At 45.2% G+C, this 61,303-nt stretch overlaps 1 protein-coding gene across 1 annotated transcript; it reads left to right on the top strand.

Moving 5' to 3' along the window:
- Positions 1-758: 758 nt before the first annotated feature.
- PSMG1 (proteasome assembly chaperone 1) lies at positions 759-9,884 on the top strand. Its single transcript, XM_083884877.1, has 7 exons — positions 759-891; positions 1,384-1,472; positions 2,613-2,764; positions 3,104-3,166; positions 5,034-5,232; positions 6,117-6,253; positions 7,305-9,884. Exons 1-7 carry the CDS (start codon positions 770-772, stop codon positions 7,377-7,379), a joined length of 837 nt encoding a protein of 278 aa, XP_083741003.1. The 5' UTR covers positions 759-769; the 3' UTR covers positions 7,380-9,884.
- The last annotated feature ends 51,419 nt before the right edge of the window (positions 9,885-61,303 follow it).

Here is a 61,303-nt window from a genome sequence, read left to right as displayed (position 1 = left end):
TTCTTCACTGAAAGGATGGTTAATCCTTGGCAGAGGTGGCCCAGGGACATGGTGGAGTCACCATCTCCGCGAGCATGCCAGAGCTGTGTAGATGTGGTGCTTGGAGCCGAAGTTGGGGAATGATGAGGGCAGTGCTGGGTGTTGATGGGACACGGGAATGGGACACACACACACGGGGCAATGGCGCACAGACGGCAATGGGATACACACACACGGGACAATGGGACACACACAAGGCAGTGGGACACACACACTGGGTGATACACACAGGGCTATGGCACAGGGCGATAGGACACACACACGGGGATGGCACACACACACACAGGGCCATGGCATACATGGGGCGATGGCACACACACATGGCGATGGGATACACACACGAGGATGGCACACGGTGGTGGCACACACACACAGGGCGATGGGGCACGCACGAGTATGACATACATACACGGGACGATGGAACACACACACATGACACACGGGGTGGCACACACACAGGGCAGTGGGACACAGGGCGATGGCTCACACACACATGGCGATGGGACACACGAGGCTGGCACACGGTGGTGGCACACACACACAGGGCGATGGCACACGGGGATGGCACACACACACGGGGCGATGGCACAGGGGCATGGCACACACATACACACGGCGATGGGGCACACACACACATGCCCATAGGACACACAGAGCTCTGTCCCCGTCTCCCCCCGCCGCCTCCCGGGCGCTGTTCCGGGGGCGGGGCCGCGCAGGCGCAGCGGCGGCCATGGCGACCTTCTTCGGCGAGGTGGTGGTGGCCCCGTCCCGGGCCGGCCTGGACGAGGAGGAGGAGGCGCGGGAGGAGACGCCCGAGGACCGGGAGATCCGCAGGGAGATCGAGAAGAAAAGGTACCGGAGGCGCGGGAGGCTCAGGCTGGATTTTAGGGGAAGGTTCTTCCCTCAGAGGGTTCAGGCACTGCCCAGGGAATGGGCACGGCCTCAGAGCTCCAGGAGGGTGCCAGGGATGCCCAGGGGGGATTGCTGGGGCTCTGGGCAGGGACAGGGGTGGGACTGGATGGGATCTCTCCCAAATCAGGATATTCCATATTTTTTGTCTTTGTATCCCTATTTCTCTTTGCCAGCAGCAACTGCAACACCTTCTGTGGGTGACTCTCTTTGGGCTGAGCTCCATCGTAGCACAAATCCGCTCAAGCACCATCCTTGTTCAGGCTTTGCTTTCAGAACGCTCTTAGTCTATTTGTTTTTTTAGTCTAGGAGCTCCAGGAGCCTTTGGACAGCACTGCCAGGGATGCCCAGGGGGGATTGTTGGGGGTCTGGGCAGGGACAGGAGCTGGATTTTGGATTTCTCCCAGCTCGAGGTGTGCTGTGGTTCTTTCACAGGGAGGTCGATGTGCTGTGGACTGGCAGCTGTGCCCAGCAGCCCCTGGTGTGCTCCAGGTTCATCGTGGCCATCGGCAGGAACGCCGCGGGTATGTGCAGGACTGGAGACTTCTGGGGTTTTTGCGGGATAAGTTTGAGGAGGCTGAAGGTTGAGGGGAGGTGTAAATGTCCCTGCTCTAAGCTCCAATGTCTGACCTGGCTTTGGACACTTGCAGGGATCCAGGGACAGCCACAGCTTGTCTGGGAATTCCATCCTAGCTCTTTCCCACCCTCCAGGGGAACAATTCCTTCTCAATACCCCACCTAACCCTGCCCTCCTGGAGTTGAGGTCATTCCCTCCTGTCCTGTCATCCCATTACCTTATGAAAAATCCCTCTCCAGCTTCCATTAAACCGCTCTATTTACTGAGTGCAGCTCCTCATTGAGGAGCAGAGGTTAAACCTGGAGGCAGCTGAGTCATCCAGAGTTCCTCTGTACATGTAAAACAGTTACTCTTACAGCTGTTTACTCCTGAAAATTGATGTATTTTCAGTTGAACAGGAAAAAGTGAAGTATGTTTTAGTTTGGGCTTTTAGTTGGGAACAATCCCCCTTTTCCTTTACCTGGCTTTTGTCTGGGAAACTCTCTGGGATTGTTTATTAATTGGCAAAAGTTTTGTTGTAACAGCACCAAGAAGTTTTGCTTGCATTTAAGTGACATTTAGATTTTTTTCAAAGTTAACTTCACTAATATGTTTGGGGTTTGTTCACATTTTTCCTTGAAAAACAGATATTTTGGTTCTTTCTTGTAGATTTTGACAGGAATCTGATTTATGAATATTTTTGCCACACTCTTGCCTCTGTTTTCTAGAATTAGTGTAATAGCTCTGCCTTGCTGCTTCAGTGATTTTTGTTTTAAATCTGCTATATTAGTATTAGAAACTTAACATTTCACATCCTTAATTAATACTAAAGAAATTGAAGTTCATTGTGAGGCTATAATTCCTAAGAGCAAGTGATTTTTATGTTAGGGATCTGTATATGTTGAACAGCTCTCCATATTTTTAAATTTGGATTCAGTGGGGCTACTCACATTGCTGATGTTTCTTAGATTTGGGCAATAAATCTAAGTTGATAAAAATGAATTATTCTTCCTTCAGAGTGCAATAATCTAATTTAGTCCAGCTATTTATTTGTGAAAGAGTGGTTTTATTCTTTATAAATTAACAGTATTTTTTATGGCTTTTGCAGCTTTCCTGTCATCTTTTATCCTGGATTCTGTGTGCTGGGAGGTGGTTGGAGTTGTGAAGCTGTGGAATGAGTGGTGCAGAACATCCAACACCACAAATGTCCTCCCCACAGACTCTTTCTGTCTGTTCTACAGATTGATATCAGATCCCACAGTAAGTGAGCTGAGCATTAATTCCTCTGTGTTTTGGCTTTCTGAAAAAGAGAAGCTTCATCCACCCCCAAACAAGGCACTGCAGGATCGTGGAATAATCTTACAAATTATCTGAAGGGTTAATTCTCACTAAAACTGTGAGGAGCTCAGCACAAAGATGTCACAGCCTCGTGGCTTCACAGCATCTCTGAGCAAAAAATCCTCACTGAAACAGAGTTAAGGAAACCCAAAATAACTGAACAAGTTACTGTCTGCAGCCACATCATCCTCACACGTGATTATGAGCTGCTGTTGTGCCCTCTAAACCACTTGTTTACACAAGTTTTTACTTTTTTTTTAGGTTTTATTGTGCCAGTGTAGTTGCTACGTGGCTGAGGATCAACAGTTCCAGTGGCTTGAGAAGGTAAAACTGGCAAGAAAATAAATGGAGTAATAAACTCCTAAGGGTGGGGTTCTTCCTCTCTGATACTTGAAACATGACAGTGTTAAATAAGTTTCCCCTATGGTTTTCTTTTTTTAAAATTTGAAAAGTAGGTAAATTTTACTCTCTGCAGGATCTGTGACATCCTTTTCTAGATGCTGCCAGCTGTATCTGCTGTAACCTCCCAGCTCAGTGCAATCACTCCTTTTGGACAATTTCAGTTTTGTTGGCCCTTAACCACTTCCCAAACCTTTTTCCTGCTTGGTTTTCATTTCCCATGGCTCATTGCAGCTGTATTTCACCTCTGGGAGAAGTTTTCCTTAAAAAAACAACAAAAAAAAACCCCAACAGATATTTGTACAGCTGCCAAAAGATGAGCAGACAAACCAGTTGTGGAACTCCTGGTGGATGGTGTCAGCTGCTGGGTGTGTTCTGTGCCTTTCCCAAGGGGAAGGTGCCTCCCAAGCTGCCTTTGTTCCATTTGTTCCCAGATTTAACATTCCCAGGGCCTCACCCCAGCATCACCCAGGTAACAGGAGCACTGCTGGCTCAGTGAAATCCCTCCAAAGAGCATCATTTTGATTTTAACAAGATAAAGACAGGGAGGGGAATGTTCCTTCTCTTGATTTTCCTGATGGATTTGGGTCACTGCTTTGCCTGGAGGAAGTGTGGCTTATTTTTGTCTTGCTGTCTGCCTCCCTGCCTGCCTTTAAATCTCTGCTGAGCTGGTGGATGAGCAGGGGTTCTAAAGCTGTGCTTAGAGATAAGTGTGGCTTTGCAGGAGGATCATGGCTCAGTAAAAACCTTGAGGCCTCAGATATTTTGGTTTTGCTGTATTGCAGTCATTCCTGCATTTCATTTAAAGTGGGATTGCAGAAAAAAAGATGGCTGGGGGGTTGTTGTCTTCCTCAGTTGTTTGTGGATATGTGTGGGTGTTCCTGAACAGTAGGAGTGTGGTTGTACCAAGTGAATGTTCTGAGTATTTTTAGGCTTTTGTGGTTATTGGTATTTTTAAAATGTGCAGCAGAAACAACGTGGTGGCAATCTTTTTGCCTTTAATGTGAATTTCAGACCTGTTCTCTTTGTAAATCCTGATTTACTGAGCATCTCCCAAAGTGAGATCTTTACATCTGGGTGTGTTTTCTCTGTAAGGGATCACTGAGAAACCAGAACACACAGGTTGGAGTTTTGCAGCTGTGAATTCCAGCTAGTGTTCCCAACAAAGCAAGTGGAAAATATGTGGGCTTCTGAATATTTCTGTCAGATTTCTGTCACAGTTTCCAAATTCTCTGTTTTCTTTTTTCCTGTTGGTATTTTGTGATGTCCAGATGATCCTATACTTCAAAACTCTTATTCTTTGAATTTGAGAAAGACAAATTAGGGTTCTCTTCCTCAATTCAACTTGAATAGAATGAAATAAAATCTGTGCATTTAAAGGCTCTTACAATATTGTAGGACATCTAGGGAGCACAATTTTCATTTCAAATGTTACGCAGCTTGTTAAGTGAACTGCTTGTTTTTATTTGGAATCTTTTTTCTTTCTACAATCACCATTAATTAAAGCAGTGAACCTTAATACATTGAATATAAAGTGCTGAAACCCTAAAGCCTCTTCAGAAGATCAGTACACTTGGTAAATATGTCACAGCTGTTATTTTTGGGTTTTTTTATCTCCATCCCAGGAGCAATACCTGGGAAATTTCTACCTGAAGACTGTGATTCAAACTGTTTTTAGTCCTGCAAACCTGAGTTCAAGTGCCCTTTGCACTGAAATCGAAATTAATCTTTGAGGTTTCTCTGCTTTTATTGTGAGAAATTTCGCTGATGTATTTTTTTTTTTTAATTTCAGGTTTTTGGCTCCATGCAGAAGAAAGGCTTGCAAGTAACCATCCTTTCCACGTGTCCTGTAGCTGATTATAAAACTCAGGAATCCACTCTGACACTTGTATCTCCCTTCCTGAAAGCCTTGAAGACTAAAGAATTCCAGGAGCCCGTCTGCTGCCCGCTGCTGGAGCAGCCCAACATCGTGAGGGATCTTCCTGCTGCTGGTACTTTGCAATTCCAATTATTTACAGGGTTGCTGGTGGAAACACAGAATTCCCCCTGAGGAGCATCCCACTGCAATTAGAATTTTTTGCTTAATTGTGGGAGTTTTTTTAAATCAGCTTTTAAAAAATTAATTACTGACAGAGTCACAATTTACACATTGCCCTGGAAAATAAGGAACCATTTTCCAAGCCAGCCACAAATCATTTTATCCATTATGTGTGGGACAGAAGTACTAGAAAATTCTTCAGTATAGCTTTACAAAGCATGTTGTACAGTGGGTTTTTTTGGGAATTTTACTTAGTAATTAAGTAAGTTTTATTAAGAATTATTTTCATCTGAGCATCCACAATAAAGGCTCATAAAGTCCTTTCTGAATATTACAGGTAAGGAAACTTGCATAGGGCCACTGATCAACCTCGTGGAAAAGTTAGGGTCAGTTTTATTATGTAATTTAATAAAAGCCTTGAGCTTTTCAGTTTAGAATAACAGTAGCAGCATGAGGAAAAGCTTGTCTGGCAAGAGCTAAAAGTGGATGATTTTCTGTTGGTCACACTTCTTTTTATGGGTTGTTTTTTTGTTTGTTTGTTTGTTTGTTTGTTTGGGGTTTTGTTTGGAGTTTTTTGCAGATGTTGCCATTTGTTTTACTTACCAATAATACAGTTTCCAGATAAGGTATGTGCCAGGAAGAAACACCTGCATTTAACTAAATTTTGGTGGTTTATTTCCTTGTGTAGCTGGGGGATGAGGAGTGGCTGCTCCAGCAGTCAGGATCATGAGCTGCTAATTAAACTTCCGTGGGTTTAAAATTCTGATTTTTATACACAGAGCTGAGATTGCTTTTCTGCTGGATTTAACACAGATTTTTCTTTTCACCTGTGCTCAGTTCTGAGTTACTGCCAGGTGTGGCAGATCCCTGCAGTGCTGTATCAGTGTTACACTGATGTCATCAAGCTGGACACGGTTACCATTGAAGCCTTCAAGCCTCTGCTTTCTTCTAAAGTCCTGAAGAGTTTAGCCAAGGTGAAATTCCATGTTTTAAAATTAATGGCAGCTGCGGGCTGGTTTTGTCTGTCTTCATCTCTTGCATTCTGCTGTTTTTGTTCCCCTGTGAGGGTTTCATCTGAAAAGGCAGAAAAATACAGATTTTAATGACAGTTCTTTGTACCTGCTGTAACATCTGTGTGGCTTAGAAGTTAAGAATCTTCCTTCAAAACTTTATTTTGAATTTTCAGGCTCTTCTAATGGTATGAATATATCAGGGAGGGATTTCTTGTGCTTGTTGTGTAAGCTGCAGTTTCATTTGCAGTTGCCTCATTTAAAACTTTCAAGCTTTCTGTTGTGTGTTTTTTTTTCTATTTTTTTACATTTTCTATTCATATAGCAGATGGCTCTGTTCTAGCTCTGTATCTGCCTCACTTCTGGCATACAGGAAAGCTTCTTAAAATACCCATTTTGACCTATAACTTCTTTTTGGAGCTAAAAGACTGAATTTCTGAAGACATTTTTACACTAATCCAGCAAATGTGAAATCCAGCCTGGCCTTGAACACTTCCAGGGATGGGGCAGCCACAATTTCTCTGTGCCAGGGCCTCACCACCCTCACAGTAAATCCCATTGCTGCCATAAATTCCCATTGCAGCTCCTAAAACAAATGTTCTCCTCTTTCTGAAATGCTTTTAATTGAATTTTAGTTGGTTGAAAACACTTTGAACCCAGATTTAAATGCCAAAGAGGTCTGTGTGTACTGAGGTGTTTATTTCACTTCTAAAATCAGTTTTCAGTGCAGCTCATTCTGTTCTGCTGAGTAAGACATAAATACTTAAACTCTGAAGGAGAACAATGACAGAGACTCTTCCCCTCGTGTCCAAACAAGGAGGAATGCAAAATAATAAATCCCATTTTACTACTGAACTGCAGATTGCTGTTCATTCAGAAGACCTGAGTTTTGCTCACAGTTAATAATTCAATAAAAGTGATGTTCAGAGTAACAAAAACTGGACCAGAGGCCAGTGGGGCTCTTGCTTTGTTCCCAGCACTGTGAGTGATGCTGATTCTCTCTTCCTTTCCCCAGGATGCCTCTGAAAGCACAAAGGTTTTGAAGAAGTTCCTGACAACCAGTGAAACTCACAATAATATCTACATCTGACCAGAACATTGATGCTGCACTTTTGTAAACTCCCGTTTCTTCTCTTGGGGACTTCTGGGAATTTTTTTTTTTTCCCATAAAAGTAGAATAAATTCCAGTAGATTTTTACTTTTCCACTCTTTTTTTTTTTGTTGTTGTTGCTTTTGACTTCATCATTGCAAACACCCTTCTGCGTGGTTTGGGAGACTTTCTTCTGGAGTGATTTTAGGAAAGATACCTTGGATATGAAAAACAACTCATTTTTCTCCTCCTGGAGGGATACTCTCACCTAAAAGTATTCCTTTTATATGTAAAAGAGGAAACACAGATAAAGAATTCTGTCTGTATCTAACAAGAACTCTCCTTTTTTACTTTATTTTGTAACCTGAAGGTTTTTCTAATATTTGATGTTCTTCAGAGATCTGTCTGTGAAAGAGAAGATGCACTCTGTCCTTTTCCATCCACAGAGAATTTTGTTTATGGCTCCACATGCCCTTTTTAATGTATATATTGATACAAAATGCAGTAATTAAAGTATGATAAATACCTTTAAAACTTGATAGTGAAAAATAACCTCTCCTGGTCAAAGGGGCTGGCAGGATCACACCCTGCACCAGCTGGATTTGCTGGGGCAAACTGATTTAATTCACTTTAAAACACCAAAATTTGGGCAATGGTAGGAACAATAAAAGATCTCTTAGGCAGGGCATGTGATTTTTAGAGGAAAGTAAAATGTTTTTGAAGTGTCTCAGAAAATTCTATGGAAGTCAGTAAAAATTTCAGCAGTTTATTTAAAGTATTAACTAGGATTGAGGTGCAGCTCTGTTTAATTTAACATTTTCTTTAAGAAAATGGTGTTAAAGTATTAATTTGCTCCCAGGAAATTCTGTTCTCTGCTGGGTGTAACTTTGACTGACACTGGATGCTCAGTGGATATTTTTGAGCAGTGTTTGCCTTCACAGAACTGTCACTGATATAAATTTCAGTTCAGGTAATTACAGATGAGCAGATCTTGCTGAAAGTTGTGCTGGATTTTGGAACTGGATTTTGGAACAAATTCTGAAGCTTCGTTTGGGTCATTTCCCCCATTTCTGTCCATCCTTATAATTCAGAAATTTGTTTTATGTGTGATCTGAGCTGAAAATTCTGTTGTTTTTAAAGTTGGCTGCACCATTTTTTTACTTTTACATGTTTGGTTCATAATAAATAAAAGCAGGTAGCAAGAAATATCTTTAAATAGTAAATTATGCAGACCCTTGGAAGAATTGTGAATGTATTTCTGATATTGGTGTGACCACCCAGACAATTTGATGTAGGAAGCAGCTCATATTCACCCTTTAAATATTCTGGAAGCCTCAGAACTAATGATGAACTGTGTCTCTCATAAGATGTCAATGTTGAAGATTTTTCCCCCATATTTGAATGTTGCTGCCTTTTTTATTTTCCCTTTCTGTGTTCTGCAGTATCTACCAAGAGCCTGCAGTGAGGCTTTCTTGTTTCCTAACAGCTGCTGGCTTTAATCCTTGTAGGAGTTCACAAATTTCAGACTTGTCAAATGTGGCAGATGGCTTCAAAGCTTTGGGGGAAGAAGTTTGAAATGAGATTGTGTAAGACTTGGTTTCCTGAGGTATTTGCTAAATGCAAATTGTGAAACCAGAGTAAACTATGAGACTGGAAGAGGGAGGGTTTCTTCTACTTTCTAAAGTCATTTAAGCCACTTTTTACTGGTTTTAGATAACACTGATCTATCTTCTGCTGAATGTCTTCCAAAACAAGGGCTCTACAAGTCCATTCAGAATTTATTAGGTGGGCAGAGGTGTTTACCCTGGAGGGTCTGACTCCAAGGTGATGTGCCTGACCTAAAAGTCTTGGATTTGAAGTACATTTTGCACCTTTCCTTTTGCCTTGGAATCTGTTGGGGTCTGTGCAGTGGAGGCCACAGGGCTGAGAGCAGGGCTGTACAAAGGGAATGTCTCAGCCAGGTTTGGGTTGGAAGGGACCTTAAAGATCATCCAACTACACCCCCTGCCATGAGCAGGGACACCTTCCACTGTCCCAGGCTACTCCAAGCCCCAGTGTCCAACCTGGCCTTGGGCACTGCCAGGTATCCAGGGGCAGCCACAGCAAATCTGGGAATTCTGCCCAGGGCCTCAACAATTTGGTGTCCTGGAAGTTTCACTTTGGCATCAAGGCATGCTCGTATGAGGTAAGGCCTCAGACCCCAAACTGTGTGTGTGGGAGAAGCTCGAAGTCATGTTTTTTCTTTCAAACATTTGTATAATTAAATGCTTAAAAGTTTTTTGAATGGGAACTTTGTGCCATTTGTTTAAAGGTGGAAATGTTTCATGAGAATGCTGTTGCACCTTTAAAGGAAAATTAACATAATGTATTTATTGAGAAGACCATATGTTCTTCTGTGTTTGAATCAGAGAATTGCAATGTGCTTTCCTACACTGATAACTCATGTTCTGCATTGATATTTTAATACTTCTTCTAGGTTTGACTTTGATCCCTTGTAATGAAATAAAAGCAGCCTTTTTTTCTGTCAGTTCCAGAGACTTTAAAGCTGCTTCATGGGGAATTAACAAAAGGGGAGATGAAAAAATAATAATAGAGTCACGGTCACTGAAGGCAGCAGTCTGATTACTGAATAGATGAATGTACTGCCTCATTTAATTTAAAGAAAAATAAAAAAAGCAAAGCAAACCTGTGGGAGGAAATGTTTGATGAGAACAGAGGCAGCCACTATGGAAAGGTGAGAGCACAGCAGAGAAAATCTCCACATCTATCATCCTATAAAATTAGGGTTTGAAAGGCTTGTGGTGAAGACAAAGCAGTTTGTGAGGTGGGTTTGCTGTTCCCTTTGTGCTGTCCCACTGAACTCACTTCCAAAGTGGGATTATAAAGATATTTTTGTGCAGAATAAGCACAGTGAGAAGTACAAAATGCACTGCCTAATAGCCTATGGCTATTTCCACCCTTAAACTCTGAAGGACACTTGCAAGAACCCCTGTGGATGCTGTCAGAAACAAGCCATCTTTTTTTCTTTCCTTAGAAAAGGCTGGTTCACAACTGTTCTACCTGAATCTGGAATTAGGACAGCCCAATGTAGCTCCATCAGGTTGCTGTGTTTTTTTTCCAAGTGGCAGGAAATAATTTGGGATAACCTGGTAGTGGCATGTGTGAGGGAAATACTCTGCAGCAGTGGATTCAGCACCTGCTCTTACAGTTTCCTTTTTTGTGTGTGTGTTCTTCCACATCCCTTTCAGAGTGTGTGTATAGAGGAATATTTACTTTTAACATCTTTTAAAATCTAGTAGGTTGGTTTGTTTTTTTTTTTAGCAAAAAATAGTCTGGGGGGGGGGTTATAAATAAATAAATTTTATAAATAACCTTATTCCCAGGTACTGTGGGAGGCACATTTCCTGTCTTTATGGACAGGAACATCACCTCCTGCAAGGCTTGTGGTAGAGCTCTTTTGATTTAAACCCAAACAAGAATCCCCACAGTCCCCAGCTGATAACCCTACCTGGCAAGGAAAGGAATTCTGGATGGTGCAGCTTTGTCTGAGCATAAAGGTCAGTGAAGATTTTGTTGGCTCTAACAATTCTTTCAAGAGTTTCTTCATAGAAAGGTTTGTTAAATATTGGAAGGGGCTGCCCAGGGATGTTTGGAGTCCCCATCCCTGGAGGTGCCCAAGTCCTGGAGGTGGCACTCAGAGCTTTGGGTTGGGGACAAGGTGGGGATGGGTCACAGCTTGGACTTGATGGGCTGGAAGGACTTTTCCAACCTAAATCATTCTGTGAAGCTCTGCTTTGTGTCCTACTGGACACAATAAATCCTAAAAAAATCCTATTATTTGCTTTCCTGAACATCCCAATATGGAGGTGATTGAGGTCAGGCAGACAAAGCTGCAGGTTTGGTTTGCCTTGTGGTGCCCATTTGTGGCCATGAGGCTTTTTCTAAGGCTCAAGTAAATTTTAGTTTTTCACTGACTTTCAGTTTAATAATTGTCTGAGAAAATACTGGGCAAAAATATTTCCTTAAGTCAAGGCTGGAGATCAAATTTAGTACCAAGTCTGTTTTGAGATGATTTTTGTACTCAGTTTTGGTTCAGGCTCAGCTATTTCTGTATGTTATTCAAATTAAAGCACTAAATCTTTTACTTCATAAAATCACAGAATGGTTTGGGTTGGAAAGGACCTTAAAGCCCACCCAACTCCACCCCTGCCATGGGCAGGGACACCTCCCACTGTCCCAGGCTGCTCCAAGCCCCAATGTCCAACCTGGCCTTGGGCACTGCCAGGGATCCAGGGGCAGCCACAGGAAATCTAGGAACTCCAGCCCAGACCCTCCTCACCCTCCCAAGGAAGGATTTTTCCCCAACATCCCACCTAAACTTGTCATTTCTCAGTGTGAAGCCATTCCCTGTGTCCTGTCCCTTTGGCCCTTGGGAATTGTCTCTCTCCAGGTTTCCTGCGGCTCCTTCAGGCCCTGCAAGGCCACCCTGAGCTCAGGCCAAAGCTTCTCCTGTCCAGGCTGAACAATCCCAGCTGTGCCAGCCTTTCCTCCCAGCAGAGCTGCTCCATCCCTCTGCTCATCCTGGTACATCCTCAGACCTGAGAAGTTGAGATGATGCTGTAAGTGCTTCTTGAAGGTGTGGTGTCCACCTCTACTCCAGTCCCAGGGGGAATTGCTACAGGAACTTCTCCCTCGCTGCAATACAGCAATTGCTTCCCTTAAATAAGAGTTTCTGCACTAAACCCCACTTTCTGTGGTCTCCAGAGCAGCCTGGCAGAACCACAGGCTGCAGAAGTTGGTTCTCATGCTGCCTGTGCTGGTGTGAATCGTGTCCATGTCCTTCCTTCCCACTGGCACCCAAATTCCAGAGCTCTGCCCCACTGGATTCCTGACAAAGCAGCTCAAACCAGAAACAAATCCTGAGTGTCACCAGTGAAGAGCAAGCAGGGCTTTTTGATACCACATTTATTTCATTCCTCCTCATTTAATCATTACTTTTTGAACAAAGACACAGGACCAGCAGCAGGACCTGGCTCTGTGTGCCTTGGCCTCCACCCTGTGCTGCAGCGTGTGCTCCGAGCCAGATGTTCCAATTCAGCTCACTTGGAGGAGGTCTTGACTCAATCAGCGTGGGGCAGAGAAAGCAATGCTGTAATGCTGATAGAAAAGGTCACTTGTCTGAGAGGAGAGCAGCTTGCCCTGGGTTTTCCATCCCCTCCATCCACCCCGGGGGTGCCGCAGCTGCAGAGCCAGGCTGTAATGTTTGGGAAGTGGCTTTGATTTTGGGACTTCCAGGGAGCCAGCCTGGTGTTTTCTGGTGTTGACATGTGGCTTCCAGACCCTCAAATCCAATGCACGTTATGAAAACACCTAAGTGTTGGATTTAAACCATATTTCAATAATTTGGCCACCTGTACAATATCCTAATAACCTTAGGAGAACTTGAGATCCTCTGTAAAATTATTCGTAGCAGATGTTAAATCTTTGGTGCATTCTACACATTTACACACTGGGGGACAGACACTAAACATTGCCCTTACAAAAATAACCCGAAACACATTTATTTCAAAGAATTAGAGTGGATCATAGCAGGAAGTGGATGCAGGAAGCTCCATCCATTGTTGTGGTTTGTTTTAAAGGTGTGCTCCAAGTGAGAGGATTAAAAAAAGTTCTGGTCTTTACTACAGTTGGACAAAATTATTTGAGTGTTTAAAAGATAAAAAGACTTTTATTATATACATTTTGTTCCAGTAAGTTTCTCAGCTGTTATTTTTCTGGCCCAGCTTTCTCATATATATCTATATATATATTCTTTTAGTACACTGTAACTCTCCAGCTTTAAAGATGTCATTACAGGGCACTAAACCCTAAGTGCCAAACCTGTTCTCTAATGATTGAAAAATTGCCCTTTTGGTCAGAACTCGAGAGGCAGAAATGCAAAACCTGCTGGAAAAAGGCAAAAGTCCTTCTCTGATGTGACTGGGCAACAAATCTCTTTAAGAAGCCAAGTGAATTAGCTTTTAAAGAGCTTTTAAAGATTAAAACATTGCTGGCAAGCAAATGCATAGATATGTATATGTTTGTATATATATAAAATGGTCTCCATTGGTGCAGGTAGCTCCAGGTGTAGGTAGCTGTGAGTTGATTTTAGAACCAATTTTTAAAAACTGAGTATATTTGGGGTTGGTTTAAGTTGTCTCCTGAGGTTTTTATTCACCCTGTAACTGTGAGGGGTGGATTTTCTTTGTGATTAAAAGTTTTGGCAAAGTCATGGAATCACAGTCACAGAATGGTTGGGGTTGGAAGGGACCTTAAAGATGATCTATTCCCACCCCCTGCCATGGGCAGGAACACCTCCCACTGTCCCAGGCTGCTCCAAGCCCCAGTGTCCAACCTGGCCTTGGGCACTGCCAGGGATCCAGGGGCAGCCACAGCAAATCTGGGAATTCTATCCCAGCCTCTCCCCACCCTCCCAAGGAAGGATTTCGTCCTAAAGTCACCAAATTATCAAGAGACCACTGGTTGTAGGGACTTCAACTTTGCCTCTGTTCAAAGACTACTTGCCCATAACTTTTGGACAGCCCAGGTCTGACTGGGTTGGACTTCTAACATTCATTGGACTTTGGTGATTGTAGTGGGTCCCTTCCAACTCTGAATATTCTGTGATTCTGTGAACTAAACCAGAAGTGGGACGTGAAAAGGCAGGTGCTCAGCCTTGGCCCAGAGTTGTGTTTTCCTTAAAGAACAGACTGGAATATTCTAGAGACTGTGGACTAACTAAAATGAGTTTTGCTACGTTTTCTGAGCATGAAATAGGAGCATTACTCAGGGAACTCCTGCCTGCTGTGTTTAGGGGTTGCCATTGAAAAATTGGCTTAGGGAGTGAAAAGTCTGAGTTCCTCTGCTGCTGGAGCTCATAAAGATACACCTGGTTGGCTTTTTCAGCTGCAGGTGTAGTGTCAGCCTGGATGTGACCTCTCTGTTTCTGCAGGAAAACAGGTCATGGATGTTACACAGGAAAAAAAGAAGTATCTGCAGCTGGAGACAGAGACGGGGCAAATTTTCCTTTTTTATCATAAATCAGTGCAAAACTTTTGTGATGATTAGAATAAAACTGCATCATCCTGTAGCTATGTGATGTGTGAGGTGATGTTGAAATAAGTGATACTCACTGTTTTATCCTGAAATAAGCTAAAACTCATCCCAATGGCTTTTCATTTTTGTTCTAAATGATGGTTGTATGTGTAAATGTGGACTTAAATAACCACTCAGAGATTTTTGACATGCAAATATTGATTTACTGAGTTGCTGAAATTGTATCAAGAGGCCTTTGGACACTGACAGCTTCTGATCTTTTGGTGAAATAAGTGTTGTTTTTCATTTGAAGGCTGGTTTATTTAGCCAGGCAGAGCATCACAAGCAATGACTGAGGTGTCTATTTTGATTTCCTGGCTATATAGCTCAGCATTAAAGTTGTTTCTTGGCACTTGGCATTAAAGATTCCTGAAGAAGAAAAGGCTTTGTGAAAACCCAACTTTGGCCTTGCAATATCTGAAGGAGATGACAAGAAAGGTGGAGAGAGACTTTTTATAAGAGCCTGGACTGACAGGACAAGGGGGAATGGCTTCAAACTGACAGAAGGCAGGATTGGATTAAATGTTAGGAAGGAATTTCCAGGGGAGAATCCCCCTGGGAGGGTGGGGAGGCCCTGAAATAGGGTGCCCAGAGAAGCTGTGGCTGCCCCTGGATTCCTGTGAATGTCCAAGGCCAGGTTGGACATTGGGGCTTGGAGCAGCCTGGGACAGTGGAAGGTGTCCCTGCCTATGGCAGGGGATGGAGTTGGATGACCTTTAAGGTCCCTTCCAACCCAAACCATTCCATGGCTCCAAAGACCATTCCATGACCCCAGAGCCCCTTGGCTTCTACCTCCTTCTGCCAGCATTCAGGAGTTACTCCATCTCTGAGGGGTGTGTGGCTAGTTTGGGTTTCTTTACCCATCTCTCTTAATTCTTCTACTCCATTTTCCCTAAATATTCTGGATTTGGTGCTCAAACCCTCCAAGCAGGGCACTCACGGGCACTTGTGTCCAGACAATCATGGGACCAAAGGGACAGAGCATGAAATTCTCCAAGACTCAGCTCTGGGTGAGGATGGTGTTTTTAGGAACTTTGTATTTCTAGGAGCACCCAGGAGTGGCAGCAGGAAGGATGTGGGGTAGGAGCACCCTGGAGTCTTCCAGGAAGACTGACCCAAGTCTCAGTTGGGGGCTGCTCAAAGCTGTCATTAAATATATTCCTGTCCCAAGAGGGTTTTCCTCAGAGTCTCTGCAAAGACTGTTGATTTCTGTGGGCCTGGGAACGGCCCTCCTTGTGCATAAATCAAGCCTGAATTTAATAAACACAAAATCACTGCTTTGGTCTGACGGTGACTGAGGACATGCAGTGAATGTGTAGAGCTGCAACGAACCAGTGAAACATTTCCCTCACTGTCACCAGCAAATGGGAAAGCTGTAAATCCTGAGCAGTTAATGTGGAAAAGCTGATGCCTTTTCCACAGGCAATGGCTTCAAACTCCCTGTTCCCTGTATCTTTCATGTCATAAAATCAAGAAATGAAAAGTTAGTAGCTCCTGAGGTGAGAAAACAGACCGTAGCAGCATAACCTTTGTTTAGTCATGGGCTCTGACTCAATGGATGCTGCTTTTCCACAAAATGCTCCTGTCCTGGAAGCATTTCAGCAGTTAATGAGCAGTGGGGAAGGTGCCTGTGGTCACTGTCAGGTTGCTGGATGGACTGTGCTTTGACATGGTCAATTATTTCCTTCTTTTTCTGCCTTTGGAGTTGATAGTTCTTATTTTCCTCTTCACTGACTGAAGCAAAGCAGCCTCAGAAAAATGGCTATTCTGGGTCGGGGAAAACATGACAAAAAACCTCAATGAAATACAAAGGAAATATTAAGTTTTAAGGGTTTATATTATATTTTTTTAATTGATAGAGAAGATTAATTTGTATTCAGACTAAGAGACCATTTTCAAAATTGGTTGGCTTTGTTGAGTTTTTTGAAATTTAATTTTTTAAACCCAGACAAACTTGTCCTTATTTTTCGTATGTCACCATCAAAACACTGCTGTTTAAAAAATTAGAAATATAAAGGTGTGAGAGCATTCCAGTCTTAAACATCCAAAAAAGTGGGGGGGAGAAGGGTAATATCTCTTCATTCTTCTGTCAAGATGATGGATAAATTTGTGCTAAATCCAGAAATTCAGGGAATTCTGTTGACTTCATTCCTGTTACTTTGTGCCACAGCCTCCGCTGGGTGGTGTCACTTGTGGGCGGGGCTGAGCCACCTGGGTGGGGCTGGGTGGGTGGAGCTCTGATGGGTGTGGCACTTTGTGGGCGATTTGTTTTCCCTTTTCCAGGGTTTTATAGTCCCTCAGATCCACAGGATTGGCTGCAACGCTGAGCTGGGAGGGGTCTGCCCATGGCACTGATGGCAACGATGACCTTTGGAACGGAGACACTTTCCTGTCTCTAGGGGTGTTTTCCCTCCCCACCTCCCACACCATCCCAACCCCTCTGGAATGTTCTCCATGGCAAGAACCTCAACAGGCATTTATCAGCAGTTTGCTGTTGTGGTTGGCCCATGTTTCACAGGGCTCTGCTTTCCCCACTGCCGCGATAACGCCGCTCGCGCTCCCAGATCCCGCCCCATCCCCACATCTGGATTCCATATGGGAACATGCTGCTCTCGTTAGCCACCTTCGGAGCCGCCCGGCAGCCAGGTCCCTGCTCAGAAACAAATAAATTGTCTGGTGTCTACTGTATTTCCTTTCAGGCCGCACTCCCCTACTTTAAACTTGGCAGCGTTTCAGAGCAATCAAAATCCAATCAGCGGCCGCGCTAACTCCATATGTTTTATTTCCAGCAGGGAGGAGGAAGCTGGGCCTGGTTTTGGGAGTGTGGATGCTGAGGGTGACATGCCACAGCCCCGTGTACACGTTTCCCTCTGCCTGGTACCCAGAGCCCTGCTTGGGTTTCCTGCAGAAAATTCCGCTGTGGATCCAATTAGCTTTTCCTGGAAAGAGGAGCAGCTCTAATGGAGAGTGAAGTGAATGTAAACTACAATTAATTCGACGTGTTGGAAATTCGCTGGAGTCCTCCGGGGCTGAGCCTCAAAATATAAGCAAACTTGACAGGTTGCCTTTCTTTAAATGGTGTTTGGGACGTGGTGATTACCCCTGTCAGGGGGTTGCTGGCGTGTTCTGCAGGGCTGGAGTCCGTCAGTCAGGCTCCTCCTGCCTCTGAGAATGCTGCAGCCTATGCCTGAATGTAAAATATGAGTGAAGAGGAATGTGCATGAAGGATTTTCTCCAGCAGAGATGCCTGGCATCCTCTGGGATCAAGTTTCTCCCCATGCCTTCCATAGAGTCATAGAACCACAGAGTGGTTTGGGTTGGAAAAGACCTTAAAGACCATCTCATTCCACCCCCTGCTATAGGCAAGGAACCTTCCAGTATCCCAGGTTGCTCAGAGCTCCATCCAACCTGTCCTTGAGCACCTCCGGGGATGGGGCAGCTCCTTTGAGCTGGGTCTATTTATTTTGCCCTGATATGGTCTAACAGTTGGCAGGTGCAGTACCTGAGGTTTGTTACACTCATGGCAGCTCCTCTATCTGTGCCCAACTGAGGTGAAGCTGTAACAGGGTCCTGTTGGTGCCTGTGGTCTTGCAGCTCCTCTCCCCAGAGATGTCTTTGGTCCTACATGAGGCTCCTCACCCTACAAGGAGGGATGCAGAGCAGGGAAAAGAGGAAATTCCTCAATGAAAAGGTGTCAGGAGCTGCAAGGCAGTGTTGAGACTTGTGCTTGAATTTCTGGAGCACAGAGATGTGGAGCCACCTCTCAGAGAAAATTAAAAATTCCTGCTGGGAGGAGCACTCATGTTATGGGAGGAAAGGTCAAGCAAACGTAAGGCAAAATCACCTTGCATACAGAAAAACCAGTCCTGATCTCAAAGGGATCACAGTTCTCCCTTAGTGGGAGGGCAGGGAGGAGAGGGAACCAAAAGTCATGACAGAGTAAGTTTGGCTTGGTAGCAACTCCAGCACGTGTTTTTTTCCTGGGCCAGCCACAAGTCAAAAGTTACAAACTAATTTCACAGAGGTTGAAAAGCAGCAGCAGCAGCCTCATCTCCCAGGCTGTGACCCTGTTGCGCTGCTCCGTTTCCCTCTGGCTGCGCGTTGAGAGTAGAACAAACAAAGACCTCCATTTTCAGATTTTTTTTTTTTTCATGAGAGCTGTAGCCCATTCCATGAACATTCCATGGTGGGGAGAGCTCTCTGCCAAAGTGCAGGAAGCACCAGCAGAGCTGCTGAAGGTTAATCCAATATTTAGCATTCAGTGGGTTGCCAGGAGTTATAAAACCGTTCATATGGTTTGATGGCTGTGTACAGCTTTCCATGGTTACTTTACATCCGCCTTGGAGAGTGATGGATTTGAAAGCACCACTAGGATGTCTTAGGGAACACTGTGAGGCCTTAGGACAGGCAGCAAACTGAGATTTGTCATTGTCAGGGAGCTGGCTTTGAAGAATATTTTGAGATAAGCTCTCTGCATGATTTTGGAGCTCAGAACAAAGCCAAACTCCTGGGCACCAAAGCAATGCCACATGTCAAGGAAAACCCCACAGGTATGGGAAGCCTGGAAGGTTTTTTTTAAAAAAATAAAATTTTTTAAATTTAAATTTAATGGGGCAAATGTGCAGATCAATGCTGGTTAAGTGAGCAGGAATATTCCAGTGAAAAAAGATGTGGGACTGTTCCACTGTGGAGTTGATGCAAAATTCAGCTGAGTGTGGGGGAAGCAACACACCAGCAAAACTCCCAGATCTCCCAAACCCTGCTCCTCTTCCTTTCCCTTCTCCTGGAAAGGAAACACAATGCTGCATATGCAGCTTTCCTGATGGGAGAAGGGAGATGGACAGAGGGATGGTGCTGGGGGCTGTTGGTGGTGACACACCTGGAAGGTGAGTGAGGAGGAGCCCGTGGGCTCTGAGTTAATTCCTGAGTGTGTTCCCCACCAAAAAAAAGTTTTGGGTCAGGTCAGAGGCAAAGGATGGTGAAGGAGATATAAGATGGAGTTTGGAGATCCACAAATTGGTAATGATTTGGGTTCAAATCAGAAAGCCATTGGGCTTTGGGGCTTGTGCCTGTAGCTGCTTTTTCTGATTATTTTTCTTCCTTTGGAAGAGGAAATATCCTTCCTAAGGAATCAGCACACAGCCAGTTTTTACCTTTACCTTTGAAGTGTGAACATGTATGTGACAATTTCCAAAGGAGGACAGAAGTCCAGGGAAGTTTGGAACACATGAACACCTGGGACTTGGGTTTGTCAGCAGCAGTACACAGCCTGATTTATGGGAATTTGGAAAAAAGGGGATTTATTTCCTTGTAAACCTCTTTTTTTTTTTTTTCCTCATTTTGTTACTCAGTCTTGTTCACCTCCTCAGTTCAATAAGCCTTTTCAAGCTTTTTTTTTTTTTTTTTCTGCATCTTTTGAGTCTTTCCAATGTTTTCTAAATCCTGACCCACGTCCTCTCTTTGTGGAGATGTTTTCTGTTCCTTCCTCGTTACTGCTGTTATTTGTTTTCTCACAATTGCCTTGCAAGCTGTTCCTTCCTTCCTTCCCTCCAGTTTTTCCTGGTTTATTTGCACATCTCAGATTGTTTTTTCTTTCTGGAAGGGAAAAAACACAGAGGGATTAAGTAACACAAGTGTTACACAGAATTCAAAGGTCCCATCATCATCTTACTTTGCAGCATCATAAATCACAGAATCCCACAGTGGTTTGGGTTGGAAGGGACCTTAAAGATCATCTCATTTCATCCCCAGTTATGGCAGAGACACAACCCATTAGGGCAGGTAAATCAGTAATTAACTTCTTCATTAGATGCTTAAATTAACCCTCTGAGTCATCCTGTGCTCAGGCTGCACCGGGAGTGTGCAGGGAGCAAAAGGTGTCCTCTCTTTTCTTCCTCACTTTCCTTTAGTAGCTTTGTTGGCCCAGGACAAGTATTCCAATAGGAGCAGGTAGGAACAGAACATAGGGATTAATATTTTAATTTAATTCTAAATAATTAAAAATTTTATGCTATTTTAATTTAGATTTTAATCTGGCCAGGGCTAGAGTATTGCATCCTTCCCTCCCTGCAATCCCCAAAAACAGAATGCAGAAAGAACAGGATTAGTCTAATCCAATCATCCATTTCCATTTTTTAAATATTTTCCATTATGTTTAACCTAATGAAAAGAACAGATAGAAACCATTTTTATTTGGTGAGGGAGGAGAGGCATCAATCTCTTCTGCTGTGTTTTAAGTGAAAGCATGGGGGGAAAGAGCCTCAAATTGCACCAGGGGAGGCTCAGGCTGGAGATTGGGCAAGGAAATTTCCCTGGCAGAGTGGTCAGGCCTTGGGATGAGCTGCCCAGGGAGGTTTGGAGTCGCTGTCTGGGGGAGTGTTCAGGAGGAGGCTGGAGGTGGCCCTTGGGGACAGGCTTTGGGCTGATGCTGGTGCTGCTGGGGTGGCACTGCCTGATCCTCAGGGGCTCTTTCAACCTGGATGATTTTGTGCTTCTGTGCTAAATCATAATTATTTATTATTTATTACTTATTATATTTTATTTATTTATCATATTTTAATAATATTTATATGTATATATTATTATTTGTATTTTTATTTAATATTATATTTATTATTGGTTATTATATTTATTATTTATTATTTTATTTTAGTCACTTTTCGTTGTTAATTCACTTATATATAGTGCTAAGCTCAGTTACAAAGCCTGAAGCCGAACCCAGAACTCAAACAGTGGATTTTGAGGTGATTTTTACAGCTATGTGTTTTCCCCCTGAGAAAACCACAAAATTAAAGGTCAGACCTTTTATCATCCTCTTTTCCCTGCCGAGCTGTGTCTTTACTGCCTGCAGAAGCTGATTTGAACAGATTGAAGGAAACACAGAGTTAATCCCTGACACTTTTGTGGTGGGAGAAGCTGCCGGGACACCTCTCAACATCCCTGTGTTGAACAGAGCAGAGGGCAGGGATCTCTTGGAAGCAGGAGGGCAGTGTTGCCACGCTGAATGAGTTTTTCAGCGCTCTGGATTTGAGTTTCAGTGCTCTGGGTCTACATTTCACTCTTCTGGATTTGCTGTTGCACTTTAAACCCCTCTGGCTCTCAGAGCCCTGCGATGGGGAAACCACAGAGCAAAGCCCCAGTGCTCCCAGTTCAGCCCCAGATCCCTGCTGGGGCATCTTTGTGAAATGAAATTGTGGTTTATAACTCATGTCCACAACTCAAAGTTTTTCTTCCTGGCAGCATTTGATAAATGGAGCAGTGTTTTGGTTTTGTCTCTAGTACAAAATGACATTTTAAAACCAACAATTCTGTTCTCGTTATGTCCTTCGTTTTACAAATTATGTTTTTTGAGCACCGCTGCTGTTACCATGAGTGTGCTCTTTCCTATTCTTCCCAGAATGAATTCCATAGAATCCCTGAACGGTTTAGTTTGGAATGAAGCTTAAAAATCATCTCATTCCAACTCCCTGCCATGGACAGGGACACTTTCCACTAGACCATGCTGCTCCAAGCCCCATCCAGCCTGGCCTTGGACACGTCCAGGGATGATTTCATGCAGAAAATACATGTGAAATAGAATAGGATCTATTTCGTTTATAAGCTTTTGCCAGAGGTTTCATTTGAGGAGAAAAAAATAAATAACCTGCTCTTCAGTGACAGCATTTTAGCTCACTTTAAAAATAATACATTAATTCAACTAGCAGACCTCCAGCCTGTGTGCAGACACATACCTAAGCACATACCTTCTATGCCAAGGCATATTAAGCTGATTTATTGAATTATTTTGGTTTTGGTTTGATTTTTTTTTTTTTTTTTTGCTGGCTGAAAAGTGTCAATTTTAAAATTATTCACTCCTTAGAGAAACAGAGAGCCAACATTTGAAATTATTGTTGCTGTCTTCCTGCTTCAATTCTCCTCAGTGTTGGTGAAATCAGGAAGAATTTATGTTTGCCCAAATGATCTGGGGTTGGGCACTCACAGATCCCATGGACTTGGCTGTAATTTCTCACACCACACAGGCAGACCAGTCCTGCACCTGGTGAATGAATTTTTTGGTGGGCATGAAGAATGAACTCCGAGCTGAAGTGGCAAAAGGTAATTTTCAGCACCAGGTTTTGTCCTTCTGGGCTTGGATGGGCTGTTGGCACCTCCAGACGTTGCCTGAGCTCAGGACTTCTGGTTGTTGCTGCTTTTCCAGGTGTGGTGAGAGGTTTGGAGTGACTGGCCTTGGCAGCTCTGAGCAGAGACCACTGGAGGCTGTGGCTGAATAAAACTGTCTGAGGAACTGGGAAATTTATACACAGGACACAGAGAGAGAACCAGAAGTCCATTAAAATCCCAGAGTGCAGAGGGAGCACGGGATAGAAGGGGAGGTGAAGCTGGATTTCACAGAATCACAGAATCATTAGGTTGGAAGAGATGCTTTGGAAGGAGATTTTCTGGGCAGGATGATTTCAAGCCAGAAGAAGGTCCAGAGGGAAGGGAAGGGAAGGGAAGGGAAGGGAAGGGAAGGGAAGGGAAGGGAAGGGAAGGGAAGGGAAGGGAAGGGAAGGGAAGGGAAGGGAAGGGAAGGGAAGGGAAGGGAAGGGAAGGGAAGGGAAGGGAAGGGAAGGGAAGGGAAGGGAAGGGAAGGGAAGGGAAGGGAAGGGAAGGGAAGGGAAGGGGTGCTGGAGCATGTCCAGAGAAGGGCAATGGAGCTGGGGAAGGGTCTGGAATATGTGAGTTATTGAGGAATGGCTGAAGGAGCTGGGCAAGGGGCTGAGCCTGGAGAAAAGGAGGCTCAGGGGGGACCTTGTGGCTCTGCACAAGTCCCTGCCAGGAGGGGACAGGGAAAGGAGGAGAGGAAATGGCCTCAAATTGCACCAGGGGAGGCTCAGGCTGGAGATTGGGCAAGGAAATTTCCCTGGCAGAGTGGTCAGGCCTTGGGATGAGCTGCCCAGGGAGGTTTGGAGTCACTGTCTGGGGGAGTGTTCAGGAGGAGGCTGGAGGTGGCCCTTGGGGACAGGCTTTGGGCTGATGCTGGTGCTGCTGGGGCGAGGGTGGGACTGGATGAGCTTGAAGGTCTTTTCCCACCTGGATGATCCTTGATGCTGTGATTCACTGTTTGTGCTGCAGGCCCTGCCTTTCCCCACAGACCCTCATTTTTCTCTTCTTGTGTCCCACAGATTTTAAAGGCCACAGTGTCTGTGGTAACCCCACTGTTCCTTGTTTCCCAGGGTTCCCCCGTGGCTGCTGTGTGATATGAGCACAGTGTGAACACTTCCCTGAGCTGGGACCTTGCTGTGCTGGAGGTGATGGGTGGCTCCAGTGAGCTGGAGGAGCAACCCCTGGAGGAAAAATGTGTGGTGTAAGGTCTGGCAGGTGGCACCTGGTGTTTGTGTAGCCCTTCCTTATTCTGCACTCTGGAGTAAAACACAAAGTCTGTGCGTCCTTCCCATGAGGACCATGGCAACAATAAATGCCCAGAGAAGTTGTGGCTGTCCCTGGATCCCTGGAAGTGTCCAAGGCCAGGTTGGACATTGGGGCTTGGAGCAGCCTGGGACAGTGAAAACTGTCCCTGCCCATGGCAGAGGGTTGGAGCGCTGGCACCTCTGCAGAGCTCACAGCCTCTCTGATGGCTTTGCTGTATTTTTGTGTGTGTTTCTTTTTGGTGTGACCAGCACTGGGCCCATGGGATGTGAAAAAAAAAAAAAAGGAAATTATGTGTTCCATGCTCTTGGTTATTATTTTTTGCTGCCTGACATCCACTGCTTTGAATAGCAGCGGTATTTTTGAAAGTGTGTGTAAAGCAGGGTGGGGAGACACCTCGTTTTAGTGCTGTAAATTTGGCTTTCTCTATAGAAAGAAGAACAAACAGCTCCACCTTGCAGCTGTGGAGGATGGTGGAGGTTGGAGGAGGATGGGATGTGCTTTGCAGTGAGGTTTGGACTGATGGGATGAGGATGGACAGGAGGACATGGGGAAGGCAGCTGGGAGAGCTTGTGAATGCTGCTGCTGGCTAAAACCCAATTTAAGGACTCTGCACAGTGGTTTTTGCTGCCCCAGTGTTCCCAGTGAGTGTGGGGGGACTGGTCATGCACATCACTACCCATCTGTGATCACAATTCTGAGCCTTTTGGCACTTTCCCAGAAAAATTGTGGATGCCCCATCCCTAAAAGTGTCCAGAGCTGGATGAGGCTCTGAGCAGCCTGGGATGGTGGAAGATGGGAGGGGGTTGGAATTTCAAGATCTCTTCCAACCCAAACCGTTCTGGGATTCTGGGAAATGGACAACGTGTTCAAAGGGCTTCATCACTCAGAAACGGGGAAAACACACCATAAGAAAGTGAAAGAGGAGACGAAGATGTTAGTCTTTTTAAATAATATAAAATAGTATCTATAAAATCACAGAATCACAGAATGGTTTCTTGGAGGCTGATGAATGGCTTTAAAATGCAGATTCATCATCCTAAAATTCAATATGTGCTTTCAAGGGCAAAGTTTTATATTTTACTGATAGATCTTGTCAGTCAAGGATTCCAAAGGCCCTACACTGAACCCAGGTGAGGGATTAAGTTATTTTTTTTCCTAATTGCCACTTTTCTCAGCTATGCAGTATTTAATTGGGCTTTGTGAAAACTCCAGTTCTGATTCTCAGTTCTTCTAAGGCCTGACCTTATCTTGTGCTTCTGCAAAGTCATAGAAACAGCATAAAATTCACAAAATCTCAGAACAATTTAGGTTGGAAAAGGCCTCCCAGCCCATGGAGTCCCAGCTGTGCCCCATCCCCACCTTGTCCCCAGCCCAGAGCTCTGAGTGCCACCTCCAGGTGACACCTCCAGGGATGGGCACTCCAAACCTCCCTGGGCAGCCCCTGCCAATGCTTGACCACCCTAAAATTGTTCCAAATTCCATCAAAATCACTCTCCAAAAAGGAGAAGTTATGCCACCAACCCTCCTACCTTTTAATTGTTAACAAATCACTTTTCTGGAGGTTATTTTAGGGGACTCACTATTTGGGCCCATGATGGAAGAACAGAATTTGCCGTGCAAGCACAAACGCCAAGGGGAGAGAGAGAAAACAACGTGCTGAAGACTGGCTGATTATTTGTCACACAAGCAAATCTGTATTTAGAGAGCTCCATAAAAAAAAAAAAAAAAATATATATATAGTTTCCATAGTGAAAAGTGAGAACACCCACCAGCGTCAGGCAGTTGGGAACAACCAGTTTATGTGCAAAGGAGGAGAAACTTAAAGAATACCCTTCAGTTTTCCTAACCACTGTTTTCCTTGGACCACGAGGCATGCTGAATGTTCCTGGGAAAGCTGGAAACCTTCTCCAGTGTGCTGAAGAATTCACATCCACGTCCTTCATTGTCACTGGCTGAGTGCACGTATTTACTCTCAGGGCACTTTTATACAGTGTGATGGAGACATCAAGCTGGAGCCCGGGCCAGTAATTCTTGAAATAACTCACCATTTGGGAGGAGAATAAAGGGTGTTAATCTCAGCTCCTTGGCTGGAACTCCCAGTAAAGTTTTTACTTCTCCGCTCCCCAAGAATAGGCACAGTGTTCCACGAGAAAATAATTCATATTCAGAGTGTTACTCCGTATATAAAATTTCAGTGCACCAGCGCACAACTAATCCTTAGAAGGGAAAAGTTGCCCTCAAAAATCCAGCCAAGCTCCGCGGTGCTTAATGTACATGGACTTGAATGATGGGCAAAATGTTGAAAGAATTAAGTTAAATGTATTTTGGGGTGGGTTGGGGCGGGGGGGGGAACATTAGGAAAACTCTTGGGCAAATCTTTTGCAGATGGCAGACGGCTTAATTGCTGTGGTAAACTCGTCTGAGATCTCTGGAAAAATTTGGGTGCTGCAGTAATCCAGTGGAACCCAGCAGACCCAGGTTCCAGCAGCTCAAAGCAAAGCACGTCTTCATCTTGCTTAAATTTCACCCAGGGTTTTGGGGCTGAGTTTTTCCTGCCTTTATTTTTTTTCCCCCATTTAATTCTTTTTAACCGATTAAAAAAATGTGCATGTATTATTTGGGTAGGGAAAAAAAAACAAAACAGAGGCCTTGAATGAAGCAAAGGAAGTTACAGGATTCCTCTCTCCTAAATGTCACCCTGGAAAGCTTTGTGCTGCCCACAGCTGGACAAAAATAGGAAAAAAATAATAATTTATCATTGTGCAGGACACAACACCAACCAGAGGAGCACACTGGGGGAAGTGGAAGGGGTTCTTCTGTGACTTCTTAGTCCACACTCACCAGTTTGGAGACCAAATTGGTGTCAGATGCCATTCATGTCATTCCCATAATCTCACTGCAGGGAAATGGTGACACCCCCAGGGTTGCCAGAGTTCAAGAACAGTTTGGACAATGTTCTCAAGCACAGAGTAGGATTTTGGGTCTGTCCTGTGCCAGGCCAGGAGCTGGACTCCATGATTCTTGTGGGTCCCTAGCTCTCAAAAAAAAGAAACATCTCTTGTTTGTTTGTTTTTTTTTTTCTCTCAGACATATATTGCTTTTAAAAGCTGATAAAATGATGGAGATTATGCTCTTTTACAGGTGGGTCCTGATCTGGTCTCTCTCACTGCACATTTTTCCCCTTTAAGGACAATCTTCCTGGAAGTGAGCAATTCCCCAAAGGTTAATATGATGTCAAGACAAAAATAAACTTGTGGGGGGGGGGGTTGGGACAGGGTTATAGAGCAGTGTTATTCCTCAAAGTATTAAAAACAAACCCAATCCTTGAATATTTCATGAACTATCCAGGTAGATGCTCTAGGAGGTGGCATTTTTAGAGTTTTCCCCTGCATGATGAGCATCTGGCACTGCTTTTTGTGCAGGTCAGTGCCTCCACAGGCCATCAAACCTCAGGAGTTTTCAGCATCCAAGGCAGATGCTGCATCACAGAGATGGGGGATCAATGCTAGGGCACCCCAGGAAAGGCTCTGTGCTACTTTCTGATTTCCTTAATGAAGCTTTGCAGGAGTCCCAGTGGGGACAGGAGTGGTGAGGGGGCTGTGTAGGGTCGCTGAGGAGGAGATGGTGGGGAAGGGGCAGCAGAGCTGGCCAGAGATGTGCCAGGGAAAACCCATTATCCTGGGGGCAAAGCAGTGGGAAATCCCACTGTGAGCTGGGTTCAGGAGCTTTGGGAGTTCAGGCTGAGGAGAAAAAAGGGGACCCTGCACTGGGGGACATCCTGTGTCAGCATGGACACTGTTCCTGGAAGGGACAAAGGTGGGTCACCTTCCCTGTGTGCACCATGTCGAGTGAGCGACTAAACTGCCAGAGGGAGACAAGCTGGGTGATGGTTCCTCCCACACCAGCACTAGGAAGAGTGATTTTCCCAGCAGAATCCATGATTGTCCCAAGGAAATCCCTCTGAGGTGCCACTGCTTTGGTTGTGGTGGAACCAGAGCTCTGCTGATGTAACTGTGACATTTGTCTTTAGAAAGCCAAGCAAATAAATAAACAGTGGTTCAAGACATGCTGCCACCAGTTGCTTTCTGGCTGAGCTGGGAGCAGAATAAGAGAAGTTTTTGCTGTCTCTCCTCTCTTTCCCTGCCTCTGCACTCCCCTCTGCTGCCAAAGGCACTGGTTTGGGCTTCCCTGCACACTGAACCTGTTTTTCCCCACAGAATGCACCTGGAGGAGGCAGAGGATTGCATTTGCCAAATTCATTGCGGCTCGTGGGCTTCAGGAGTGAAGTTACTTTTCTCTTTATGAATAATCTCAAATAACCAGCACCTTTTTGGGTGTGTTTTTTAAACACCTCAGTAGCTTGCTCACACATCTGCTAATCTCTTTCCAAATGCTCTTTGCAAGCCTGTCCCTGCTAATGAGTTGGAGCTCCAGTGAGAAGGACAGCCCTGGAGATTTCTGTGGTCCTGTGGGAAACAGGGGTTTCTGTTTGAAAATGCCCTTTTTTTTGCGGTGGTTGTTGTTGTTTGCATTTTATCCCTGAACACAAAGCTGGCAGGGCCACAGTGAGCTCAGGCACCTGGAATATCCCCTCCTGCTGGAATTTTCCCACTGCCAGAGGGAGGTGAGTCTCTCCAGAAGAATCTGGGATTCCTGCTCAGTAGTTGTGATTAGCTACAGCCCTATCTGCCTGAAAAAGGGCAGCAAGTGCAAAGCTGTGTGAGTGGAGTGAGCATTTCTTGTACTCCTCTTGCTTTTCTTCTCTCAGGATCTCTACCCAGGGATGGAGGAGTTTTTTGGTTGGCATTTCTGTCTCTTCCCTGGATGCCAAAAGCCAGCTGAGCTCATGGGTGGTGTAAGCACCACACAGCCCTGAGAGGAAGTTCTGGGGAGACTGGGGTGGGATGTGCAGATTATACCCAAAAAAGGATGAGGAAAGTGTCTCTCTGGCCATCAGGAACTGCTTGATGAGCAACTCTGACTCAGCTGGAGCTCCACAGGAGATCTTGCACAAGTCATCCATCCACTCTTGGACTGCTTGTGGCACAAACCCACATTTTCCATAGAAACACTGGGGGAAACCCTCTCTGATCACCATATTAAACAGGGTTTTTGGAAATGCCTGCAATGGGACTGTGCTGTCACAACAAAAGGCTGTTGTTCACTGTGGTTCACATGAAACCCCCTCTCTAATCCATGGAGAGAGTCAGGAACTTCCAGAGGGTGATTCCCAGCCCATGGTAGCGGGGTTGGAAATAGGTTTTCTTTCAGGCCCTTCCAACCCAGGCTATTTTATTATTCTGAATTCCTAACAGCAAGGAAGCCATGGCATTAATTGTGCTGAAATCTAAAATGACTTACCCATGCTTAAGGCCTTGTGAGAGAGAAATCATTCTTTACTTCTGTGTGTCTGAGATGAATTTGATTTACTCATGAGCAGATTATGGACAGGTGGAAAAATTGATCATCGCACATGATCAATTGCAATATCCAAGTAAAAATACAAATATGGTGTTCTTAATTTATTAAGGGAGGTCAAAATAGCACATCTCTGGATGTATTTCTGTTGCAGAGCCTCTTAAAGGAAGGAAAATTTATTTTCTTGTAAAAGAAAATCAAAACAGCAATCAGTGACAGCAGATTCAAGTTCTCTGTCGCTTTTCCCTTTGGTGCCAAGCTCACTGTGGTCTCCACCTCACTCTGCTCTACTGGCAAATTGCAAATCAACAACCTCTTACCTTGCTGTTCATCTGTCTAGAAAAAAAAAAAAAAACTTTATATTTTTTTAAATGCACTTCCCAAGCATATTTGACTATTGGAGTGAGTAGGAGCTTTGTAAAAGACAACACATTATGATTCAGCTCTCGAAGGTGTGGAAATATCATCCTCAGATATTCAGAGGAAAATGCTCCAAGTTGTTTTTTCCTGTATGTGTCCAAGTTACATTTAGTTGACAGCTAATGTTTCTAGCCAGATAATGAGTGTATTTCTCAGAAATTGGACACAGAGGGATTTTTTATGGGTTCTCTTAAGTCCCTTCCTCTTTTTACAGCAGCATGTAATTCACTGTACTTCTCCCTCCATTACAAAGAGGCAGCAGGTGTTCAGTTAAACTGAATGATTGTCAGATGGTTTTAATGGTTGAGAGAGACAATATATAAAGGGCTGAGAGACAATATTTTAGGGTTGATTCAGAAAAAAAAAAAGATATTTCAAAATAATGGAAATTTGCTTCAAGTGGGGTCAAATCTTACTGGATTCAAGGGAAGAAATGCCATGTTTTTGGTGGAATAATGAAAAAAAAATTCTTTCAAGGGTCCTCTGGAGGCCCCTACCCCCAAACCCACATCCCACTATGGATGACTGCAAATTCAGGTGGCTCAGGGGTTTTCTGGTTGAGTTTTGCAGTTTGGAGGCTGCAGAGGAGATTGTCACTGCTGCCCCAACTCCACCCAAGATGAAATGCCACCCCCCTGGATGGATGCTTGGCATGATGCACAATGCCCAGGCCCAAGGAGAGGTCTACCATAGGCAGCTGGACCCTTTCCTGACCCCAGGAATCTCCTTTAATGAAGGGATTTCAGGAGCTCTTTCTTTGATGACTTCATGTTTTCGTTTGGCGTTGAGTGGGCAAAGTCATCACACTTTGCTGTGTGTTCAAACCTAAACTCCAGGACTCACATCAAGTCTTTAAAATTCTAAGTAACATCATTCTTTTCATGATCCATGGACAATAGAAAATGCTTCCAAGCAGGATTTCTGCAGCCTTCTTGCTTTGATGTTGGAAACATCCTCACACAGAGCAACAGTCACAGAAATTGCTGTAATAAACTGTTGTGTTCATAGGAACTGAACAATGTTTATGTGCTGTTGGTAGTGCTTTGGACAAAATCAATGTGTGGGTTTGTGTTTTAAAAACCCCTTTTTTGTGGACTTTTTGTGAACATTTCTCCACAAAGGGATGAAGTCTGTTTTTATCCTGGGTCAATTATTCAGTCTTCAACAGCACAAAGATGGATCAAAATAAAACTATTACATTTTGTAAAGGTCACCATGTCTTAAAATTTATCAGTTAAAGAGCTCTATGTTTTTCTCCCCTCTTTTTACTTGTCATATTTTTATTAAAACCCCTTTCCCTCTTGGTTCCATTCTTCTGGTTTGGGGGTTCAGTGAGCTGTAGAAAGCAATCCTCCCTTCAGTGGCAAAACTGATATTTACTTTTGTCCAGACATTTTTATTGTCTTCTTAGTGAGGCTGTTGATCTTTCAACAAATCTATGACAGAAAAAATAAAAATCCCCATCAGTTCCTAGCTCTGTCCATCTATTTTTTTGAGAAAATACTCAGTGCTGGTCTTTTTTAACAGAAGGGAAATTCTTTGTGAAGTTTGACCAGACAGAACACAATTTATCCTTTCTGTTGTGGTGCAGAGGTCATGGTGAGAAATTTTGTGTGTGGGTATCACTTAAAATCTTCAGGAACAAACCCTGTTCTTGCCTTATTTTGTGAAGATCATCAAATGTGTGGTTGAGCTGGCAGATCTGAGCAGAAACTTTATAAGTTTTGAGCGTGTAAATGTGGCAAGATTTTGGTCTCGGAGCTGGGTGTGTCCTGTTGACTCACAATATACCCAAGAAATTACAGTGTGAGGTAAAATGCTGAGCAGGTCCTTGCATTCAGTGGGTTCTAACAGAGCATGATGCAGTGATTTACCCCAAGGATTTGGGATCAGAGCCAGGGAGGAGGCAACTCCTGTGGTGTAGTGGTTGCTAGAGCAGATATTTAAGAAAAAACCCTGTGGTTTGGTCAAAGTGGGATGGGAAGAAGCAACCTGTTCCTTAGTTTTCCCTGAAGGGCTTAAAAAAGTGGCTGGGCTGGAAGAAGGGGTGGCTCCTAAAGGATGGGAGCAGAAAATCACAGTGTGAAACTCAACCCCAAATTTACCAGGAGAAAGAAGAACAGCTCTGACCAAAGGTGTGGTGAGTGAGAAGAAAAAGAAGGGAATTTGTGCATTCATTTAATTGCAATTTGAATGAGTGTTCAAAGTGGCAAATCAGTGAAATAAAGTATCTTGTGCATTTGTAGGAGGAATAATGGCCCTGACAGTCCCATCTCACCCATGGTGGCAGCTCCAACCATTCACCTGAAATGATCTGAAGACCAAGCCTGCACCAGGTACAGGAGGAGTGCAAACCATGAATGTTGGTGCTCCTGAAGAAATGCTCCTCTTTGATCTGGGTCATTACTTTGTTGGCTTTTCAGTGGTCCCTTTCAAATTTAAGTTTTGTCTTAATAAAAAGCTTGACTTCATCCTTAACATTTCTGAGTATCTAAAGCCACAGATGGATTGTAGTTAGAAATCTTCCTCAGGCCACCTGTGTACCAGCTAATTTTGCAGAGACTTTGAGGAAGGAAATTCAGGTCTTTCAGTTCTCCACAGTGATCCCCAGCTGTTCTGTCCAAACCTTCTCTTTGGATCAAGCTGATGTGGTCTCTCAAGAGAAACTGGAGATTCCACGAAAGGTTTTTGGTGAAAATCCAAAGGTGGCTGATCAAGCAAAGCTGATATTGATAATCCCAGCTGGTTTTGACAGAGTCCACATAAAAATCTTTGTCCCTACAACACCCTGGGGAGGACCTGACCTGATCCTCCTTATAAACCAAAGCCTTTAGGATCACACATTTCAAATGAGGGAGAGGGAGGAAGGAGACACCTCTTACCAGGTGGGAGCAGCTCTGTGCATACATTGGAAAATACAGCAAAGCCCTGTGAGAGCTGTGATGTGGTTGATTTCAGTGGGTCAGGTATGAAATGAGATTTTGACTCAGTTTCTTGGCACTGGAAGCGTTATGGTCGTGGTTACTTTCAGCACACCTTGCTTACCCAGAGGATGGTACTGTCATCTCATATTTCAGGGATCTGAAGAGAATTAGCTTTGTACCAGGCAGGAGAAGGTGAAGAGGCAGGACCAGCTTCATGTATGATATGATTGTGCTTCACCTGGGATTAGATTCATCTGGGAAAGGTTAGCCATGGCTCCAGGTCATAAATGTGTAAAGATGACTTGCCATGAAGTAATAAAATACTCAAAATACAGCCCAAAGAAGCTGGTGCTGAATGTGCAACTTGCCACCTCAGCAAGTTGAATCTTTCAGGTTTCTGAGGGCTTGAGAAGGTGTAGAAACAGGGTTTTCCGATTTGTGTTGCAGTGGATTCTTTCCATGTTCTACAAGGGAATCAGTTATTTGTTATCCCACCTGGCATGCTTGGGGCATCAAAGTATTCCAAATGATGGGAACAAATGTGGACAGTCAATTACTTGTCAAACCATGGAGATGACACAGTGCTGTGCTGCTTTATCTGAGAACTGGATGAAAATATGGTGTGTTGGTCAGAATCTTTCTCATTTTAGGAATCTGAGCTTAAAATTGTCTGTGTTTCTGGATGGTAACAATGATACTGCCAAAAAATAATCCAGATTTGTGACTGAATGCTGACTTAGCGTGGTGGCTGCCTTTTCCTACAAGGAGCTTGGGATCCTGGGTTGGATTATGTCTGGAAGAGTAAAGAGTTTTGCAGTCTCATCTGCAGGCCTGTCAGCTGCAGGTGACAATAGGAGCTTCCAGACAGAGATGAGGGGCTGGTGCAGGCAAAAAGAGATTTCAGGGATTTCAGGTGCTCAGAGGGAGAACATGATGTGAGACCAGACCAGGACCTGCTGGGTCTGTTCTTCAAGGACTGACTCTCCCTGGCTCATGGATGGTGGGTTCACAAACATCACAGAGAAAGGGTGACCAGCCATTGCAAGAGGGATCTGTGGCAGGAATCAGCCAGGCTTGGACACTCCTGAGCTGCTTTTGGGTTCTGGTAGTAAAACAAGGGGTGAGTATCACTTTCACCACCTGTACAAGGACAGAAACTTGTCACAGCCTTTTCTCTGGCCTGCCACATCACAGACTGTTAAATGCCACCCAAGTGAGAGCTGGAGACTGTAAATATTTTCCCCAAATATGATTTTTTTTCCCCTACTTCTTCCTGCCTGACTGAGCAACCTGCCACAGTTCATCAGCACTGTGGAAAAGAAGGCAATGAGGTAAAGGAGATTTCTTTATTAAACATTTTAGCACACAGCCCTGCTCTCCCTTGGGTGCTGACACAAGAGCTGAAATCAAGCCAGAGTTGTGGCAGTGGGGGTCAGGTGTTTGCCACATCTTTTCTTGCTGCATCAGAGGCATTGAAGGGCTGGCTCTTTGTGAGTGAACTCTGTGAACATGCAATAGTAGGTACTGTATGCTAACTAAAAACCTAATGTGTTATTCCTGGCTTTTATATACCTGGTTACCCATGGATAAAGCTATAGGATATTTATTACAGCAGGGCAAGGCTGCTTTGTAATCTGAATATGCTGCATTCACACCAGTGACTCGAACAAAGTGTTTCTTCATTTCTCCGGCCATTAATGGTTTTCTCATAAGAAAAGTTTTGTTGTGTTTGTCAGCTGGGTTTTTGACTGCGTGTATTTTGCTCCACAAAGGGGTTATTCAAAACCTCCCCTCCAGTCTTAATTAATTGCAGACCCAGTGGAAGGCGAGCCCAGTGGGGCTGGAGAAGTTCCCGTCTGGTTTCCATTTCGCCCGCGGGCCGTGTGTGGAATCACGGCTGGCTCCTGGCGCTGGGACCTGCTTGGCCTTCGGAGTGCTGGGATTGACAGGCACTGCTCATTTATTTATTTGTTATTTTGTTTGTTTGTTTACTTTGATCAGCCTCCAGCCTGCACCCAGGGTGCTCATCGGGGGCAGAAAGTAACTTTGTGCTGACGAAAGAGGACGAAGATCCCAAACAACCCCGCTGCTTCCAGGCTATCTCCTTTGGATAAAGCCTGTGTGGCTCTTTTGGAGACAAACTCCCTATTCACAGCATTTAAATCCTGTGCTTTTTAGCCGTGCCTGCTTTTTCAGCTCTCAGTCTGTTCCAGGATTTTGCCTCTGCCAAGGTCTCCTACCAGGGAACCACTCAAAGCGAGGGGATTCACGGCGGTGCCGCCTCTTTCAAAATGCCACCCTGTGTTTTACCACAGCTGTGAAACTCAGACGTGGAACAGTAACATTCCCTGTGAAAAAAAAAAAAAAAACAAACCCCAAACCCTATCCTTAATAAATGTGCGTAGTGTCTGAGTACCCTGGCTGGCTTCAACTCCTCAGAGCCTCTACCTACCCCTTTTAATTTATGCATTTCATCTGCCTGCTGTAAATATACCCAAAGCCTGGAGAATGCTTCTCTTTCCCCAGGGGAATATTTTCTATTGAGCTTGGCTGTGCCGAGCTCTCTTTGGCAGATGAGTTATGAAGAGTAGACTCATAAAAAGCAGGAGGCTCTTCCAAGCATTGCACAAGGGTTGGGATGAAAGGTGGACCCGCGGTCACGCTGCCCTCACGGAAAATGCACCTCACTGCAAAGCAGGGCTGAAAAAAACCCCGCTGAAATTCTTCCAAAGAAGAGTTCCATGGAAATGCCATCTCTCCTGCTTTGGGTTGTGCTTGTGATGGCTTTTGGGCAAGACAAAATAAGGGAATAAAAAGAGGTTATATTTATTTAAGGGTTTTCTGGTACATTCAGGGCAGACAAAGCCAAAAATTGGACAATGGGTCACAGATTGTCACACTTTTATAAGTTTGGTCCATGTTGGGGGTTAATTTTCCAAATACAGCTTCAGATACTGAAGTAATTTACCCCAGGTTTGCTCCTCCCCAATTCAATTTTGTTTACATTTCTTGGAGCTTGAGGCAGTGAGGTGTCCTTGATTCCCAGGCCTGGAGAGGAATTGTGTTGTCTGACCAAAATGGGAAAGCAGCAGCTAACACTGCATATGGAGTTTAGAGTTATACACTAAAGAATTGCAGGATTACAAATATATGGAAAATAGAAAAGCTAAAATCTTAAGGCATCACTTTGGGGAGAGTGAGGTATGGAGCTCCACAGTCTCCAAAACCAGGTGGGAAAATCCAGCTCCCACCACAAACAGCCCCTCATGGATACAAAAGCCTTGTGCTCTGCTGGGTTCCAGGCTGAGAAACAAAGGAAAATGTGATTTCTGCTTCAAGCAGCTTTCAGTGTAGGAAATTAAAAGTCAGACATAAAAAAAAAAAATTCCTCAGGAAATGCCAGGGATGGTCCTGGCACGGCGCAGCACAACAGTTTGTTATTTGGCATTTTGGTGCCTCCTGCACAGACAGACAAGAGGATTTCTGAGCATTGCTGTAAGCAATGCTGCAGCATTTCTGATGCTGTGAGAAGGATGAAATGACAAAAAGGACTAGAAATTATCCCAGCAGGTGAGGGGACAGCAGAGACATGGCACAGAGCTCTGGGAGGATTTACCAAGTGCTAAATCCAATAATGATGTTGTGACAGGACATTCCAGGTTGAAATACTTATTCCAGCACCTTCCTCTCCCTACAGGTTGTTACACAGGACTTGGGAAAATTGCCCTTGGATTGGAAGTTTCACAGCCTCCCATCTCACCCAGTGGGCAGAGGACACCAGTTATCCCAAGCCAGTGAAAACTGTAAAAAAATCTGTATCATACTGCAAAGGACCTAAAAGGATCAGCTCCTTCTGTGGGAAGACAGGAAGATTATTCCTGCCACGTGGCTGAGGGAAGCTGAGAGGCTTTTTGGAGAGCTGTGCCTGCACATTCCTGCTGGGCATGAATGGAACAGAGCAAAAGGAGCTGAGGAAAGGATGTTCAGCAATGCACTGGTGTGTCAGGTGGAGTTCAGCAAGCTGAGCATAAAAGTGATGCTGCAAAAAAAAAAAAAAAAACAACAAAAAAAAACCTGTGCAAAAAAAGCTCATTTTGTCCTGCAAGACAGCTCAGTCTGCTTGGTCTAAGAGTATTTTTATGCACATCTCTCATTGGCATTCCAACTGCTCTGAGTGAAATTTCAGTGTTGTCACTCACGGAAAACCTCTTTGTGTCAATGTCTGGGCTCTAATAATAGTCCCTGTGGTTTGCTGGTGTTGGCATGTGTGGTTCTGGAAGGAATGGTTCTCTGAGAGGATGGTTAATTCACCCTCTGTAGCTCATTTTTTCTCCTCTTTTTGCTCCATTAGCATTTGAGATAAGGAAATTACAATTTCCTACTTCAACAGTTCAGAGCTCTCTTGGTTTGGTTGCTGTGTCTCAGTGATGTTTTCTCTTGTACCTCAGGTGTGCTGCTGCAGGAATTTGGGTCCCATCATGCTGATGCTGCACAAAAAGCTGCTCCCTGATTTGCCTTTTTAGGGGAAAGGGGTTTCCAAGAAAAATGGGCTTTCCATATATTGTCTACTTAAATTACTAAGAATCTCTAATTAACTATTAAACTGCACAAGCACCTATTATCACAAACTGGTGAAAAATAAAAAAAATCTTTCAACTAAAATTCTTCTAAAAAGAAAAGAGATAAAGTCTTTCAGTACTAAAGGAAAGTGAGGTCCTAGGAAACCATGGCACAAACAAGAGGTAGCAAAAAATGGGAAAAAACCAAACAGGAAAACTGACAGTCTTCATCAGAAGAGTGCATTTTGTCTTCTGTAGATGCTGCAGAAAACTATTGAATATCCAAATGAAATCACTAAATCCAGAAGAGAAAAGAAGTCTCCAGTCTGTTCCTATTTTCCAGGAGTTCATGGATACACAAAAGTAAATCCTCAGTGTGCTTGAAGGGTTGGTTCTATATTAAGGCTTTTGCTGTCACAAAAATGTTGTAACAACACCAGCAACAAAATCCCACCAGCTAAAGCTGACCACAGTTATCAGGCAAAAGATTTATGTGATCATCTAGTTTTTAAAAAAACCCTCATGTCTCACAGCCTCAGCATCAATTTTTGGGATGTGCTTGTGAAGGAGTTGTGGGAGGTGAGTTGCAAGTCAGAGCAGCTCAAGGGTTCAGTGTGAGAGACAAGAAAAAGGAGAAAAAAGGATGGAACGATGTTTTTTAGTGAAATAAAAGATATCTTTACCATTCCAAGTTTTTAGGAGTGACTAATAGAAAACTTACCTGCTATTTTTAGGAGTTTATTCCATTTGTTTTTGTTTGTATCTTGTACTGAATCAGAAAGACACAGGCATGGGGGGGCTCTCTCCACCTCTCACTCAGCTGGGCTGGGATTGTTGGGGCATAATTAACACTGAAACCACATTTCTCATCAGTTTTCCCCCTTATTGGTAACAGCCTTGAACATGAAATTGAAATTATTGCTGTACTTCCACAGAAAAAGAAATATTTTGAGAGCCATTTAATCAAGCTTGGGGCACTGCTCTGATCAGAGCTGTTTGGGCTGTGTGTGCAGAGAAAGAGGGAAGTGCTGCATATTATAAATTCTTCTGAAAATCAGGTGAAGTTTCTCCCAAGGGGCCAAAGAAGTAGCTGCAGCCTCAAAGGGATTGCCTGAGGAGAAGAAAACAACTGCAGAATACACCTGAAAACACTTTAAAGTAGATGTTGAAGTGATAATATTTCAAAATGGATATAAAGCCCATGTCCTGTTAACTTTCAATAGCTGTGGGCTAAGCTTTTACTGCAAACCACAACTCCCAGCACACAGCTACAAGGAATTCTTACAAAATAGACAGAAAGTGGTGAGCTTCAGTTCCACAGAAGAAAAAAGCTCCTCTAGAAAACAGATAAAGCAGAATAGTCACATGTAAATAGGACTCCTCAGGGTATTAAGAACAATTAACCCAAACTTCTGTGGTTATGAAAGGATGACAATAGCTCAAGGTAGTAAAAGAGAGAACAGAATTATTATATATTAAAATAATATTATATATCATATTATTATTATAACACAACCCTCAGGTCTGTGTTTTAGACCACAGAGCCACTGCATGTCCAGCTGGAGGAAGGAAAAAAAAAATGGAGCTGAGATGCAGGAGAAAAACACCAGCCTCATCCATCTACTCCTGTGATCAGTGTAGGATTTGGCCTCCTCTAATGCCTGAGAGGTGTCAGCACAGGCTGAACCTGAAGCCTGAGTGATGTTTTTCTTGACAAGCTGTGTTAACATCTCCTCCTTTCAGACAGATTTAGTCGTGTTCCCAGGAACTGAGACAGTGCTGAAAGCCTGCAGGAGGTTTCTGTACCAGCCTTACCCTTGAACTGCAAATGCTTTGTGGAAAGGCACCAGGACTTTCTCAGAAGCTGATGGGACATGGAGAACACTCAGCTGCTCACACAGAGATTTTCATAAAGACAGAGCAGTCACAGAATCCCCTTTGTGCCTCTCCTGGTCATTGCTGATTTTTTTTTTTTTTTTCAGGATTATTTGTGTGCAAACTCTCAGTTTGTCATGCCAGATCTGTTCCCGTACCAGCAGCTTTTGTGGTGCTGTCACCTGCAGAGCAAATTGTGCAGCATCCCCTGGCAGAATCCAGCAGAGGGATAAATCTGGTTAAGAAAGAATTTTTGTTTCCAAATGGATCATTTGGAAAGAAGAAATGATCGGGAAAAAAAAATTAAAAAGTCTCAAACCATCAGCAGGACTTAAGGAAAAATGTATTTCAAAGTTTGCCAGAGTGTGGCAGTGGTCCTTTAGCAAAGGGAAACACAGTTAAGTTTCAGGCTTCACTGTGGAGGTCGGCTTGGAAGAGGACCCAGACAGCACCTCACAGGGCACACTCAGGATTCAAAACAATCTTTGAGACAGCAATTAAATAAAAACATCTTTAACTCCAAAAAAATCCCTGCAAGATCTGCAGTAGCCTGACCTGAGGTGTGACAGAAATGAATTGCTAATAAAACCTTCCAAGGAGGAGTAGTTTAAAGGATGCCTTTGACACTTTTCACAACAAAACAGTTTTCCTAAACACCTCATATATCTCCCAGGCTGCTTTGGATGTGCTGCTGCTGAGTGATTCTGCAGTCATGAATGGATTGCAAACCCTCCCTGCCCACTGCAACCACTGTCAAATAATTAACAACTCAGTACCTTTCCAGGACAATCCCCTCCTTTGAAATATGCCTTGGAATGCACCACGTTGAGTAACAGGCAGAGCTGGAAGCCCTTGAGGGTTGGGTACCTCACTGCCAGTTGGACCTGGGGGAATTCCCATGGAAAATCTGCCTTGTTCACAACTCCAGCTCAGCTGCAGGGGAATTGCTTTTGCAGGAGCTCTACAACTGACAGACACAAGGACAGGATCCATCCAAGGGCTCACTTTGAAGCTGTGGCCTTGGAAATGTCTGTTCATCCTCTGCCTCAGGCTGGAGGCACCTGGTGAGCTCCACTCAGAGGGATCAGGAGACACTGGGACAGGAGCCACTGCTGCTGCTGTTTGCACCTGGCGAAGGCATCTCTGTGCTGACCCAAATGGTTCCTCTGGATTTGATCCAGAGGTTACTGGATGTGAAATGCTGAGCTCTGGGAGCAGGTCTTCCTTCATCTGGGTGATTCTCCTAACCCTTGGGAGATGGAGAAGGGAGGAGGAGCAGTGAGATCAAGCTGTTTGCAAAAGTGGTTGGAAATCAAGATAAAGATTTGCTGGGAGAGTAAGACAGGGGAGCAAAAAGCTCTTCCTGGAGCAGGGGAGTGAGTGATGGGTGAGTGGTTCAGTCGCTGCTCTTCCAGGAGGAGCCTGTGTTGGATACCAGCTGTGAACAGGCTGCACTGTAACAGTGAGCACACTGAGCCCAGTTTGGGTTATCCTATTTCTGCTTTTTGTCACTGCTCTCAAGAACCCACTGATGGGTTGGTGGGGAGGAGGATGTGGCTTCCATGTGAGCTCCCAGGAGGTGCTGTCACTGCTCAGGGAGTGACAAAGGCAAAGGGGACAGTGCTGAAGGCACAGGGTATCACAGGCAGAGAGAAAGAATCGCTGAATTCAGAGCCAGGTCCACACCCAGCCTGCCCATTTGAAGGTGAAGTGCTCGTTTGTTTCATGAATGGGATTTACAAGCACTGCTGGCTGTGTGCAGAGCCCTGAGACAACTTGCTCTGCTGAGTGTGTTTGCAAGTGGTTCCCTTGGCACTGGGGTGGGATGTGCCTGGGAGAGACTCTGTGCACATTTAAACTGAGGCATTGACAGGTTTGACCTGAACTATCTCTTTTTTACACTGAAAACCCACTGAAGAGCTTTCCTGAGAAGGAAATATCTGAAATGCTTCTGCTGGAAGCCCTTTCCTTCCCAGATGGGAAGGACAGCATGTACCAGTCAGCACCTGAGCCCCACTCACTCCCTGCTGGTGGGATTTGGGAGAGAATTGGAGAAGCAAAAGTCAGAAACTTGTGAGCTGAGATGAAGACAGTTTAATAGGCAAAGCAAAAGCCACATTTGCAAGCAAAGCAAATCTTGGACTCTGTTCCTTCCCCTCCCCTGGGAAGGCAGGTGTTCAGCCATCCCCAAAAAACCCGGGATCCATTCCATTTACTGGTGACTTAGGGAGACAAAAGCCATCACCCCAAACACCCCAAACACCTTCTTCTTCTCCCATCTCCAGGCTCTGAGCATGATGCCATATGGGTGGGACATCCCTTTGGTCATTTGGGGTCAGCTCTCCTGGCTGTGTCCCCTCCCAAATCCATGTGCCTCCCCAGCCCACTCATCAATGGGGTGAGAGCCAGAAAAAGTATATTTTCTTCTCAGCAAAACTCAAAACATCCCTGAATTATCAACATCGATTCCAGCACGGATCCAAACCCACAGCCGTGGGTTAACCCTACCCCAGCCAAAACCAGCCCAGGCAGTGATTCCTTTATCACAATCTTTCACTGCAGTGGTCAGAGTTCAGCTGTGATGAAGACAGTAAGGAAGAAGTCTGGACTTCCAAAATAGAGATGCTTGGCCCTGCAGTGCCTGGCATTTTAGGAAAGAGGACACAAAACCACAGTACTTTAAAAAGCAAGTGGTGAGAAGGGCAGTGGTGTGAGGAAAAAAAAAAAAGCTCTTGGGTGTCTCTTGGTTTTGAGGAATGAGAGGCTGATTCTCCTGCCAGCTACAGTTGTTTATCCTGAGCTTTACCTCCATGGATCAAGGTGTACTGCTTCCCTCTTGCAGGTGGCCAGACAAGAAGCCTCATGGATCCTCCCTGATGTCGGTCAAGGCATTGGAATGGCAACCACAGCATTAAATGTGACTTGCAAAGTCGCCAACCCAAATGTGAGCAAGGAAAGCTGCACCTCCAGGGCTGTGTCCAGTTGTGGCTCCTGCAGGAGAGCCCTGGAGGGGCTGGAGCATGTCCAGGGCAGGGAAGGGAGCTGGGGAAGGGTCTGGAGCCCCAGGAGGGGCTGAGGGAGCTGGGGAAGGGTCTGGAGCCCCAGGAGGGGCTGAGGGAGCTGGGAAGGGGCTGAGCCTGGAGAAAAGGAGGCTCAGGGGGGACCTGGTGGCTCTGCACAAGTCCCTGCCAGGAGGGGACAGCCGGGGGGGTCGGGCTCTGCTCCCAGGGAACAGGGACAGGAGGAGAGGGAACGGCCTCAGGCTGGGCCAGGGGAGGCTCAGCTTGGCCAGCAGCAGGAATTTCCCCATGGAAAGGGGGCTCAGGCCTTGGAACTGCCCAGGGAGGTTTGGAGTGCCCATCCCTGGAGATGTCACCTGGAGGTGACACTCAGAGCTCTGGGCTGGGTGACAAGGTGGAGATCAAAGTTCAAACAAGACGATCTTGGGGATCTTTTCCAACACATAAATGATCCTGGGATTGTTTGACCCTGTGAAGGTGCCCCACACGGGTGTCACCCCGCAGTGCTCCATGTCTGTGGTCAGTGCAGGGACAGCTCAGCTGAGAGCTGGGCTGTGATGGAGACAAACATCTCTCTGTGCCATTTCGAGCCGTGTCTGAGCATAGATGGCGCAACAGCTTCACTAATCACTGTTAATTCCAGCCCCGAGCATCCCAAACCCTCCAAGCTGCTCTCCTCGACCTCCGTGTGTGGTTGCCTGGTTTGAAAAGTCACCTTTTTAGAGGCAAAGTCACCTCTAAATCCACGGCAGGTCCAGCCAGAGCAGCGTGTCTGACCATCCCCTGAGACCCAAGTCCTGTCCATCCCTCCTGCTCCTGCAGACACAGGAGTGAAATAAGTGTTTAAAATCCAGCCAGAGGTTGTCAGAGCCCTCAAACCCTTCTCATTCCTCAGGGCAATTAAGGGATTTTTGCCTTCGTACTCACTCTGCGATAGGGAAAGCTGCACTCTCTCCTTTTACCCACTGTAAACAGATCTATGGGATTAATGACTGGAACAAGGTCGTGCAGGAATCTGTGGTTGGATTGGGAATCTTGGTTTGTGTCTGTCTCCCTGGTCATGGGAGTCCAGGGCATCCCTCTGGGTTCCCTGGAAGGTCATAGACCTCAGTAGAGAGGCCTGGGACCCAAAAAAGAGGGTCTGGGGTCTGTGCAGGGGGGTTTGCCTGGCACAGAGCCCAGGAACACACAGGCTTTGATTTTGGTCCATGAGAAAAACTTCCAAGCAGAGAAGAATTGCAAGTCACAAATGTGTAACGGACAGTGGTGTAGTTTATCACCTTGTGGAAGATTTTGTAGTTTTGGGATTTTTAGAATGTAGGGGTGCAAAGGGACAAGATGGAGAAATTAGGGTGGAACCCTGAGTCCTTCTCCTTTTCCCTTGGCATCCATCTTCTGCAGTGACGTGGGCACAAGGTGGTTTGATAGGATTGGGTCAAAGTAGAAATGACCCTTCTTGTATAGGTGTGAAGCATTGGCACAGAACTGTAAATAAGAGACACATAGTTATCTGAATAAAAGCAGAGTGACCTCCCATCACGGGGGGAGCCACATCGTGTCCGAGCTGCTGTGAACACCTTGACAGGACACAAATAACTTGTAAGATAAGAATTAATAAACAACGCGAGAAACCAAGTAAACCAATGCCTTGAGACTCCACATCATTCTCATGCTGAGCCCAGACTCAGACTTAAAACCTTCAGAGGTTGGAGAGGGTAAAACACTCCCTCGAGCCCACCAGAACCACCAGCCTTGAAATCTCGGGTCAGAAAGAAAACCTAAAAACCCGAGAGCCTGCCCCAACAAATAACCAAATTTGCATCTTCTAAGTGCCTATCACGTTACTGAGCTCGGGGATTTGCATTGCTGTCTCAGGTTCCTGATTTCTATTATTATTATAGAGCTCTGTGTGTTGAATTTGCCGTAATAAGAGATAATAAAAGATGTAAAGAGATGATGTTGTATTATCCCCAGACATTATTTCAATGTGACTGTGCAGTAAGGGTATGAAAGCTGTGCTTAAACCAGACTATTATTTTCATACATCTATTTCAGCAAGCTCTAAAATGCAGAAAGCAGCTATAAATAGAGTACATATCTGCATTGAGCCTCACTGTAAATGAATTGGGGAGAAAATTGGGTAGGAACACAGCTGAATGAACAGGGAGATAACAGCGTTGGGTAATTCCATTTTGATTTCCTTCCATTTGGTGGATTGTGTGTTTCTTCAGCTGGTGTGTGTCAACATGAGGTGTTTCACAACGTGGTTTTTTTACTGGTGTGCGTGCAGACCTTGCTCCTCTGATATCACAACACCAGAGGTTTGTTTGTCCGCTCAGGTTGTTTGGAGAGTGTCTCATTTGAAGGAGGAAGAAGGTGCCCACAAGCTCTCACTTGTTGAGAGGGCAGAAAACATAAAGGTGGGGCAAAGCTGATCATCCCAAGGTGTTTATCTGAAGGGCATTCATTCTGCAAGTCACACCTCTTCCTCTAAGAAAAGGAGATATTTCCTCTATAGTGATGTTTAACTCTTTAAGATTCCCCTCCACAATTTTTTAAATAGGGAATATCCAGGAAAATTTGCCCGTTTTACCAGGTTAATCAGAATGGGTTCATTCCACACCAGATATCCCTTCTGATGCAAAAGCAGAATGGATGGTGAAACATATTTGCTTTCCTCCTTTTAACAACAATTTCCTTCCTTTCCAACCTCTGATTTCATTAATGTGGCTGCTGTCCCTGTTTTAGAGGGAATTTTGAGCTGAAGTCTTTCCCAACTGGTTAAAAAATTTTGCTAAAAAAAAAAAAAGTGTGCAAAACAAATTCCAAGGGAAAAGCCAGGTCCATCCTAAATAAACTTTGCTGAACAGGAGATTAGATTTCAAGTAGTAACAGATTTTATAATAGAGAGTATTTGCTCTTAGGGTTGCCAAGGATAAGTCATGTCAGGAAGGAGAAAAGCTCACTAGGTAGCAGAATGAATAGAGGAGATCTTGGGAATATGGGAAGAAAAGGAAAACCACCATGAAATGAAGCTGAACAAAGAAAGGGAGCACAAATATAGGAAAACAGGCTAAAACAGTTGTGATAGAGAACTGGGCAAAGAGTATTAAACCAAAAATCCACTCATATTTGTGCATATAATTAATGAAATTTGCTGATCTGTTCTGGCCTTTTCTATTTGCATGTGCCAGTCCTGTGTTTGGCTAGCTGAGCTGTAATGCCACCAAAACTGCAAAACACCAGGACATGCAAAAAAACAAATGGAAAAATCGGTGTTAATATTAGCACTGGATCTACTGGCCTTTTCTTTCAGCCAGGAAATGGAAACAATGGCACACAACTTGATGTGACCAACAAAACTTCGTTGCCAACAGCAAACAGTCCCAGGGAACACTTTGAGAACAATTGATGGATGCTAACTGAGAGATTGCATCACTTTGAGTCACAAAAGTGCCGATGGAAATAGACCTGCTGTTGGTTATTCCAAGGATAGAAAGTCATGGTGTCACTGTTTAAGCTGACATAAACAGGCAAACACCTTCAGCTGGGAGGAAATGGGGTTAATGGTGATGTGGAGAGAAGAAAAATCAGAATTTGAAGCATAGTGTGAAGGTAAAACGATTGATGGGGGGATAAAAGCAGGGAATTTGGAAATCTGGTAAGAAAACTGGGATCACACTTCTGGTTGTGCTGTTTATAACTGCAGAAGTGCTCAGGGATTGGACAGCCTGTTGTTTCAGCAGTGTTAGGAGAGCTGGCCTGCTCCTTCCTCCCTCATGGAGGAGCTTTTTATGGTGTTTACTCTTTTCCAGCACTGCTGCCTCACTGCATCATTTTCTCTGCCTCCTCAGACAGTGGGTGACTAAAGATAGGAGCTCTTTCCTACGCAGCTCCTTGGCAGCTGGCAGTGAATGACCCCCTGTCCCTGCAGATATATTTTTGGTTCAGTTATTCCGTCATTTCTGTTTCACTAATCCTAAGTCCTATTATCTCCCAGGCTCTGGCTCCCTTCACCTGTGCAGTGACTGTGACTGCCCAGGGTTTCCCTCATTCCAGCAGTTTGCCATGCCCTGAATTCTTAGAGGGCTCTTTTGCTTCTTTTTTTTTTTTCTTCTCTCTTCTCACTCCGCAGTTTTAAGTTTTGAGTATTTCCATTGGATTTCTAAGGCCTTTAAAAAGCCTTTCTCTGTGATCTGCCCTGCAGCTCTCCTTGCCAGCCCTGCTTTGGAGGTGGGGGACAAAAATGCTTCTCCTGAGGTGTTTTTTTGGACTGACTCTCAAAGAAAGCTGGCAAGCGTAGCCAAAATAGTGCAGTTTATTGGTGGGGCAGTGCATACCAGCAAAACACGTGTGAAACCTCCTGCTGGTGGCTGAAAAAAGGAAAACTGCTTTGATGAAGTATTAAAAGGTTGGTTTACTTTTACAGATTCCACAAAAAAAACCCAAAAAAACCCTCACTGCAGCCAGAAACTAAAATACCACTCTGTCCACAATGGTAGGATTGACTCTGTTGGACTTCAGGTGTGTTTTGGAGGCACCCTGGATCACACCACCCTCTTTCTTGGTCTCTCTCTTGACTATATAGGGAATTTGGTCAGCTAACTTTGGCCCTGAATCACACCCACAGCAGATGACTAATGCTGCCCTAAACAGAGATTTCTACTTTAAATCCCTCATTTTTTTTCCACTGAATGGGCCTAGTGCCTTTCTCTTGGCAGATGAGGTGCTGGCACTGCCCAGAGCTGTAACTCAGGTGACCTTGGCCACTGTCCCCTCCCTCTCATCCCTGCCACTGCAGGGGAAATGGCCAGGCAAGGAAAGCTCTCTCGGCCTGGGACAGCTCAGCTGCAGTGCAAACCACTTCTCCCCATGGATTATTTATTCCTCCTCTCCCTGCTCAGTGGCTTCTCAGGTGGATGGTGCCTGTGAGGGGCTGGCTACAGGGTGCTCCTGTGTGTTTTTTGGGAAGTGGTGCAGAGCAGGAGCTTCATTCAGCTGGAGAGACTGGCCAAGAGGGAGGGGAAGGGCTTCAGAGCTCTCTGAGGCTTCTCCTCAACCTGTGGGCAGTGCCACCTTAGGTAGGTTTTACCCCAAGTTTCTTCAACATCCACCTCGTCCTTCCCATTTTTCTTCCATCCAGATCTTTTATGTATTTTCCCAGTTTTCCATAAATAGCTTAATGCTTGTCAAGTCCCAACCTTGGAGGGGGAAGGGTGGACAGAGCCCTGCCCGAGCACTCACTACTACAATTCCTAGAGAGGAAACAGGTGGGGAAAGGGATAATGGATGGGCAGCACACCTGAGGTTCCCACTCAGTGCTGAGGTGCCCAATCAGCAAAGATCCCTGAGCAGCCAAGGGTGTCCCCCAGTCACTTCTGGCCCATTTCCCCAGTTAATCTCTTTTCCAGCAGTGTTTGTCACACCTTCCCATTCCCCTTTCTCCCAGCCACCTGATTTTTCCAGCTCTTTGTGGATGTAATTATTTAAATTGCTCTCCATAGTTGCAGGCAGGCTGTAAAACCAAGATCTTGAACCAATGCCCCAGCCTAGATAATGTGCCCTGGAATCTGAAACCCTGAACTCCAGCACAGGTACTTTTGATACCTGTGGCACAGATATGCAATCAAATTTCTGCTGATCCACCAGAATTCCTGAAAAACTTCCTAGTGCACTTGGGTGTATTATCCCCTGTTTGGTTTTCATGGACAGGGCTGCAGCCAAGTGTCCAAAACCTGTGTCTGACACCTGAATGGAACTACAGGAAAGTGATGTGAAGAAAAGTGAGATTGTTGCTGGTTAAAAAATTTAAAAGTCCCTTGACCATACATTCAAACCAAGCTTTTGGATTGAAGAAGAGGGAAGAGAAAAAAAAGGTACCTAGAAAGACATGTGGCCTGTTCACAGTTTCCAGCTGTAAAGTGCTTGGAATTCTGAGCCTGGCAGGGAAGCTCTGGTGCTGCTGGAGGGCACACCTTGTGCCAGCTGGGCTCTGCTCACCTGTGCCAGCCCAGCTGCCAGGGCCTTTGCCAGGAATGGGAGCTTAGGTCTTTTGCCAGCTTGTATAAAGGCTGTTCCTGACAGGAAAACAATGAAGTTGTTCTTTTTTCCTGCCTGGGAGCCATTAGGGAAAGTCAGAGTACTCCTTTTACAGCCAGGCTTCCCTTTGAAGGCCACCTTCCTTTATCAGCACGGCTGGAGATACTCAGGGTTTGGTGTTTGAGGTCACAGAGCTCAGAAATGAATGGAAGTGTGCAAGAAGAGGTGGGACTGCAGCTTTCTTCTATCCCTGAGTCAGCTGGTACTTTATCCTTAGGCAATGTCAATTAAAAATTCAAATGGGCAAGGCAACTCAAGTGCAAAACCCCATTTATTCTGTGAAACAGCAAGCAAAGGCCTGGCTTTTGGGGCTGGATCCACTTGAGGCAAGGCTGGAGGAGCACAGGACTGGAGATGGGGAGGTTGTAAATCCCCTGTCCTGCCCCTCATGGCAGCCAAACCACCCACGAGCTCTGCAAAGTCCTCTCCCCTTTTTCACACTCACGTTTCAAAAAGCAGAGTTGCAGCACTTCCAGCCCAGCCAGTGGAGAAGGTCGAGGCTGCTCTTGAAAGCTGGGTGTTTCCACACCATGGGTTGTGAAAAAGCAGCCCTAAACCCTGGCAGGAAACGTTTCTTACTCATGCTCTGCTCACAAGTTACTCTGCCCTGGCTGCCAAGCTCATGGAGAGCAAACGCCTCTGCCAGCAGCAGGGATGGGCTCCAGGTGTGAGGTGGGTTATGAGCCAACACAGAGCTCTCAGAAAGGGAAAGGAGGCTCAGGAGCTACCAGGCTCAGCCCTGTGGTCCTATACAAGCTGCTGAAAATTTTAGCTTTCATGTTTTTCAGGTTCTGTGCTGCCTAAGGGGTGCAGTCCTGAGCCTCATATTCAGTGTCACTCAGCTCTTCACAGAGTAGGGAGACAAAACAAATCCTGTCCCAAATGGAGACCAAGGACAACTATTACAAGTTTTCAGGCCCAAAGGCATAAAAAAGGGTGGACTGAAGAGAGAAAACAAGGATGGGACTTCATAACCTGCAGCTGTAATTGGACAATTAAATCCAATATGCAAATGGAGCAAAACTTAAAAAAATGTAAGACCTCATGACTGATTGTCCATTTTGTGACCATTTTGGGTCCACCTTGGGTGTGGCCCTGGCCAGGCTCTTGTCCTACCCAAGGTGTACCTTTAAAGACCTTTTAATAAATGCCTACTTTATTCTCTCAGCTCTGCTTAGTCTTTTTTCCAGGTCAGACTTCCCAAGGCATCATTCACTTTGTTTCATTCTTCCCACCCAAGAAAAGAGAATAATATTTGCTTGCCCCCCTCGCCAGGCTGTTGGGAGATGCCAATGAATGTCTGCACAGTGCTGCAAACACAGAAGGTGTTAGCATGTTTGTACATTGCAGGAAAGGGAAATAGGGTGCTCAGACACTCGTGGGGTGAGCACGACAGGTTTATTGCAGCCAGGAATGTTTAAGCTGGCAAACACAAGGGGGATGCCAAAATGTGTTTATGAGGAGGTGATGGACCACAGGCACTCCATAAAGCACAGCCCTGCTGACCAGTGGCGCTGGGGGGAGAGGTGGATGGGCAGCCTGAGTGTGCTGTCACATCTGTCATCCTGACAGAACAGTGATTTGGGGCACTGGATGCCAGGGAGTGTGAAAAGGAGGCTGCTGTGTCCTAGGAGTCACCCCTGAGCAGAGCCAGAGTGGAAAAGAGGGTGCCACAAGCCCTTGCCTGCAGACACTCATTCTCAGGGACACGTGAGAGGTGTTTGTGCCCCTGCAGGGCTGCAAGTGCCACCACTTCACAGCCTGCAGAGCTGGCACTGCTCCTGGGGACATGCTGGCTGCTGTGCTGAGCCCCCAGCCCACCCTGAGTGTGAGGAGGGGGACAGCGGCCATTCCCTGTTCTGCTTTCCCTGGCTCTGCAGGGTCACTGTTCCAGCACACTCACAGCCTGAGGCAGCAGAATTTGGTCCAGGGTGATTCCCAGGGTGCTCAGGTTGGACACTGGCCATGTGCACGTTCTTCTGTGGTGGTGACAGGGATTTCATGGAGTGTGTGGCACTCTTGGCAAGAGGCAGCCCAACAGCCTTGTTCCCAGCCACCCTCTTAAAAGGGCAGAAAATGCTTTGATGGAAGGGGAGATGCACTGATGCCTCTCTGCACTGGGAGGCAGCAGGTCTGGCACTCAGAGGGACAGGGAGAAAGTCACAGAGCCACTTCCCTGGGCTCAGGGACCAGCAGGATGCTGTTCCCCAGCAGGGCCTGGCAGCCACAGCCTCCCCATAGCAACTGAGACAAACAAACCCCGGGGCTGCAGTGGAGTGATGACTGAAAGGAAAGGGTAAGGGAACAGCCAAACTATTTTTATATTTCCGAACTACGCAGCAGCTATTTTTTCCTTTTCCGTGCTGAGTGGTCGTGGTGGTGTGTGTGTGCTTGCTGGGTGATATCCCTCCTCCTCCCTCCCCCTGCTTGCTCTTAGCTGAAGTCTGAGAAGCTTCACATTTATGGGTCTCTGGCTCATGTGCAGTACTTGTTTCCCTACATTAATTATTAGTGTGAGTGTGCACACCCAAACATCTCCCTGGCAGAGCTGGGACATGCATGGAGTGAGTGTGGACATCCTCTCTGGGTTTTTACATCCCTCCAAGGGCTGGGGACAGCCTGCCAAGCCCCAGGCTGCAGGGGATCCTAGTGGCTCCATGCCACCAGGTGCCATCTCAGACAGTTCTGCTCCTTGGAGCTTCTCCCAGGGGCCAAGCTTGGGCATAGGCAGTGGGGCTGGCAGAGGGGCAAGAGCTGGGTAGGAAATCTCTCCACACAACTCCTGCAGGTGTGGAATGTTCCCTTTGGGAAGTGAAGACCCTCTGCAGTCCTTTATGAAGTGTGAGAAGGGATGAGAACATTCTCCTTTCACAGCCAGCTCGGGGGCAGGGGTTGGACCAGGCTCTGGTGGCTGAGGGCTCCCAGGTGGGGGTGGATTTGACTCACTTACCTGGGCTGTCTCCATCACCCAAGGCTCCCTTTACTGGCAGCAGGAGAAATGGGTGTGTTTTGGGCATGAGTCAACTGGCCTAATTTTGCTTTCTGTCTTTAGGGTAAGGTGAATTCCTCTGAATTTTCCTCCTCCTTTCGGTTTGCTGCTAAGGGACATTAGCTCAGATAATTTGATACCCCAGTGGGCTGATGAATGGCCATCCCAAGTTAGTTACTGAGTGTTAGCTGCCCATGTGCCCTCTCCTAGCCTGGGCAAACTCAGAACTTCAGTTGGCTTTGCTAATGCTGCAAGAAAGCCTGTAGGGATCCCTGAGTTGTGACAACTTATTTTTTATTTCAGTGTGAAGAGAGGACAAATCAGTGGCTCAGAAACCAAAGGCCAACTGTGATGAAGCCAATGCTGCCATGCTCCCTCCTATTAATTTGATTTTTCTGTTAAAAGGTTCTTTGAGTGTTTTGGTGGAAACAGTTCCACAGCAAATCACAGTAACACAGAGGGAAGTGAAAGAATTACTTCAGAGGTAGATGTCTTTTTTTCTGCCTTCATTTGCTTTTACTTTTCCACTAGATTTACCCATCAGGCTGGAAACCATGGCCTGAGTGCAGAAATTAGGGTATCCAGGATTCCTGGAGCTGCAGCTGCAGTTTATTATCGGGTGGGCTTGGGTTAAGCCACCACTGTGTCAGGCAGTGGTGATGAATTCATGTCCCAATTCATCACAACAACAGCAGCAGCAGCAGTTGCTGGTGGTGATCACACGTTTGATGTTTTCCTCCTGGAAGCTCCTGAAGGATGGAGCAGCTTCAGTGAGCAGCCACTGGGGCCAGAGGTGAAGCCCTGACCTGGAAAAGAGCCTTTGTAGGGTGGTGATTTATGGCCAGGTTGTACTGGAGGACGTCATAGCAGCTCCTGCCACAGTCATCTCGCAGAAATCTCTCTTCTTACTGGAAATTTGTTGTTTAAGGAGATGTTGATCAAGCTAGCACTCGTGTCTGGGCTTTGAACACCCTTGGAGGTCAAGTTCCAGCATGCAGCCAGGTACATGCTAACAGGTAACTGAATGAATGAATCAAAAGGAAAATTAATGAGGTTTCAAACGCAGAGACAAGTCAGAGCCACGTCTTTACACCTCAATGCAAATTTGGCTTAATCCCCCCCCCAACCCCTTCGTATTTGCCAAGGAGTTACAGCTGCTGGCTCAGTGCTTGTTAATTGGGTAAAGTACTTTGTGTTCCTGCCTGGTGGCACAGACACATCAGCTGAGACATCCACGGCCTGGTGTTGTTTGGAGGAAAGGCTCACTCCTGTTTGGGTGGGTATGTGTAGGAAATAAAGGAACAATAATTCCATTCTTCAGGCGCCCCATAAATCGCCCCTTTGTTCTCTCCTCCTTGATGTGCTGGAGGAAAGTCACTGCAAGTGCCATTGTTTCCCTGGAGTGTTTTTGAAGGGCTTCAGTGTGTTTCGTTCCTCAGCTTAATTCAACAGATTTACTTGTTTTCAGAATATTTCAGATGAAATATTCAAGGAGAAAGCCAAGATGTTAATTTTGTTTCTCTGCTTGCGTTAGCAATCTCTGGAAGATTTTGAGGCTCATCTGTTTGCCTTGTAAGAGGTGTCTGAGAATGATTTGTGACTTCAACCTAGAGAGTCTATCAGGAGATGGTTGGATGGGGAAAACCATCCCTTTATGCTCTTGGCTTTGTGGGCAGGGCTGGGGCAGTGCCCCTGCTCCCCTGGCACTGTTCAGGGACCTGCACTATTCAAGCAGGCTGTAATTAAGCAGTTCCTAATTTCAGCAGAAGCCTTAGCAGAGAAATGGGAAGGGTGGTCCTGCTGAAAAGCTCACAGCCACGCTAATATTCTCAAAGGGAATTTTTATTTTTTTGGCTGTAGGTGTGCTGTACATCCGTTACACATCCTAAAGCAATTATAGGAGAAGGAAGCCATAAAAAAGGGCTCTGTGTCCAAAACCTCACCTGTGTTTTCCAGCTGTGTTAGGGAACCTAAGAAAAGCCATTTCTTCTCTCCACAAGCCATCTTTCTTTGAAGGCAGCTATGTGTGGAATAAAAGGTGGGGTTTTTTTCAGTGCTGCTGCAGAGCATTTAAGGAAAGTATTAATAAGACAAGTCTCCTTCACAGCCCAGCTGAAGAACCCTTCAAGAAAAGTCTGCCCTACACCCTCCCCACAACACTTCAGGGACACAAGAGGTGTTGTTTGGCTGCCTCAAAAGCCGTCTGTGCTGAGGATCAAAAAGGATGAGACAACTTTACCCCTCTGGCCATGTTCCTGTTGGCACTGTCACTGCACTCCTGCTCTCCTGGCTGCTCTCACCTGGGGCTAAATCCTCTTCACTTCCAGTGCCAGGGAGACAGAGACACGTTTCAGAGGGAGAAAAGCAGCAAGGAATTAGTTGCAGCTCTGTGGAGCACTGGAACGAGTAGAGAAATGTGGTTTAATATCTGGGAAGTGATGGATCCCTCTGTCTACCCACACAAGCCCTGGCTCTTAGCATAACATAAAACAACTTCTTTTTTTCCTCCCATAAAATCAACACTCTCAACAAAGTGGGGGTTGCACGCAACGTTGATGTAGTGCAGCAACAACAACAAAAAAATAAAAGTTCTGAGTGAAAACTTTTTTTGGAAAGCTTGGCTTTGAGCTTGGAATTGGAGTCAGGAACTTGTGCAGGCTTGTTGGGAGGTGATGTAAGGCTCGGTGTGAAAATGTGAAAATACACCTGAGGTATTCCCTGGGGACTTTGTTAAGTGCTTCTTGTTCTGGGCTCTGATCTGCAGCACCAAGATCTGCAGGGATGAGGCAGGGCTTCCTTCCAGGGGAGCAGAGTGAGGAGCAGGAATGGGAATGTGCTTCAAGGAGTCTTTGGCTCATCCATTCAAAAGCTGCGGTGCCTGCAGTGCTGGAGGGTTGGCAAAGGTGCAGAGTGTGAGCAGAGCGGGCCTGGAGGCTGCTCTAGGGGTGTAGGAAAGTCTTCCCAGATGACTCAGCCCAGGATGAAAGAGAGGGAATTTTTGGGGGGAGGGAAGGAAAATTGAAATTGGCTTCTTTTCAATTTTCGCAAGACTCAAGAGGGGCAGGGGCAGGGTGGGGCTGGATGTGAGGAAAGCAGGATTAAAAAAACAGGATTAAAAGAAAAGGAGCCCCTGAGCTGGACAGTGCTCAGATGGAGATGCTCTAGATGCTTTTTGTTCCTGATTTACCGGGAAAGTGGGAAAATATGAGCGGGAGGCATTAGTCATGTCATTCCGTGTAGTCCTCAAATACATTGGATTACTGGAGAGTTCACTAATAGAGAGGTGGGTGATGACTTATAAACAAAGAGCTTTTAGGACAGGAAGTCCCAGTTGTTGAGTGATAATAATTGACTGTAATTATTTTAAATAGAGCACTGCCAAAGAATGAAAAACGGTGCAATTCCCTCTTGTTGGACAGTGCTGTAGGCATCGAAAAAAAAAATGCTGCACAAGGAAAAATGCCTTTCCTGCCAAACCTGCCAGGCCAAGAACTCAAGCTTTTGTGAGTCCGTGGGGAAAAGTTTCTAAAAATGGTTTCTATATCTATTATCACCACTGTACACCTGTAGGGCTCTGTGGAACCGCAGCAATGCAACCAGAAAAATGGGAAACAACTTCTGAGCCTCTTGCAGATGACTCAGTGGTGAACGGAAAAAAAAAAAAAATCTGTTGTGCTTAAAATTTGTTGTGGGAAAAGACCAAGGACAGCATGCAAAATAAAAGGATTTGAAGTCTTTACTAGTCCCAGTTCTTTCAACAGGGTTTTTTAAAAGACCTTGCTGTATTCAGATTTTTTTTTTTATTCAATATAAGTGGTTTGGACCTGCCTTTGAAATCTCACTTTCATACTCTGTGTGCTAATTTATACTCAGAAATCTGAGTCCACACTCTGCAATCCTCTGCAGGGAGGGTGTAGAGTGTAGGCTCGCAAACGCCTTCAATTATCTTTTGAAAGCAGAGAAGAGTTTGGATCTTCAAAGCTCCATGTTTTATCACTTATGATATTGATGGACAGCACTGAGGAAGAGCCAGCAGGACAGAGGAAGGGATAAAAAAAGAATTGTTGCATCACCTGGTCCAGGTATATCCTCCCTTTTCTAACTCATCAAAGAGTAGGTGGATTATTTGACTCAGTGATCCCATAGGAAGCCTTTTCCTAAATCCAGTTATCCCAGTGATTTAAACATTTCATCTCATTTACAGCCTAAAGAAATGGATGGCCAGTGTGTATCCATATGTTCTTATGAGGAAATTACCGTGGCAGCTCTTCCCAAGTGTTTGTGCCCAGCAAACTTATAGAGAACACCTGACTCACAGAATTATAGGACCACAGAATATCCTGAGCTGGAAGGGACCCACAGGGATCATCCAGTCCCAATCCTGTCCCTGCCCAGACCCCCCAAAAATCCCAGCCTGGGATCCCTGGCAGTGCTCTCCAAAGGCTCCAAAAGCTGTGCCCATTCCCTGGGGAGCCTGGGCAGTGCCCAGCACCCTTTTAGGGCAGAACTTTTGTCTGATATCCACCCCAAACCTCCTCTGAAGCAGCTCCACACCTTTTCTCTCAGATCCCCTTTAGAGTTTTTATTCTGCTCTTTTCCCAAGGCAAAAGCTTTTAGCAAAAGTATTCTGGTGATGCAGCCTTTTCTCTTCTGATTGTCCTGACAACCCTTCTCCACCCTTATTTTTTGTCCCTTGGGAGTTCATGCTGGGAACTGGAAGCAAGAACTGTACCTGCAGTTGCAAAGGAAGTCGGACCAAAAGCTTGTACAGTGGCATTACTTCAACCCTCTCTAGGACATCCCTAACAGAGGCACCTCTTAGGAAGCATTTTAAGGCTGAAGTTCCCTCTTCACATCTGCATCATGTTATCATTCCTAACTGCCTTTTCCTCAAGGGAAAGAGCTCTATTGCTGCCAGGTGATGAATTCCTTGTTTGGAGAAAGAAAATCATCAATTCCCAAAGGCATGACCTCTCACTACTGAATTTACTCCCTTTTCTGCTATTTTGGATGATGAGGTTTTACTGTAACATGCCCTAAAATTCTGAATTGAAGCTGCTTCCCAGTTTTGTGACATCAGCAAATCTTATTAGCACATGCTGACGTTCTGAGCCAAGGCTGTGAGGAAAATTGAGTCAGATCAGCCTTGGAACTGGTCCTGGGGAAGGAGCCCCTGTTGCTGACTTTTCTCCCCACTGCCTGAGGCTCCATCCTTTAGTTTTGCCCCTCTCAGCCTCCTCCTCCTCCTCCAGGTAAACCCATACCTTGCCCTGCAGCATTTTTAGAACTGAGAGAGGAAAAGTTTGTCTCAGATCTGATCTCTAGAAAATCAGATGCCAGGTTTGACAAGAATAATCAAAAACTCACTCCATGGTGAATCTGTCTTGCGTCTTGTCACATCCACCTCTGTGCCTTCAGCTCCATGTTTTATTTATTTCCTCATTTAAAATATATGCAGAGGAACTGCTTGCAAGGAGGTGAGTCCAGCAGGCTCACAGCTGGACAGATGTGCATTTTTACCTGGGGAACAGCCCAGGTGTGAGCTTGGCTCTTGCTCTGGGCTGTGGTTATACAGAAATTCTGCCCTGCAGCTGCACAAATTGCCTTTTCCCTGCCCTCCAGAGAGGACTTCAGTTGTTTAGTGATCCATCTCCATCTCTGGCTAAATGGGCCTGCCTGGGATTCCTGTGGGAACAGAACCAGGGTTTAAGCAGTGCTTGTATCAGCTGTGCTTTGCTGGTGCCTGAAACAGCACAAGCTGCATCATTTCCCCCTCACTGACCAGAGTCTTCGAGGAAAACTTCAGGTCAGAGATGATGTTTTTCCTTCTAAAAACAAGCATGAGGTGAATGACTGCCAGTTTTGTCCCTGGACACACATAAAACAGAGAGCCACCACTTTTTCAGGTAGCATCCAGCATGGTGTTTTATTTCTGTATCAACTGCCAAACAATACATCGAGTGAGGAATCTGAAGGAATTTACTTCCAGAATTCTTTTGATTTAAATTAAAAAAAAAGAAAAAGAAAAAGAAAAACAAAAACAAAAACAAAAAAACCCAAAACAAACAAACAAACAAACAAAAAAAACCCCAAAAACCAGTAACAACAACAAACGAAGAAACCCCAACCTCCAGACTTTACTGTGGCATGATGGGGACAAACAAGAGCATTGCAGGATGTGATATGACATTTTACATGGTGACATCTTTTACCACAGCAGGGGTATCCCTCTCTTCCAGGGGCACCACACCCAGCTCGATGTTCACCTTCGCTCCCTTTTCTTTTGTGCTGCTGCAAAGGCAGATTTAACCTTTCCTGGCTGTGTTTTCCCAGCGTGCAGACACCACACAAATGGTCGGTCATTTCCTAAATTACCAGCGTCTCCCCCGTTGCTCGGTGACAGTCCCAGGTTGTTTGTCTGCAGGAGCAGATGCAGAACAGAGCCCAGGGCTCAGGTTCCTGAGTGTCCCCGTGGCTGCTCCAGCAAATTCCCTGGCACAGAGAGCCTGGCAGAGATCAGAGGGAGGTTTGGAGTTGTTGGGTGCAGCATTTTCCATCCCATCTCCTCATCACTACCCTGGACATGGTTGCAGCCCTCCTTCTGAGCAAGGATTTCTTCAGGATGAGCAGAGGGATGGAGCAGCTCTGCTGGGAGGAAAGGCTGGCACAGCTGGGATTGTTCAGCTGGACAGGAGAAGCTTTGGGCTGAGCTCACTGTAGCCTTGCAGGGCCTGAAGGAGCTCCAGGAAACCTGGAGGGAGATAATTCTCAAGGGCTGGAGGGTTCAGGGCAAGAGGGAATGACCTTAAGGTGAAAGAGCAAATGGTTAGATGGGATATTGGGAAAAAAATTCTTCTCCATCAGGGTGGTGGCCAGAGAAGCTGTGGCTGCCCCTGGATCCCTGGCAGTGCCCAAGGCCAGGTTGGACACTGGGGCTTGGAGCAGCCTGGGACAGTGGAAGGTGTCCCTGCCCATGGCAGGGGTGGCACTGGATGTTCTAAGTGCTGTTTGATTCTAGTTAGGAAGAAGGACAGAGAAGTACACATGATAAAATCATCAGGTCTAATTGGCTGCAACACACAAGTCCAAAATAATTTCCAAATACTCAAACCAGTCAGGAATGAAGAGAAGCAGGAAAAGTTGTTTATGTCAGTGGACCAGGAATATCAACAGTTACATTTCTGGAGAACCAGAAAAAAAAAAAAACACTCTGCTCTTATTACTTCTGCTTTTTTATAAACCTGTCATACACAAAGAAGTTTAGTACATATACAACCCTTTTATTGCCACTTTGGGGTCACATAATGTAGGATTTACCTTGTGGTGAGGATGTAGCACCCTTTCCAAAGGAATGCACCCATGTCTACACTCAGTGTCTCCCTCTCTTTTTGTCTCCATCACCAGGTTATTTATGAGCATGTGTTACATTATCTATGTGTTCTGGTGGCTGAAATTAGTGAAAATGGCTTTATTTGGTAGTTGGAAATTAAAAGTGAGTCTTTGTTGGAGGAGAGGAGGCTCCTCTGGAGCACAATTGCTTATTTTTAAAAATGCCACTAGGAAAGGGTCAGTGAGACGAGGCAGCAGCTCTTGCTCACACCAGCCTGATCATTTTTAGGGCATCCTGGGAGTTGGATGTAGCCTTTATCCCTGCTTCCTAAAGCCAGAAAAACTGCCAGCTGGCTGCTGTAGCTGTCAGGCATTTACCTGCTATCCCCAAATCTCAGAAATTAATTCCAGTGAGAGGGATCAGGAGTACAGGTTTTCCATGATCTTCTACCTGGAAACCTCATCCTCGTGACCCCAAGCCTTTGGATGGTGAGGATGGAGTCAGATGTGATGGGAATGATGTGGGAATTACTTATCCCATCCGGCCTTGGGATTGTTAACCAAGTCAGCATCAATGGAAGCTCACAGCCATTCATTTGTGACATTGGCAAGATGAGGGGCTTGAATTGAAAGATATACAGAATATTCACAGCGACTCTTTAGAGTGGCTCACTTCTTGTTCCTGGTAACATCCCAAATCCAGGGAAAGGGGCAACTTCCTGCAAAATAAATCAAGAGATGGACAGCAGTGTGTAGAGGCATTCTTTGTCTACAGATGTTCTGGAGAGCAGATTTCAATCAAAGGGTAAAGTGCAAATGTGCTCCTAAAAATTTACTTTCCATAGTACAGAAGAACACAGAGACTGAATTTAGAAGGCACATGCCCAGGTAGGCTGTAATTCAAAAATGCTGGAGTTAAGCATTGAGAAAACATCAGAAAAGGTGTCACAGAGCAGTCCCAGGAGCAGGCCCAGCAGTCAGACATCATCTGGCAGAATCTGAAGATGTTGCATAAGCTGCAAAACAAGAGGTGCCTCAGCAGTCACGAGAGGCAGCCCAAGGAGTGGGGATGCACTCAACCTTCCAGCTCTCTGACTTACTGATTTTACCCACACCTACTACAAATTTAGTGCCTGTTGCTCACTCACCTGCTCCTTGCTGGGGGTGGAGGATCCTCCTATTACACTTTCTGTTTTCCAGGAGCTCAGCACAGCAGCTCTGAGCTAAATCTGTGCCTAAATTAACCCGTTATTGATGCACTGCAGCTGTTACCATTCCAGACTCAAAGGAAAGGAGTTTTCAGAGCTTGCCTTTGATGAGGTGACTTTAGAACTGATGTTTCTGAAATTTGGAGGTCCAGTGCTGGAGTGCTCTGGGCAACAGAGTTAAGATACAAGGGGCACTGAGGATGAATGTCTCTGGTTTTGATTCTGACCCATTGGAAGGGGTTTTTTTGGGTATAGTTGCTCTTCTAAAGTCTGAGCACAGGCCTTTTCACAGGACCCACTGAACTTGAGCCTATTGAATAATTGTGCTGCTGAGAAACAATTTGCTTTGCTGTTTCCTTCTGCAGATGAATTTCAGTATTTAGTCTGTGATGCTGCTGAAGCAGAATATTCCTGTGACAATTTCAAATGGAAAGAGGGTAGATTTAGATTAGAAATTAGAATGGAATTCTTTACTATGGGGGTGGTGAGGCCCTGCAACAAGTTGTCCAGGTAAATTGTGGATGCCCCATCCATGAAAGTGTTCAAGGTCAGGCTGGATGGAGCTTGGAGCAACCTGGGATAGTGGAAGGAGTGAAATGAGATTATTTTTAAGTTCCCTTCCAGCCCAAGCCATTCTAAGATATGTTTCTACAAATTTCTTTTTTGGAAAAGCTTCATGGATTTATGTGATTGACCTCTGGAAGTAACAAATCAAGTATATATTTGAGTTTTCAGAGCTTGACTATTGCAAAGTACTAACTGTAGTAAGTTTCATTATCTGGCTGAGAAGTCCTAAAAACACACACACAAAAAAAACCAAACAAAAAAACAACTGCAGAAAACAAGTCTGACTCGAACATCTGGAGGACGAGGAGCAGGAAAACAAATCAAAGGGCCTGCTGTACTCTGTGCCAGGGAGGATTTGCAATCCAGAAAGAGATGCAAATGACTGAGGCTGAGAGATCTACTTTCTGTAAGCAATCAGCGTGACAGACTTAACCCCTTTTTCTTGTTTGCAAATTATCCTGGAGTAAAGCGCTGCTGCTGCTGCTGCCGCTGCTTACAGATGTGTTTGCTATTTGCATACACTTTGTGAATAAACTCCTGCTCGGAGGGGTTAGTCATGAGCCACTCAGCGTGACTATTGCCTGAGTGGGGCTGTTTGCAGGCTGTGATTCATCAGACCTGCCAGGGAGCTGGAAGGGAAGGCTGCGTGAGCACGGCTGGAAATATGTGTACGGATGCACATTCACAAATTGTCAGCGTGTTTGCGATGCTTTTTCATCTCTCTGCAAACAATCTGCTCTCCAAAGAAAACTTTGTACCAAAAAGCGTTTCGTGCTTCACTTTTTTTTTTTTTAATTTTTTTTTTTTTTTTTTTTTTTTTTTTTTTTTAAATACTTCCTTCTAATTTTCAGAGGGGGAATGCTGGTGGAAAACTTCTTGAGACCAGTTGTATCTGTCTGTAATCTCTTATATTGAGTGGCAAGTCACCACTGAGTGTGTCGGTGACAATTGTTGTTACAACATTTTTATGG

Source organism: Zosterops lateralis (assembly GCF_965231275.1).
Source record: "Zosterops lateralis genome assembly, chromosome: 2".
NCBI lineage: Eukaryota > Metazoa > Chordata > Aves > Passeriformes > Zosteropidae > Zosterops > Zosterops lateralis.
Note: the sequence above shows the minus strand (reverse complement) of the source record. Positions and strands in the feature narration are given on the sequence as shown.

What these genes read in the sequence shown, in the direction of transcription:
- PSMG1 (XM_083884877.1), top strand. Translation starts at nt 770, where the DNA reads ATGGCGACCTTCTTCGGCGAGGTGGTGGTGGCCCCGTCCCGGGCCGGC. An exon ending in GAGGGATCTTCCTGCTGCTG is followed by an intron (nt 5,233 to 6,116) that starts GTACTTTGCAAT and finishes ACCTGTGCTCAG; the next exon opens with TTCTGAGTTACTGCCAGGTG. An exon ending in TCCTGAAGAGTTTAGCCAAG is followed by an intron (nt 6,254 to 7,304) that starts GTGAAATTCCAT and finishes TCCTTTCCCCAG; the next exon opens with GATGCCTCTGAAAGCACAAA.